Genomic DNA, 60948 nt, shown 5'->3' with positions numbered 1-60948 from the left:
CCTCGGTTGCCCCTTTGCTCCTTTATTGAATCCAAAACTTGGTCTTTTTATTGGCTGAGTGTGAACCTTTTACACCTGTATAATCTATACACTTGGGCAAACTAGTTAGTCCAATTATTTGTGTTGGGCAATTCAACCACCAAAATTATTTAGGAACTAGGTGTAAGCCTAATTCCCTTTCAGACATGATTGTGCATACCAAGGAGTGATTAATTATCATAAAGTTTTCCCTGTTTGCCCCTATTAAATAGGGATATGAGTGCATTAACGTCATTAAAACAATCAGGCTTGATTGGTTGCTGCAGCAGCTCCAAGGCATTCTAGACTAGAGGTCTCAAGTTCGATTCCTCTTAAATGCATCTTTTTTTGTGCAATTACTAGGGGCAACAACGTCCAAATCCCAGACCCACGCGCGCTATGACTTCTTTTTGTGCACGCTCGGTCACGCGCAGGATGACTTCTTTTACTGCACCGGAGGGAGTATGTTATTAGACCCGGTTAAATTCATTGTTGTACTAACGACCATGTAATATTCCTCTTAAATGCATCTTTTTTTGTGCAATTACTAGGGGCAACAACGTCCAAATCCCAGACCCACGCGCGCTATGACTTCTTTTTGTGCACGCTCGGTCACGCGCAGGATGACTTCTTTTACTGCACCGGAGGGAGTATGTTATTAGACCCGGTTAAATTCATTGTCGTACTAACGACCATGTAATTTGTATCACATGCAATCTTCATTACAACAATTTTTTTGTTTCATGTACAAATTGTTCACTACCTAACTAACGCGGCAACAATGAGGCCTCTAAATACAGTCATATCTAACTCAACAAAATAATACTTTCCTGTATATTTACCAGACATTAATGCAAATTTAAACATTGAAGTAAGGGGTCGGGTCTGTTCGGCTTCTTGGCGCGTGGGGATAGTGCAGGGTCTGCTCGACTTCTTGACGAAGCGATACCAAGGCGACTTTTTTTGATGTTAAGAGGCGGCTTTTTTTCCTACGGCTACTGAGGAGCTTCCCTCCTACGCGCTTACAACGCCTATGGCACGACAAGCTGCCCGTTTGGGGGGATCCGAACGGCGGGGCAATAGTTGCGACAGGCTGTTTGCTTGATGACGCGTGTCAAGCTAGCGCATCATACGACTAACGTTGATCACACTAATGGATCGGCTCGGGTAAGCTTTTTCTTCGGCTCGGCTTGTGTTGGGGGCCTTCTTCTGCGCCAAAGGTCCTCTAAGCAAAAACACCTCCGTTAGTACGATATGCACGCAGACATAACACAAAGGTATATGCCGAAGCTTCGACATAATGACGTGCCTTGAGACGAAGAGCGGCACCGACTTAAAGAGGAAAAGGTCGTTCGGTCCCTGATAATTTGTGTCATGTTTGTAATTTGTCATCAAGGACATAAATGTAATTTCAACCGGGCTGCATCCCGTGCCTATAAATAGGTGAACAGTAACTCTGTACTGGACACGCTGAGTTGTATTCACTCGCGCGTCACACCTGAATTTTTGCCTTCTATCAAGCCGAATGTATAAATGTAATTCAATATTGTTCATGTTTATTCATGATGATATAATAAAGATATACTAATGATGGCATATGATTATTCATGTTATTTCCCATGTTTCATATGCTTCTACTTTCATTATTATATACTGAGATGATGAAGGTACGTCCTTCATAACCTTCGTCTGAAGATCGTTATATCCTAAGGGAGATAATGCTTCGAAGGACAAAGGTCTTTAACCATTAATGTTTTGTGTTGCCTTGTTCTTAACTTATAGCATTTGAGAACAAGTTCTCCACAGCTTGCTTATACTGGACTGGCTGGCTTGCATCTGCCTCTCTTGTCGTCCATTTGCTTGCATTAGATGCTGCATCAGCTGCTAGAAAATTACATTTTGATGGAGTGTCAAATAATAGAAACATATGATTGTAATCTTAGATTTTTATTTTGTATTAGAAATCAGACGCTCTAGATTTTAGATGAGGATACATGTTTCATGTTACTCTAGTATCTATTTTCTTATCTGCAACATGGTTGAACCATTCTAATAACTGGAAACTGATGCATTCTATTTGCAAGCCACAACAGGCTAATTGAAACAAAACATAAAAAATAAACTAGACAGTATCATGTCTTTATTGCTGTGCAACACCATCTTCAGATACAATCCCAAGCTAATCGAAACAATACCAGGTCTTTGTTGTTGTGCCCATCTCCCCCATTACCTTTGTCTCTTCCACGATGTGAAGTCGACACCTTCTTCATATACGTCAAGTCATGAGCTAACTTTTTGGCATATACAATTAGCTAAATGATTTCATCTTGTTGATCATTTCATGGAACATCACAAGTGCTGGAGCACAAAGTGTTTTAAGCCTGCATCACCACACTGCACAGGCTAGGACATGAAGTGGACACGACAATTGTGCCACGGTGACGACGACCTCCCTTAACGACATCAACGGTGGTGTCCTTTCATGTCGATGATGATGACAATCTTGATGGTGACGGCGACCGCCTGACTAAACGATGGCAGTGGGAGGTGCTGATGTGTGTTTCCGAGAAGAAATAAGGCACTGTTTGATAACAAAGTTTTTGAAAACCACAATTTTTGAAAAAACGACAGTATATTCTAGTCACGACAATAACACAGTTTAAAATATTACAGTTTTGAAAACTGAGGTCTAACAATATTCGCAATACTTCAGTTTTAAAAACAACTACCTTGCCAAACATCTTTGTATATATAATACTGTAATATTTGAGAATTCTGCATTCTTCCAAAACTATAAAAAAATATTTACTCTCAAACACCCTTAGGGTTGATTTGGTCATCAGGGATCCCGGGAGGATCCATTGGATTTCTCCCTCATGGATCCTCGATCACCAAATTAGCCTTTAAGGGCCTCTTTTGGAAATACAGTTTTGAAATACTGTAAATTTGATATACCGTAGTTTATAATTTACATGACACAAATACAACAGTATTACTTTATCACGGTAAAATCACAGCATTGCTTGAAAACGAGATCTTTTTTATTCCATTGAAAAAACAAGGTATATTTAGAGAGAAGAAAACCAAGGTTCTTTAGTGGAGTTTCAAAAACTACAAAAATACCACGTTTTTGTAAACCATGGTATTTGAAACTGTGTTTTGTTTGAGAAATCAAATAACTTTTGAGTTCCAATATTCACTACTACAAATCGTGTTATATGAGACGGTTAATTTTTAGTTATTAAGACGTTTATGATGTGTCCAAATTTGATGGAGTCGCAAAAGATGTTCCGTTTTTACGATGGTTATAAACCGTCTTAAAAGATATTAAATAAGACATTTTTTAATTTATAACCGTCTAAAAAAGGAATTTGTTACGTCATTTTGTCCAATAAACCGTCTTACATTAGGTTTTGTTTAAGACACTTCTTCGAAAGAACTGTCGAAAATACGAACATTATAAGTCACAAAGTATTTATCAAACTGACTAGAATAGCCTATAATAATAGACACTCGCAACAGAAAAACCATCTTATTTACGAGACTGATATTAGACGTTTTAAAAACCGTCTTATTTAGGAGACTGATATTAGACGTTTTGAGAAATATCTTATTAAGATTTGAAACGACTTATTTGACAGTATATTCTTAAATTACCACATTATAATAATTTAATAGAGAAAAATACATACACATATATTTAATAACACTATAATTAATATAATATAGATAAATAACATTCAATATCTCATAAATAAGCATTGTCAAATAACTCATACATAAGTGTACTCTAAATTGTGGTTTTCATCAGATACATATGATCTTTCTCAAAGGGGAACTATTCCATCTCGGCCATAGAAAAGCTTGAATGCTGACTCAAAGCCTGACCCTTCCTCAAAAATTGGACCCTTGCCTCTTTGAGCAGCTACTGGCAAAGCAGAAGTGAGGGGAAAAGGTTGTAGCTCCATTGATATTCCTCAGGAATGGGCATCTTTCGACATTTGGGTGTCCAAAAAGGTTCTGCGGTGATACTGATTCACTGAGAAAGCTGCCAAAAAAATTTTCCATCTTGGCAACAGCAAAATCAGATGCACATTAGCAAGTAATGACCTATCAGGATGTATTTGATCTTGGATGACGAACATCAACACATATATACATATCAGTGATGCACTGGTACTACAAGTAGTTGAATGCCTCAAAAAAACATAGAGAGCCAGGAAGATAACATGCATGATTAAACATAACCATTTTGTCACCTGATAATTGACTCATACATCACCTTACTGCCTGGTGTCTGCTGGCCTGCTGTAAATAGAACATGCTCTGCTTAGCTGAAAATAGAACATACGTGGTACAGTTTAAAGCCATAATGACTAGCAGGATTTTTAATAGCATATCTGGATGGCTTCATTGTGTCCAACAGAACCATGTAAGGTAACTGGGACCATCTCCTGCAATGAATGGAGATGTAATGGGACCATAACATTAGGAGATGGCAAAAGAAGTGGTTTCACGAGAAAATAACCTAAAAGAACATCTTGACTGTCAAGGTCGTGTCACTGGACATCAAACAAAATTAGCTAAATAGACTGTATTATATAAATAAAATGAAGTGAGTATAGGTTAATTCAACAAAAAATACTGCAGTGCTGATTAAAGAAGCCTATTAGTCACCCTTCACTCATCGCTTGCACTGTTTACATAATATAGTTTAAAACAGAAGATATACAAACATCCTAGCAAAAGGGGTCTCATGTTTACTTATCAAAACGAAGGGATCTGCAATTGGTATTGGAAAACACGACCATTTAGTGATTCCATATGTAGAAATAAGTTTAAGTTTTTTTTCAAACAAGTAGTAGAACCATGTATAATTATATTACATTAAGAAGAAAACAAGTTTAAGGTTTAGCTGATGCGAGTACCACTAAACCTGCTAGATAGATCAGACAGGCCACACCACACATTTAGACTTCATATTGAAGAAAAGGTAAAAACTTTCATAAGCACATGGGATAATGCAATCATGCTTGTGGACAAATTATTTATCCTGCATCACTTGTCAATTGAGAGGTTCATCTATCTTGCCAATAAATGTTTATCGAAGAAAGAAAAAGAAAATGATTGATTGGCAGATTGATAATTGATACCAAAATACATAAATTGCAGAAAATTTCCTGGATATCCTGATAAGCTCCATACCTTCACACTAATAATATCAAATAGTGTTTCATTGTCACGAGCATAGGCGTAGTTTATCTGCATTCCAAGAAACAGTCAAAGCAACCAATGCCCAAATTCCATTGACATACACCATAACAATTAACAAATATTTTAAAACAAATGAAAAATCAAGTATTGAATCCAGATCTCTTCATCATAACAAGAGGAAACCAATGATATGCACATGATTGGACCTTCACCATCCTTGACTACAGGCAAAATGCATGACCTGTGTTGCAAAAATTCAGAAACTGACAATACAGAGGTCATCATATTCAAATCAATATATTAGATACAAGTGCATAACTAGCTTGGCAGTTGGCCCCAGCATTCCCCTTCTTTTCCTCCCTAACTGAGTAGGACATATAATGGCAAGTCCTCTTTTAAGAGCGAGTCCTGGTGAAATGAGACGACCAATTTCAAACAGAATACTAAGCTGCAGTCTTAACAGGAGGGGAGGAGGAGCAGAGAACACAGACAAACTTGATGCCAAACTAGGAACAGCTTAAGGAAACCTCGCAAGAGCTTTTGGATTTTAACTAAAGCGGACCAACCGATGCTGCTTACCTTCAACTGATTTGGACCACGATAAATAGCTATTCAGGATTATTAATCTAAACGATCGATATTCATCTACGGGATTTAACCGATCACTCAATATAGAACACGATAACAAGAGCAAAGCACCGACTTCTCTAAACAACCATTTTAATACTTGCTGATTTTGGACAGCAGTACAGCAGTCAGCGGTTTTGCTCATAACTTACAAAATATTCATCCAAAAATCGTGAACTAAGACTTTCTAGAAAGCTTAAGAAGTCCTCTACAACTTTTGTATTATCATCACAGTGAGACTTGACACTTAGAATGGTCAAACAATGCTAAACGTAAATTCTGTCCAGATTTGGACAGAATTCGACTACTTACTTCAAAAATTCATAACTGGAGTTTCAGACATCCAAATCAGGTGATCCTAGACTTTATAGAAAGCTAATAGAATTCTCTAAAATTCATTTATGAACATCCCAGGTTAATTTAATATATATCAAGGTCAAAAAACATGAGAAAGGCTCTGCTGTCCAAATTGGGACAGATTCAGAGATTCTAACTCAAACAGCTGTAACTTAATTTATAGAGCACCAAAAAGGGTGATCCAAAATTTGTTGGAAATCTTAAGGAAAGTACTACAATTCTCCTATAATTGCTAATGACTGATTCTCATTTTAACTTAGCCAAACAATCCATTTCATCGGATTAACTAGCATAGCTAACACATCACACTATTTGTCCTAGCAAGTAGAGCATCATCAAATATTACATAATCTCATTTGACTATAACCTAGAAGCAAAAGACTTTAAGCGCCTAAATGCACTTCCCACTATATAGCTCTCGGATTACAACTGGAATAAACCTATTGATGCTATTTGCTTCCAACTAATAAGGATAATGAGGAACATTTATTCAAGATGATTAACTTAAGCGACCAATCTCCATTTATGATATTTACTCAATCAACAACCATAGAACATGATAATTACTAAAACAAAGCATCACTTCACCAATTAAGAATCAGCTAAACTTACTTAGCCAAACAATAGTAACTTCAAGCCAACAATTTAATACTTGCAGAATTTTTAGACAGCAGCACAGCCGCATCGGTTAATTGTTTTATTCATAGCTCACAAAATATGCATCCAATGATCCAAAAATAGTAAACTAGGACTTTTTGGAAAGCTTAGAAAGTCCTCTATAACTCTTATATTATCATCACAACATGATTCGACAGTTTGAAAGGTCAAACAGTGCTAAACTTTAATTCTGTCCAGATTTGGACAGAATTCGGCTACTCACTTCAAAAAAATCATAACTGGAGTTTCAGGCATCGAAATCAGGTGATCCTAGACTTTTTAGAAAGCTAATAGAATTGTCTACAATTCATTTATAAACATCTCTGGTTAATACAATACATATCAAAGTCAGTTACTACAAACAGACTTCGCTGTCCAAATTTGGACAGATTCAGACTCTCTAGTTCAAACAGATGTAACTTGATCTCTAGACCACCAAAAATGGTGCTCCAAAATTTGTTGGAAAGCTTAAGAAAAATACTACAATTTTTCTATAATTACTAAGGGCTGATTCTCAGTTTAGTTTAGCCAAACAATCCAATTTTCGAAACCTGTACAGAATTTGGACAGATTCTGAAACTGGACTTGGAAAAATCATAACTCATAAACTACTACACCTATGGTCATGAAATTTTAACACAAGCAAGATAAAAAGATTATCTACAAGAATGCTGATAGTGACAGTATAATTCAACACCCAAACAAGAAGTATCCTGGAGCCTAAACAGTCTAGTACAAGTAAGGATATCACTGTGTCTGAAGTGAAAGAAAAATCGCCTTATGAAATGAAGAAGGAAGTTGGGTTCAGAAATGAAACAGTGGAAGCTGCTTTTGTTGAACATCTGCAGGAGGAAGAAGCTCCCACAAGTAAAGATGGCCAAAAGGTCCAAGCTGCTAGCACTACAGTTGGTGATCAAGAAAATGCAGCCCTGAAGAGCATAGGGGAAGATCATGTGCAAGAAGATGCTGGTGCAGGAAGCTTGAATGGATGTGACAAAAGAAAAAATGAAGATGGGACAGTGATTGAAAGTGAAACTGCGAAAGATGATGCCAGAACATATGGAGTTAATTTGTCAGAATCAGATGTTGCAGTTGGTATTCAGTCTGCCTACAGAGGGTATGATGTTCGAAAATGGCAACCTTTGGATAAGCTCTGGAAGATCAAGCATGTGCATGAACAGATGCAAGTTGTGAGGAAGCAGATTCAATGCCTTTTAGATTCTTGCAGTAAGCCAACACAAAAAGAGCAAGTGGCCATAGGTGAAACTATTATGAATTTACTCCTGAAGCTTGACGCAATCCAGGTATATTTTTCATTCCAGCCTGTTTTTCTCTGAGTGGCATAGACTTATTTCTTATTTGGTAAACTTTTTTGGTACTTGCTGGGTTGTTTCTAAGACCTTGGTAATATTGACACAGGGCTTGCATCCAAGTGTAAGGGAAGCTAGGAAGTCTGTTGCTCGAGAACTGATTTGCTTGCAGGAGAAGCTTGATACTTTATGCAAAGCCGCATCTGGAGACTTGAATCACACAGATAGTAATGATGATGAATCTGAGGGGACCAAGAACATTATCCAAACTGCAGCTCCTACTGTAATAACTGAAGCTTCTGATAGAGTATGTGTTGCTTGTATTAACGATGTTCTCTAACCTTATTTTGCAATTGTTCAATTAAATATAATTTATGCATGATAACGCCACAAATTAATCTCAGCAGAAGAGAACTATTGAACTGGGTAAGGTACAAGAACCATGTTCAGTGGACTCCATGGAGCCATGCAACGCAGTTCCATCTGGAGTTTCCTGGGAGGTGAGGCCAGATGTAGACGCTAGCGAGGAGAAGAATGAAAACAAGAGTCATGTAGCACCACAGTGGATGAAGCACACGAAGAAGTAAGTCGATTTTGATTTCCATTGTTTGGCACTCTGCTGTTGCAACCATATATGGTAATATTTTGGATTGTTTTGTTAAGCATGAGAGTATGTGCTTACATTTTCACACACATATTCACGCCATCGACCACACGTAATTAGAGCAAACCACAATCACATAAAGCGAACAACCAGGTGAAATTAGTTCGGATTGCGCATGCATGTCTACCACGGTTCTGGCTCTTCGTCGAGGAGCAATGCGCGAAGCGCGACATCGACGGAGGGCTGCGATTAATGACGCTCACACAGTTTAGACAATTTATCAAGCACGCTGAGCACAAAAACAACAGGGGTGGCGAGGCCTCACCAAGGGTGTTGCGACGTCGCGGGTTGGGGCTGCACAGGTCGAGGTGGAGCTCACTGCGGTATTTCATCGAGCACTTGGCGAGCGTCGCGGACACGGGTTTGGCACCAGTATGCTGCTGTACCGTTCGGGCTAGTGCTGACCGGAGAGGCAAGGGGAGCCATGGGGGAACACGGCGTGGAGAACGGTTGGAACAGAACAGAGGGCGCACTGGGAACAGAAAGCAGGGGCGCGGCAGGGCTGAGGGCGAGCTCGGCGAGCACCAAGGGGGAGGTGGAGGCATCATCCGCCATGGCTGAGGGCGAGCTCACTGTGAAGGTTGAACAGAGCCAGGGCGCTGGGAGGAGCAGAGGTGAGGGCGCCATGGGAGGGATGGGGAAGACGACCTGGCGGCCGGCACTAGAGGAAGATGGGGAAGATGACCTCAGGAGCGCTTGCTCAGGTGCTCGAGTGGAGGTCGGCAATGGGGAGCAGGCGGCGCCGTGAGGGAGGCGAGCCGCAGGGGAGGAGCTTGGCTGGTGCTCCACGGAATCAACAGAGAGGAGGCGGTTTGGGATAAGGCTGAGAGGATCTTGAGTGGTGGCTGGATAAGAATAGAAGGAAAAAATAAGAAAAATAAGTACTTTCCTCTTTTTTTACAATAACCTACGGATAAATATGGGTGCTCAAATTAATATTTAACAGATGCACAAATTGATTGGACTAAATTGATATCGCCGATAATATTTGAACGATGTTTGATTTGGTAGACATTCTCAGAATCAGATAAAGTTTTACCAGATATTTATACCCGAACGTTTGGATTTAGGCGAGATGCAATCGAAACGAACTGGAACGATGTCAACAATGTTATTTTGGACTGCGTTCAATTTGATTTGAAATCAAATTATTTCATTCATGGTCTGAACATCTGATTCCACGGCTATAGATGATTTACTGGAGAAACAAATATCATTTATAAATCCTCGGACGTGACAATTTCTCAGTTGGCAAGTAGGGACTAAATTATTTGGCACCAAACACTTTAGTCTTCGAGTTCTATTTAATTTGTTTGGGATGAAATCAGAAAACTGAACTAAATTTTCAAATTCGTATTTGCGCGAGCGATGAATATTAAATAATAACCAGACTCGCCAATCTCCGGAACAAATATGTTCTGACTTCGTAAAGCAGTTAGAACAGGCCGAATAGACAAAGACGGAAAAGATATCGAAATTTTTGATAGTTGAATATTAGAACCTAAAGACCGTTATTATTGCCGATATTCCATGCTTGAGTCTATAAGCATAGTTTAACAGGAGGTAAACACCAGGGGTGTTACATGAATGATCGAGTCACATGTGGGTCCTTTTTACCATCTATATCAAGTTATAATGATAAGTTTTACATTTTATATCATATATATGATCAAACTAAGATGGATTCACTATTTACTACGCTTTTTAACAAGATTTCTTATCATAAATATCATACAACGATGAGTTCATATTTATAAATGTCTAGTATACTCACTAACATCTAAGACGATCCTTATAGTCTAGACGACTCTAATAATATCTTTATTTGAGATGGTTTCATATACAGAAGTGTCTAATATACTAACCAAAATCTAAGACAATTATTGCAATATTAATGACTAAAATGGTATATTTTTTGAGATGGTTTTCAATAACAATCTGTCTTCAATCAATATAAGACATTTATTACGATGTAAATGTCTCAAAACACTTCTTTATTAAAGACGGATCTCCAGCGAACCGTCTTACCTTACTCATCACCATATGATATAAGACACTTCTATAAAATGCATTGATATATGTTTTAAAATGTGTGTCTTAAATAAGCATATCTCTAGTAGTGATTATAGTATAATCAAATAATATAGTATTGTTTCAAAACTACAAAAATATTACACTTCAAATAGGACCAAAGTTGCGTGCGTGTTTCTGGAACAACAGAGCCGAACAACAAAGCCAAGCCGAAGAGCCGAAGAAATAGAATATCCCCGATCCGATCAGGAGGTCATCAACGTTAGCTATGGATGCTCTAGCCTGCCACGTGTCGTCAATCAGGCGGTCTGTCGCAGATCTTGCCCTGTGCAGCACTGCCGTTCAAATTTCTTTTTCTGTTTGGGTGCGGCGCGCGGTTTCTAGCCAACAGAACCCGAAATTTCTATATATTAAAGACGGGAGCAAATCTGTCTCCACGTTCGTCCACGTCATCCTTTCCATCATCAGCCGCACGATTGGCATCGAACGTTGATGAACCAGTTTCCCATTACTGGTGTTTATTCCTCCAGCTTCTAGACGACACCTCGGCACCCTGCGCAGACACGATACTTCCAGATGACACGAGGAGAAAAAAATAAAAATAACGCGTCTTACTCCGGCTCTCGGCCGACGCCCCTCGAGACCTTGACGGCGGTGGCGTCGGACCTCACCCATCTGCCCAGGATCCTTACAATTTTTTGGCGCTTCGAACCATCATCCTCCGATTTCCAATCGTCTCTTCCCCTCCATCTGCGACTTCCATAGCACGACCATGCCATTGGTTCTTCTCGTCGAGCTACACGTCGCCAACATCCACATCTGCCCCATCCTCACCCTTTCAAACGACACCGCGACATCCGAATAATGGGTCGTCGCCACTAACGCGCTCACCACTCGACCAGGCCTGACTGGACTTGCGGAGATGAGAGAGAAGGTGCAAGAGGCGAGGGATCCAGAAACTCACCTGCCGCCGCCAGCATTATCCCGGTGGGGGAGGTGGCGGCACATCCAGGACGAGAAGGGAAAGGGATGGTGCTGGGCGGCGGCTTGGCGGTGGTCGCCGTAGTTGGGGACAACACCGTCGTCATGCTGCTGGGCGCCGCCGAGTGACTGTCAACTGCCCCAACCAGAACGACCTGGCTGTCGGCTGCGACCTCTGCCACGCCATCTCGAGTTCAGTCTCCCCATCACTCGCGGCAGTACGTCCCGTTCAGATCAATTCAATCGAGTCACCCTGCAAGAAAACGATGCCTTTGTCCTGCCTTTCCTGCAATTCAGATTCGGGACACCTAGATTGAAGTTTCGATCTACTCTTAACCTTTGGCATGGTGTGATTCTGGTTGTTTGTTGTCCTCTACCCACTGCTACAATGCTAGACTGATAGAAATAAATGAAGAATAGGATCATCAGTATAGAAATTTGAAGGATCCCATTACTGGGGAAGCAAACGTGTGTGAGGAACATGTGGAGTGTTTGATTGCACGAAAATCATCCACGTGGTACATCCCAAGATTTTAGATACTACATAAGAACAAATCCTTAAAATAAGTATAGAATTTCAAAGATCAAAAGAACTCCCTGAAGAACAATGGTAAATAGACACAAGTTTCTTGCCTGAAAGTCCCCCCATTAAATTCATTAGGTGCAAGCTTCCCAGCTCTTGCTTTTTCAACCAACTGCTTAATCTGAGTGATTATGAATGAAGAAACACATAAATGACTCAAAATCATTTAAAACAGAATTTGTTCTACACACATAAAGGCTGATTTCTAATATAATTGTAGACCACAAAACTGCGATTTTAGTGTTTTCTTATGCGAGCAGCAAACACGATGGTTGTTGATGGCAACAAGTCAAGAATTACACACTCAAAAACAATAAAAAAGCCTGAGCATCCTATCACACAAGCATCTGCTCTTAACTTTGATAACATTATCGCACCTCTAAGGGTATTGCACATATAGTATTTTGATCAACATTTCTTATTTTAGGGGTCATTAAGCCCTAGAATAACAGAAGACCACCAACAGGCACTGAAGGTACATCAATAATTACTTTTGTGGAGTGTGAGCTCTAGAATCATACCTTCTATGTAGCAACAACAATAAATATATCAACTGAATCACATTTGGGTTTCTTCCTTCTCATTGTTCTAGTAAGCTGGCAATAGATACAAATACATAAAGTCTTCAAAAGTGGAGACTAAAGATAGTTGTACATACTGATCTAAACAAACAAAACATACAGGAACCAGGGCATTTGCTGAATAGTTTCAATGAATCCAGCTATACTATAAACCAAAAGAAAAAGGAAAAGAAAGGACATGTAGTTGGCTTCCTAATTAAACAGAGTAGGAATAAACTATTACTAGCATGATTCTAAATTGCCAAAACATGTCAAACAACAATACATATGACTGCTTTCCACTAGCATTATGCTCGCCAAGTGTGCCATTTCTACTATGACTCCCTTGATAGAAATTGAAGTATCCTATAGGAGTAGCTAAGGCTTGGGTGCTAGACATGGGGTTCTAATTGGACAACCTAAGGCTTATAACGAGCCGTGGTCTAACCACCCAAATTGACTGCTCAGTGACAGAAATCAGACAGGTTGGTATCTAATGTTTAAATATAATGGCACAAATTCTAGCACCTTGAAAAAGACAAACTCAGCACGCCCCATTGTGCAGCTGATCATTTTTTAGCTTATGGAAAATTCATAATATTAAACGCTGGAGCAGAGCTTGCCTCACGTGCTAGGGTCTTAGAGCATCTCCAAGAGCTCCATACAAAATAACTCCTTAAAATTAGTTTTAAGGGCCATCTAAAAAATTAGTGGGGTAGATTTTAATCCTTTCTCTAATAGATCTCTTAAAGCGGCAGATTGTTTCTGGTAAGCCTAAAACCCCCTCATTTATAGCTATAAATTAGGGAGTTTTAAGGGCTATAAAAACGTTCAAAGCATTTTAGGGAAACTGTTGGAGACGCGTTTTATGTTTTCCCCAAAAAAACTTAATTTAGGAGAGACTTTTGGAAAGCTCTTGCAGATGCTTTTAGGATAGGGACACATTTTGCTTTCTCATATCTCCTCCACCGTCACCCAGCCTCACACCCCCAGCACCCGTCGCCTGCTCCGCCTCCTCCCATCGATTATAATTCACTCATTAATTTTACCTTTTATTTTTTAGTGGTAATATAATATTTTTGCCGGCATTCCTGTTGTGTCCAAAGTGATTCTTCTCCGATGTGAAATGAACAAGCTAAGAGGCCAAAAGCACAAGATCAAAAGTCAAAACATTAAAGGGTACAGGTGACGACCAGGTCCAGTCCGAGCTTCACAACATGATTCACAAGGCCAAACCCCACCTCCAGTCCATCTCTGTCTGAGATAAAATCCTGAGAGGCACGGCGCCACAACAGCGCGCCTAAGGTACTAGTAATCGGAATTCGGAAACTAAGGGTCATATAACAGCCCCCGCCCCACACCCAGCCCCCGCCACCTGAGTACCTGACACACAGCGAAACGCCGAAACCGCGTCAAGTTCCCCTTCTGCGATCCCCCAATCGCCGTAACCCTAGACTCGCCACCGCCGGCGCGATGCTCCGCTCGCCGGGCAATTCGCCCCGCCGCCTCTCACCGTCGCCCACACCCGCGCACTCCACCCCTCGCCCGGCCTCCCCGCCCCCCTCCACCGCCCCCTCCTCGAAGCGCCGCCGGTCGGAAGTGCTCGACGAGGACACCTACGTCGCCGCCATCGAGCGCATCATCGAGCGCGACTACTTCCCCGACCTGCCCCGCCTCCGGGACCGCCTCGACTGGCTGCAGGCCGTGCGGTCCCACGACCCGCTCATCCTACGCGACGCGCAGCTCAAGATCCTAGACCGCCGCCGCCGCGCCCAGCGCCACGCGGCGGGGCCCGTCCCCACGCCGACGCCGGCCACCTCCACCGCGCTCCGCTCCCCGTCCTTTCTCACCACCCCCGCCGGATCCGTCGCCGGCGGCGTGGGAGGTCCCGACGCCGACCACGACGACGACGTCGCGGCCGCGGTCTCCCTCGACGGCTTCTTCCGCCGCTTCACCAGCGAGGACAACGACTCCTTCTCGCGCATCCTAGACAAGGTGAACCAGCGCCGCCGCGAGCGCTACGCGCACCTGCTGGAGCCGCCGCCGCCTACCGAGGCGGGGAGCAAAGCGTCAGAGGGCGCCAAGCGCGACAGGATCACGGACGGGTACGGTACATCGGGGCAGCCACCGAGTACGCTCGAGGGCGCCAAGTTCACGGCAAAGAACCAGCTCATGTACTACCCGGCTGACCAGGGGGAAGCGCCCCTCACGGAGGAGGAGCGCGCAGAGCGGCTCAGGGGGATGACCAAGGAGATAAACAAGCCGAACACCAGGCTACATGGCAGAGCCACGGCTGATGACGCGAGGCCCAAGGAGGAGGGGGCTGCCATACTTTACGCGCTAGTTGCAGGCTCTACTCCGGGAGGGATGGCCTACCACGACCCTGACAAGTTGAAGAAGTACGATCTGGAGGACCTGAGGAAGACCCCGAACCCTTTCTACCTCGAGTCGGACAAGAAGGCCGGCAACGGGTACAGTTTTGTGAGGACGCCGTCGCCGGCACCCGGCGTGGACGAGTCGCCGTTCATGACGTGGGGTGAGATCGATGGAACGCCGCTGAGGCTGGACTCGGATGAGACGCCGGGCGGTAGCGAGAGAGCGCATTTCAAGATGCCGCCGCCTCCTGCTCGCGATGTCAAGGCGCACCTGCTTTCGAGGGACGCCGCTCGGAAAATAAAGGAGCGGTCTAATACCTTCCATAGGCCGCCCCTACCCTCCCCTGCGAGGGGTGTCAGCGCAAGCCCTAGAACCCTCTCGCGGGCCGCACAAAAATTCGTGAGGAACGCCATCACCAAGTCGGCAAAGTCCTCCAGCGCCATTGACGAATCTCTCCGTGCAAGCTACAGAGGCTCGACCCCATCTGCGAGCACTCCCAAGTCAAGGTTTTCAAAAGACCCTGGCCTCGCATCGCGTTCTCCATCCACAAGGCAGGGTTCCACCCCTCCCTGGTGAGTGTTAGTAAACCACTTAATGTTATTTCATAAAATGGGTAGGTGGCCCATCCTGTACTGTAACAAATTGTATAATGATGGAAGACATGAAATGATGAAGTGATGCTTATTTACTCTTATATTATCTGAGCCACCCTTACCAAAATCAATGTCATGAGCATATCTTTGCATAGTAAATTGCTAAGTTCCAACTTGAATTTTAAATTTCAAAGGCATAGGCGTCGGGGCAGACCATATGTCGTCTTTGGAACAATGGGTTTGGCAAAAACTTCCATGTCATTGTACTGTACTCTAAGGCAGATCGTGCATCTGGTCTTGCAAAAATAAAATCTGATAATAGAGTTTGAAAGATGTGAGATAAGGGAGCTGCTGGAGATAGACTAATAGTTTGGGGTTTATTTCTTTTGTTTGTACTCTTCTCCGCATAGAAGTATATGACAAAATGAGTCCGATTGTAATAGTTTGTCTCATTGGGGGGAAACATATATAAACAAACACCTCACCTTCTACTGATAGAGCCCTAGGGCTTTGGGGGAGAGGACTTTTGTCTATTTCCAGTCTTGCTTGCCTTCTCTAATCGTCGTCTGTTTGAGAGTGTTTACCAACACTGGTTGGGTCGGGGGGGGGGGGAGATTCTGGGAGATGACAGTATTGTGGAGGACGCTGTGGTGCTTCTGGTTTCATCACGCTAGATGCTGGTGTGTGCCACGGTGGGGAGCCAATCTGAAACCTCAGGCTGATTTCTGGGCAGTTGTGTGCTCGCCTTTCTGTGGAAGTTTTTGTTGTTGTATCGACCAGATTGAGAGTTGACTTGTAGTTCACGACATTAGACCAGGCTTCTGTCAGATCCGGCAGTTCATTGGTTTTATCACTTGGATTTGGTGTTTATCAACACTGGTTGGGTAGGGTGGGGGGGGGGGATTCTGGGAGATGACAGTATTGTGGAGGACGCTGTGGTGCTTCTGGTTTCATCACGCTAGATGCTGGTGTGTGCCACGGTGGGGAGCCAATCTGAAACCTCAGGCTGATTTCTGGGCAGTTGTGTGCTCGCCTTTCTGTGGAAGTTTTTGTTGTTGTATCGACCAGATTGAGAGTTGACTTGTAGTTCACGACATTAGACCAGGCTTCTGTCAGATCCGGCAGTTCATTGGTTTTATCACTTGGATTTGGTGTTTATCAACACTGGTTGGGTAGGGTGGGGGGGATTCTGGGAGATGACAGTATTGTGGAGGACGCTGTGGTGCTTCTGGTTTCATCACACTAGATGCTGGTGTGTGCCACGGTGGGGAGCCAATCTGAAACCTCAGGCTGATTTCTGGGCAGTTGTGTGCTCGCCTTTCTGTGGAAGTTTTTGTTGTTGTATCGACCAGATTGAGAGTTGACTTGTAGTTCACGACATTAGACCAGGCTTCTGTCAGATCCGGCAGTTCATTGGTTTTATCACTTGGATTTGGTGTTTACCAACACTGGTTGGGAGAAGAAAAGAAAAGAATTTAGTTGTTTGCTGGATCTGCAGAGACAGTCAGCAGAGGAAGATATTTAGTTGTTTGCATATCTCAGCCTCTCGAATTTTTTTGTTGGTCCATACTCCAATCAATTTCTATCCTGATAAATATGGTTTTCGTGTGGTGGTCGATTACTCGATTTGTTCCTGAACCAACTAGCTTGTGGCGTTCTTAAAAAAACTCGGCCGGGGAGGGAAAGACCGTCCTCCCGGTATTATATTAAGAAGAGACCGAAACAATGGTCCCGGCCGAGAAAATCCCCGAACCCTGGCCCCCCATCACTAACGGGCCGGCGTCAACTGTCCACTCTGCAACGACCCAACCGGAGGGTGGCGCACAGGACATCATAACCCGAGAGTGGATGGGGCACAACGAGGAGATTTTTTTAACCAAGCCTGAAAATTCGCTTCCGAGGGGAATCGAACCCAGGACTTGGAGGTGCTACTTGGAAGTCCTTAACCACTAGGCTAGAGGCCCTTTCGCAGCTCGTGGCGTTCTTGCTGGCTTCATTTTCCAGTTGCCTAGCTTGTGGCGTCTTCTTGGGAGATGCAATTTGGTTCGTTCCCGTGAATCTCTCACTGCTGGAAATGAACCATTTACTTCTGAAGGCCTCCATGGCTCTTCCCAGTTGGCTTCAGTTTCGACCGTCTTGTTTCGGATGCGTTCTGTCTTTGTGTTGTGAAATTTGGTAGAGGAAATATGCTCCGTTCGAACTGCTTGGGCACCATGTCCTCTTCGCGGGCGTGGACCACGTCCTGTGTGTTGAATGGGATTGAAGAGTCTTGCCTTACAGTTGAAGATGTCAGAAGCACTTGAGAAAGATAAGGAAATTTGTGAAGAGGAAGAGGAGTACGTATTGGTAGAGTTGGACATATCACTGGGTGCTCCAATTGTACTCTCTGTAAGTTGGTTCTTCTCTGGATCTACTACTCTGCGATTAACTTGTTATGCCTTTTGGTCATTTATAACTTCAGAAATATCTGTTTTTTTTGTTCATTTGCCCTTACATTAGATTTCTAAGTTCTGAGAATCATGTTTTTCAGGGTTTGCATACATTCATCTCCTACCTTAATAGTAGGTGACAGTCTGAAGATGGTAAGTCATGCTCATGCCACGGTATTTTTCCAAAAAAGTCAAGTTCTGGTATTGTTTTCTGTACTCTGCCTTTTGCTTGTGGACTGTAGCAGGTACTGTAATGCTGTAGTCACTTTGTGTGTTACCTGCATAGGGTGCTAGTAAGTTTTTGCATTTTTGCTAAACACACAATCTAATTTACTGAGTTTCGAACTCTAGATCAAGTATTGTATACTTTCAGTTTACCTGTATTCATCATAACTGTAGTTTGTGCCTATGAATGCTCTAACAGGACAAGATGGAAACAAAATGCATTTGGAACCCAAAAGTTACATATAATTTCTTCAGTACCAAACATACATTTACTACTGATTAGCTATTTCATTGCTGATGGTGGCAACCTATTTTGTTAAGCATCTGTATCCCTTCTTTTGTTCTAATGATTTTTTTTCTTTATACAAAGAAAAAAAACTTCGGAATTTCCAATTCATACTTTAGAGTTTCAGGCTCTAATCTGCTTACCAAGCCTAACGCTAACGCCTTGTGTAATAACAGGTTGTAGAATATGAAGAAACTATTGGTACATATTATCTATTTTGTGAAAGTGGGCAGGAACACTGAAACTACCCTCCCTACCCCACCCTTATAAAAGTCCAGATGTTAGATGGCATTGTTTGCACATAAAACTCCTAACCGGAACCCAGTCACAAGGTCATGATTGAACTAGTGAATATAGTTTTCATCAGTATGAACCATCTGTCAGTCATGCTATAATCATTGTCAACTCATAGGTTCATTGGGGAACTCATTTGCGCAGTCTGAAAAACGCTATTTTTTTTTGACGTAATGCATTTCTTTATATTAGACTCATTCAATGTTTGCCCCCCTTTTGTCAGCCAAAACTGAAACAAAACCTACAAACGATGAGATCACACCTTCTGAAGAAAATACAGACAAACCAGCTCACAGCAGTAACGAAGCACCCTCGAAGGAGGTGATCCATCTCGCCATCGTTCAAAAGATCCTCAAATTTCGGCCATTCAGTGCGGGAGTATCCGCAGCATGGAGCATATCATCACAAGGACAAGGAGCTCCAGATAAAAAAAAGCCGTTTTCTTGTTCAATACCTCCAGTGTACATTTAGGTAGCTCATTGACCCGTCCAAACGAGGTGGCTTGTATACTTGCTGAGTTCATCTATATATATCTGAGCTAACATATCGATCCGTTGGTGCTTATTGTTTTATTTCTAAGCATCCCCATGGAAATGATATAACCGCTGCTGGCACAGTGCTGTCGATCGATGGAACAACAGCAGTGGCCAGGGGCTCCCCGTGGCCTTCTCTTTGTTCCTTCACCTCGAGACATGTCCACGAGCCACTATGCTTGTGAAGTAACATATATTGACTGAATTCATCAATAAGAACTGACTTTGTTACACAACAACGTGTACTTCAATTTCACTTCATACTAGCATACAGTTCAATTTACATGAGGTACAAAGACACCGCAAAAGACATCTACCAAATCGCCATATTGTCCAAAAACCATGTGATGGATTTTGGCAAGCAGGTCTGCAACATATGTGAATGTATCTCGATCAGTCAACAACCATGGAATCTGAAGCACCGACGCTCCCTTCTTCCATGCTCATCTTCTGCTCTCCAGCAATAGCTCTCAGCTCATCTGCTATACTCTTCTGCTCATCTTCAATCGAGATCTGCAATTCCTCAACCTGTAAAATGTAGAAACACATGAGCAAACATTCCTAGAATAACCCACAAGGCTGAATTGGATTATGCTATATATGGAGGTTTCCTGCAGAAGTGGACTGCACGCGAATTGTGTTTTCAAAGAAAATTGATGTAGACTTCCTATTTCTATGTGCCAGTCGAAAGGCCCAACAAGACACTGAGTCAAAAAATAAATGTTCACAAGATTAGGTGTCCTTTCATGTAAATTTTAGATATCAATCATATATAATCGTAATCTGATTGCCACTCTGCATAACAAAATTATATGTGCTGTAGGTATCAGAACCAGAAGTTCATGAAGCATCACATTTAGTACTCCCTCTGTTCCAAAATGTAGGTCGTTGTAGTTTTATCCTAAATCAAACTTCCATAACTTTGACTAAATTTATATAAAAAGTACTAATTATCTAAATACCAAATAAACGCACTATCAAGACATTTCATGGTGGATTTAACAAAAGAGAATTGATGTTGTAGATAATCCTGCAAAAGGAAGCAACAGAGGGAGTGTGTTATTTTAATTGAGCGTTCTATTCCTATGTGCCACTATGATATACATGAAAACACAACGTCACAACCTGAAATAAGAATACATTACACATGAACTTACCACATGTAGAAGAAGGGCAAACTGCTTCTTCCTCAGTTCCAAAGTCCTTATGCATGCTACATTCTCCGCCTTCAAATCAGTTATCTCCTTCTCAAGGTCTGCAATGAGTTTTTCAGTTTCTGACCGTGGAGGCTGCAAACTAATCAGCTTCCGGATGGCTTCACACTCTTCTTTGTGCTGCCTCTCAATCTTGCTCTGCTCAAGTTGCTTCTTAAGGTCCTCAATATCAGTCTTAGCATGCAAGATCTGCCGCTCAATCTCAACCTGCAGCTCATTAAAGCTTTCTTTCTCCCTAATGTTTGCATCAACCACAGCCTTGCTTTTCAGAAGAGGTAGCTCAAAGGTGTTAATTTCATGTAGAAAGGCCTTGTACAGTCTTTCACAGTCACTTATGTTATCTGCATCCTTCTCGATCTCAGTTGCAAAGGACATGAACTTCTTCTGAAGCTTCTTTAGTGGCGGTTCACCCCTGGTGGTCGTTGTCCTAGTCAGAAGCCTGTGTTTAATAATCGCATCATCATCCTGTGGTCCAAACGCATAATTTGCAGACATTTCTTCACGCCTTCCAGCTACCTTCCTCCCTTTGGCAAGCATTCCACGATGCGGGATCCGATAACTGAAATCAAAAGAGTGCTATGAAAAAATTATTTATTATAATCTAAAAATCAGGTGAGGCTATCTCATTTGGTGATATGACAATAACATAAAAATATAACAGCTACAAATTCGTACGCAGACATGTAAAGAAAATAAAATATTTGTTCTGCCAAGCTGCAGCAAAAATACATCTGCAGGAGAGCAAAATTCTACAACTAAACCCAATACATAATCAAACTGAGAAGGCATTGCAAAATATCCAACTCATGCTAATCTCTGTGCAAAATATCAAACTGAGAAGGCATTGCAAAATATCCAACCATTTTTAATTTTCAGTAACAAACGTTTTTTTACACTTCAATGATAGTGCATCAGTTCAGAAAGATTAATGGTTTAATCACGCTTTGGGCAAATTATTGGAATACAAAAATGGAGAAGTTCCATGGGTGTGAAACTATGGATGCACATAAGCCAAGAGCTATACTTTAAATCTTACATAAAACTAATCATAAGGGAGGAACCTTTTGCGGTTTTGACTACTCCAAGTTTGTCGCTGCTAAATCATGCATCTGGTATAACATAGGAATCAAGCAAAACGATGAATGATGAAAAAGAGGATTGCATCCAAACAAATTTGTTTAGTTTAGGGTTTGGGTGTGCTCGGTTTCGCACAGCAGGAAAGAAAGAGTGGACGTACCAAGAGTTGCTCGTTGCCGGCGGTGGGTCTAAACAAGACCTGGCGAAGCGTCCGATGGAGACCTGGGCTAGGGGCGGCGGCGCTGGTCGCCCAGGCTCGTCGCCGACGGAGAGAGAGAGCGCACGCGGGGAAATCGGGAGATGGGCAGGGAGGGCCGCAGGGATAGAAGCGGATCGGCATCCGGGACCGGACACAGTGCAAATTTACATGGGCCTGGAACAGATGGTCTGATCCAGCGGCGTCTCCACTCTCTAGGCCCAGCTGTCGTTTATATTACTGTGTTTAAGCATCACGCCTTTTTAACGATTATAAAAAGTAGTCATATCGTCCTAGATCTTACTAATGACAAAATCCGAAGGTTTAATGACCATACTAGGTAGGTGCCCGTGCGTTGCGACGACATCCAATCAGGTCTATGTTAATCTTTCAATTATTCATACTTGCCACAAAAGTGCGACGACATTCAATCAGACCTATGTTAATCTTTTAATTATTCATACTTGCCACGAAAGTTAAAAAATAGTGTGAAACATAGATATGAAATAACAAACATCAATATGATAAAATTTGTGTGACAAAATATTACCGTAACACTAATATTATAAATACATAACTCAAATAAAATAAATTGATATCGAACACACATTACAATATCATATATATTATTTCTAAAGAATCAACATAGAATTACATGAACATATAATATCATGGTAATTTATGTATACGGAGTACAATTCCGACTTTCTAAAGCTTGTGTGGTGCTTCAGGGTGTCGGTCGAAAGGAGGGTCCTCTTGAGAGTGACATTAAGTTGCTCAAGCAAATCAGTTGTGATGAGCAATGGTGCCGCTAGATGAGAATCAACCTACTCGTCATTGATGAGGCACCGTCTCCCCATATTTACATCTGATATGTATGAACACCAACCTGCAAGGAGAGGGACAAACAATTATAATCAGGTAAACGAGGTCATCAAAAGGGGACAAATGCAATAAGAGGAGAATGTGTCATACTGAAAATAAGCATAAGTGAATACTAAAAATAAGCATAAGTGAAACTTATTGTGGCACTGTTAAAAATAACATTATTTCAATAAGAAAGGATGCTAGAATTGTAGTTTGCAAGGAAAGCTGCACAACCTGATGGAGAATTGTTGTAACTGTTCTTGTAGATGCACATATAATTCTGACGCTCCACGTATATCTCCTGAAAGATAATACATTATGAGCTCATATTTGTCTAGACCCTCAACAAATCAGTAAAAGAACAGACCCAGTGCTGACGGCTCCCGCATGAGTCGGGTCTGGGGAAGTAATAACCGAGGCAATCCTTAACCCTACATTTTTGCGCAGAGGCTGCGTCAAACCCAGGCCCTTTGGCTCAGTGGAAAGGCCTCTCACCACTGCACCAGGCCTGTCCTTAAGGGAAAAACTAATTGATTTATGTAACAACATGCATGTATAAGGATAGCTAAACCAAGGAGTCACGGGAACATACCAACATATTGAAGAATTATGTAGAGAAAGTAAAGATGAGGAGCAGTGTGTGTTCTAGAAGACCACCAGAACTCTAATTTCACATGTTCTTCAACAAAGATATCACTCAAATATAATCCATATCAGACATGTTGCAAGCATGCACATTTCAGTATACACAACGTTTTCTACACTACAAAAAAAGACATCCTAACTCCATTTTGGTTAATGCCTTAATGATAATCCCTAACTCAATTCTGGTTAATGATAAAACAATGCATGTTTCTGGCACAACAAAGTTTCAGAATACATCAAAACACTATCCTGAGATTTCCAAGAAAAATCACCCATAAACAAAAAAAACACATCCCAGGAGAACAATATAAAGTTCTCAAACCGAGAAAAACAGACATTTCATTAAAAGATGATTTTTATCTATATCTGCACATGCAGGATTGGGTTCTGATCCTATCCCACAAACAGATATCTTGCATCTATCTGATTCTTTGAATTTCACACCAATAATACAATACATATCCTAATGTCGGCAATGAGGATAGAAATGTTACTTTCAAGCACGGGCTGTGCGGCTATGCAAATCAAGAGGCTACAGAAAAATCACACTGCTAAGTAGCCTAGATTAAACTTAAATGACTGAACTGCTTGCAAGGATATGGACATAATTATCACATTTTCACCAAGTTCAATAGAAAACCACATAACAATATTGAAGTCTGAATTTACTTTCTTATAATACCAATGTTCCAGTATTACAAGGCAGCATTAGAAACTTGAAACATGCAATTGCATAGAATCAGTAGATAGTTATTTGATATTTCATCAGGCTAATTGACCAGTACTGAAAGTAGAAATCTAAATTCATATGAAGTATGAATAGATCATGCATGTACACCGTATAATTCAGAGAGACATACACACTAATACTGCTGTTTGCTGATGCCTGCTGAGAGGGAGGCCCAGTCAGACGGGAAACTAAAACCTTCAAAACTTCCCCATACTGACCAAAGTACTCCCTGCGCTCAAGTACCTAAACAAGAAATAATAGTAGAGTTGATATGAGAAGTAAAATTTAAACATATCACACGACTTGGACAAAAGTGGATGTGAACTCACGCTTTCATTGCATAAATGCGCAGGTAGCCCAATTATGTACACCAGATTTCTCTGGATAACCCTGACAGTAGCAAGATGCTTCTTAGATTCTACGGTTGATGTTGTTGTTGCTGTTGGTGCTGCCTTTGGCTTAACCCTTTGGGCCTTTTGCTTCTTCTCCGCATTTTATCTGCCACTGTCCTGTTTCCATCACCAATGTAAAAGGTAAGTTTGAGATACCTAGTGGCAAGGTCAACTTTCACAGATGGTTCCAATTATCTGAGACAGAGAGACCTACCTCTTCCTATTTCCCATGATATATAAAAGGGTAATCACTTGCAAATGTTGTAGTTTGCTTAAGTGAAAAAAATTGATTGGTAAAGAGAGAAGCATCAGGACGGACCTGTCACAAGTGGCGGCCATCTTGACGATCATATCCTTGTCATAGCGTGTGCGGCAGGCAGGGCAGCGGCCCTTTGTTTCCTCCTTCTCAGCCATGTCTATGATGTGGTGCCAGCACCAAACACAAATCTGTGGAGTTAAGTAGCAGTTATTTGATGATGGCGCACAGTGCATGCAAGGCAGGCTGCAATCTAATTGATCTGATCTGATAATGATTAGATAGGAGGAAGATCAAACTCGCAGGGCGAGTCATCTGACCAGCAGACTATGACCAGCAGGAAGAGGACAATGAACAGGAAGCCAAAGACAGTAGAATCTTCCCAACCAAATGTTGGAAAGGATAAAGAAGAGCTCAATGAAGAGAGTACCAAATGGCAATGTTCCCACACCGAGCACAAGTAGCCATGAGGGGAACTTGCGCTCAAGGATCGCTCGTGGGATCTGGTTGGTTCGGACAGGGTAGTCGATGCTTGCAGCACGTGTGCCTAGCAAGCCTCCAATTAGTGTGAGTGGCACAAAGATGCAGAACCATAGGGCCAGGAGGGTGAAGAACAGTGAGATGGGTAGAGCTCAAGTGCTCTTCTTGCCCCCACAGAATGGAGTTAAGCACATTGAGGATGATGAACACAATCCTAGGGAAGAAGCAGGCAGTCAGCCAAGCAACAGATTTCCACCCTTCTGAGGTTCCCTTAATAGTCCTCCAGACACGGACACCAACTTATCCAGCAATGATACCAAGGAAGAGGTAGAGAATGATTATTCCGGTCAGGAGCATTCCCCTGGAAGCAGGTGAGAGAAATCCCAGGGCAGCAAACGGGCAATTCACAGAGCCAACCTTGTCATACATCTTGAGCTTGGACATGGACTCAGGATCATGTCTTACGCTGCAAGGCACGACCTCAAACCCAACAATCTGGAACCCACTCTGTGAATTGCCTCCAGCACAAAATGACACAATAGTAATTACCTCCAACAATCTGGAACCTTTATGTATAGATCGGACAAGTGCAGCAAGATCGCCTCCAGCACAAAATGCTCTTCCTTTGCCCTGAAAACAAGTGATAAGAATCTGAGCATAGTTTCTTAGGAATATCATAGAATACATAATAGCTAGGTGATAAGAAACATGTGTAGTTTAATAGTACTAAAAAATCATTCCAAAACTTTAGACAAAAATATTTATCATAAACCACTGCACTAAATCTCAGTAACATAAGATTAAACTGAAAAAGGCAAAATATTTGCACCTAGAAAGCTTGGCCAATAACCGCTATATCTTCATTATCATTATATAGCTCTAAGAAGGTTACCTTCAATGCTATAATCAGCCTTCCGTGCTGCAAGTATTTCAAAGATATGGTGCACTGCTCTAGGGATGACCGTTCCAGCAAGATACACATCTGCAAAAGATTGTGCAATGCAACAGTGTACGTCAACGCAAAGCAGCAACAATGTTCTAGAGCGACAATGCCTCTTGCCCTCTTCCAATCCGCCATGAGCCTACGACGCCATTAGCGACCTGCCTCAACGTGTGGCGCACACGGCACCCCCCGCGACTGCCATACCTCATTTGTTGGCTGTGCTCCGCCGCTGCTTCTATAACCTCAGATCAAGAAACAAAACTATACAACTAAAATCATGGAACAACAAATATAGGTTTGCATAATAGAAAGAAAAGGTTGCCTTACTTCTGTGAATCAATAATGGACAGACGTGCTACTATAAGTTCACAGTATACTTCAATCAAGTCATATGCTTGCATGAACTTTTCTTCCCTTATGACATGTTCAACCTGTGGGAGAAATAAAATAGAGTCGGTAAGAAATAATGAGCTCTGTGCTGACATAGTACTATTAAGACATGTTACAACGGTTGTTTGTGCACATTTCATCTGAACTAAAACGATCTAGTCATGTTATATGGCTTGTAAGTTGGAGCCTAACAGAGTTTACCTACCAGGACAGCAGTACCAGAAGAAAGTTGTGTACAGCATTAAATACTTTTGCACATACGTTTGCAGAGACAGGCATGCAAGAGTAAATATGGAACAAGTATAATCAGCTGACATTGGTTCTACATAAACCAAGAAAGAAAATCACACACTTTGACACTTATATCTGCGAGAATCCAATGCTCCATGGAACATCAGCGTTGAACAAAGCAATACAGAAAACCAGGTATTCAGAAGCACAAGCTCTCTTCCGCACAATAACCACCAGTGGACAAACTCAGGCTACAGTGTATGTGCTGGCATGCACAGGGAAGGCACATGACACGGAATAACCAGCACTAAAATATTATCAAACAAGTCCCAATTATCAAAAGTCATTGCAGTCCACGGTTAGCAAGATGGCTACATGTCCAACAATCATAAACCACGGCCTACCTAGGGGTCAGAGCATGCACATCCACCCCGAATTGCAGACAATTTTTCCATTTGCACGCATATAAACAAACACCTAGGCTGCAACGGGCAACTAAGTCATACTCAGCTTGAGGCCAGAATGCTCTAGCTTCAGAAGCCAAGTCCACGCGACGCGTTATCGAATTCTACAACCACGAGGTCAATTGTGCTACCACGAATGGAATCCTGGGAGGTGCATCGAGTCAATTCCGACCAATGGGCAGGGTGAAATGGCGAACGAGATGAACCATTAGGGAGGTAACCAGGTGGCGGCGAAGGCACGTACCCTGATGCGCGCGGTCATGTCCTGGTTGGCCTCGAGGAGCTGCGCGACCTCGCGACGCATCTGGCGTACCTGCACCTCCTTGCGATTCCGCAGCAGCTTGATCCGGCCCACCGCCATCCGCGGCGACGTCTTGCTGGGAAACCATCATAGGAAGAAAAAAATAAAACAGACGTTAGGTAGGTTGCCCCATCCTTCGGCATCCGACCGCGAGCAGCAGAAATCGATCTCCACAGACCACTTGTCAGGCTTGAAGCCCTTGTGCAGGACGCCGGAGAACTTCCCCTTGCTCTTGTGCATCTCCGCCCCCGCCGCGCGGCACGAACCTGTGTCTTCCGGCCTGATTCGAATCCAGCCAAATCCAAACCGGGCGCGACACCAAATACCTGCCAACCTCCACCTAGCGGGGAGGGGGGACTCCCTTTTGTCGCTGCGGTGGTGGATTGGAATATGGAAAGATTCAGGCTCTCATGCACGCGGGAGGGCGCAGGCTGCCGCTGCTCGACCAGTAAACCCGGTATGCCTCTTTGATGAAGACACAACCCTAGTCACGAGCAGATCGACGTCAGATAAGCAGAGCCATGAACCTTCGAGCGGAAGCAGCCATGGGTGGGAACGGAACACGCAGAGATCCAAGATCGCTTACATTGAGGAAGCACAGTAGGGAGCCGACGAATGACCCCGCGACGACGAGGAGCGCCAGGAACCAGAAATCGAAGATAACCTGCGGCGAGCACAGGCCCAGTGGCGGCGGCCGCCCGCGTCAGACGAGAATGGATTGTGGTGAGGGAACGTCAGACAGAGGATCACGTACCCTCTTGACGGTGGTCTCGACGATGGTGGACTTGGTGGCGGGCGCGACGGCATTGCCGTTGGGCCCGCCCACGATCCTGTAGCCGCCGCCGCCGTGCTTGGACGACACCGCGGTGGACGGCGAGGACGCCGTCGAGGTGACTGCCACGAGCCACTCCCCTCGATCTGCCTCACCTTCCATGTAGACAGAGGATCACGTACCCTTCCGTTGCCTCGCGAGCAGGATACGGCGGCTCCGTCTCATGGGGAGGGAGGGTGTGCGCAGCCATGGCCGAGCAGTTCCCACGCTAGATCCGCGCGGCGTGGAGGAGGTGGGAGGCGGGCATCAGGTCAGGGGAGAGGGGGCGCGGTGTCGGGGTGGGCTACAATCGCGGGCGGCGGCAGGCAGGCGTGGATCGGCCGGGGCGCGACTGCGAGATTAGCGGCGCATTGTGGGCGAGGATGTCGGGTGAGAGGCAGAACGTGCAGATGTGCACGCCTACGGTACTCTCTTAAGGAGTAGTAGAGATTATAAGCGATATTGTGCATAAAAAGTTTTAGATATATCATGAGCCGCGCCATTTGCTTCTCTTGGAAAGACAGTTGAACTAAATTTTCAACACTTTTATCTAGGATTAGGAAGAAGTTTATTTTAACTATCGAACTAAGCATCCAACTATGAAAACCAACAAATTTGTCCCTCGTTCCAAATATGATGTTATATGTATATGTATTTCCAAAAATATTTAAAAATTAGGTTTTAATTAAATAGTCTATCTTAAATGAGAAAAAACATGAATTCAATTAAAAATACAATAATTTATTGGTACTATATATAGAGTTATTTGAATCTTACTTATTTATTTTTCTAGCGTTTTATTGGTCTATTTGCATGTAGTCATGGCAATAACTCATCTTAACCTTTATTATTTCTTTACTTTATGTTGATCACATTATTAATTGATTGTATGATGTTTGAGCCCTTCCTTGCTTGAAAGTTAAACATAGTAACTATTCAAGCAATAAAAAATAAAAACCCTAGCTACCACGCATGGATCAGATCTTTGTGTGGTGGAGCATGACACTTGGATGGTTGTCATCATCAGGATCTTCATATAGTTAGTGTTTGTTGAATCCTTTTGGTTGATCCTTGTCTAATATAGCATAAAATAAGAATTTAGGCAAATAATACGCAATGCAATGAAAACACTAGAAAAGGAATAAATAAGACCCAATTAACTTCAAATAGAATGTTAATAAACACAGTACATTAGTGGGTTTTGAAGTTTGCTAATTGTCGAATAGTGATTTAATTAGATTGCATACACTTAGAGATATGATTTGTTGTATGGTTTTAATGCGGAAAAATCAACAAAATTTAAACTTGATGGTATTTCATATTATATTTAAACGAAACAATAATGATATAATTGTTACTAAACTAATCTTGTTCAAGTTGAATACAACAATACAAACAAAATATATCAATAGTTTATATGGAATATCATTACGTCATGTGAAGGCAGACATAATTATAAAGGGTAAATGAGACGTGGCGTTATGCATACAAAATAGTCTCATCTATAGAGCTTGCTAGGAAAATCAATGAAGATGGAGAATGATTTCATATAGTTTTTTAAATATATGCTTATTGTTGGTTCATATCACCCTTTATCTTGGGATGTCTTAATAGGATGAAGATAGTAAGACAAGAGCTTTAAAGGACCAATCAACAATGAAGGGTAAGTGATGGTGAAAGGGAAATGTGCCCTTGGGTCATTTCTAAGTATTTTGGTGATTGGGTGCAAACACAAAGTGCTTAAAAGTGAATCTATGCCCATGGATGGACAAGTTGCAAATCACAAGTAAAGGTATGTTTCTAAGCCTTAGTACATTGGTTTTGTGTACTAATATCTTGTCTAAGTGTTAGAAACAGAAAGAAGAAGAGAAGAGAAGACTTGGCTGTGTACAGCCAAGAGGCTGTTTCGGTCTGGGGCACCAGACTGTCCGGTGGTGCACCGGACAGTGTCCGGTGGTGCACCGGACAGTGTCCGGTGCGCCAGGCTGCCTCGGCCGAAGAGGCCGCTCTCGGGTTTTTTCTCCGGCGACTTCGGCTAAAATTCACCGGACTGTCCGGTGTGCACCGGACTGCCCGGTGAGCCAACGGTCGGCCGGGCCAACGGTCGGCCGCGCGATCGGCGCGCGACACGTGGCCGAGCCAACGGTCGGAAGGAAGCACCGGACTGTCCGGTGTGCACCGGACTGTCCGGTGCGCCAGATCTGCGACGGTCGGCAACGGTCGGCTGCGCCTATTAAGGAAAGAAATCGGGCACCGGACAGTGTCCGGTGTGCACCGGACTGTCCGGTGCGCCCGACGACAGAAGGCAAGGATAGCCTTCTGGATTTGTTCTCAACGGCTCCTAGCTGCCTTGGGGCTATAAAAGGGACCCCTAGGCGCATGGAGGAGGACATTAAGCATTCCTACAACACTCCTAAGCATCAAGACATCGATCTCGCGCATTTGTTTCATTATGATAGCATATAGAGCTCTTGTGGAGTTGTGTACTCTTTGAGTTGTGTTGCGAGCTCTTATTGCTGCTTGTGTGCGTGTTGCTCTGATCTTTTGAAGTCTTGTGTGCGTTGCTCATTCCCTCCCTTGCTCCGTGATTCTCTGTGAACATCTTTTGTAAGGGCGAGAGGCTCCAAGTTGTGGAGATTCCTCGCAAACGGGATTGAGAAAAGAAAAGCAAGAACACCGTGGTATTCAAGTTGATCATTGGATCACTTGAGAGGAGTTGAGTGCAACTCTCGTCCGTTGGGACGCCACAACGTGGAGTAGGCAAGTTTTGTACTTGGCCGAACCACGGGATAACCACCGTGTCATCTCTGTGATTGATTTCTTGTGGTTATTGTGTTTTGACTCCTCTCTAGCCACTTGGCCATAATTGTGCTAACACTTAACAAGTTTTTGTGGCTTAAGTTTTGAAGTTTTACAGGATCACCTATTCACCCCCCCCTCTAGGTGCTCTCAATTGGTATCAGAGCCGTTCTCTTCACAAAGGGACTTACCGCCCGAAGAGATGGATCCTAAGGGGAAGGGAATCGTGATCAACGACAAAGAGAAGGAATCCTTCGTCAACGAGCCGAAGGACGACAAGCCTACCGACTCTGGCTCGGGGCAAAGGCGGAAGGAAGGGAAGAAGAAGAAGACAAGGCGCATCAAGGAGATCATCTACTACGACGATAGTGATGAATCTACTTCTTCCCAAAAGGATGATGACAACGACTACAAAAAGACGGTCAATTCGAACTTTTCATTTGATTATTCTCGTATTCAACATAGTTCGAATTCGCATTTGCTTTCCATTCCTCTTGGCAAACCCCCACACTTTGATGGGGAGGACTACGGATTTTGGAGTCACAAAATGCGTAGTCACTTATTCTCTCTCCATCCAAGCATATGGGAGATTGTGGAGAATGGAATAAAATTTGATAGCTCGGATAGTCCTATGCTTATAAATGAACAAATTCATAGAAATGCACAAGCTACTACTGTTCTCTTAGCATCTTTGTGCAGGGAAGAGTACAATAAGGTGAGCGGCTTGGACAATGCCAAGCAGATATGGGACACCCTCAAGATCTCTCACGAGGGGAACGACATCACCATGCTCACCAAGATGGAGTTGGTGGAGGGCGAGCTTGGACGATTCGCCATGATAAGGGGAGAGGAGCCAACTCAAACTTACAACCGGCTCAAGACACTTATCAACAAAATAAGGAGCTACGGAAGCACGCGTTGGACGGACCACGACGTCGTCCGCCTACTACTCAGGTCCTTTACCGTTCTTGATCCTCATCTCGTGAACAATATTCGTGAGAATCCCAGGTACACGATGATGACGCCCGAGGAAGTACTTGGAAAATTCGTGAGCGGGCGAATGATGATCAAGGAGGCAAGGTACGTCGATGACGCGTTGAACGGTCCAATCCACGAGCCTCAACCCATTGCTCTCAAGGCATCGAGAAGCAAGGAGGCACTACCAAGCAAGGTGGCGCAAATTGAGGCGGCCGGGCTTAATGATGAAGAAATGGCTCTCATCATTAAGCGCTTCAAGACGGCGTTAAGGGGTCGCAAGGAGCATCCCAACAAGACCAAGACGAAGGGGAAGCGCTCATGCTTCAAGTGTGGTAAGATTGGTCACTTTATCGCTAATTGTCCCGATAATGATAGTGACCAGGAAAAGAAGAGTGGAAAATGGGAAAAGAAGAAGAATTACAAGAAGGCAAAGGGCGAGGCTCATATTGGAAAGGAGTGGGATTCGGATTGCTCCTCGTCCGACTCCGACAACGAAGGACTCGCCGCCACCGCCTTCAACAAGTCATCCCTCTTCCCCAACGAGCATCACACGTGCCTCATGGCTAAGGAGAAGAAAGTAAGTACTCGAAACTCTACTTATGCTTCTTCTAGTGAGGATGAATCTAGTGATGATGAAATAGACTATTCATGTTTATTTAAAGGCTTAGATAGATCTAAGATTGACAAAATTAATGAATTGATTGATGCTTTAAATGATAAGAATAGGCTACTAGAAAAGCAAGAGGATCTCTTGTACGAAGAACATGATAAGTTTGTAGAGGCTCAAAAATCCCTTGCATTAGAAATTAAGAGAAATGAAATGCTTGCTTGTGAATTGTCTACATGCCATGATTCAATTTCTAAATTAAAGAGCATTAATGATGACTTAAATGCTAAACTAGAAGAAGCACAAAAATCCAACTCTTGTGTTGAACATGTTGAAATTTGCACTAGGTGTAAGGATGTTGATATTAATGCTTGTAGTGAACACTTAGTTTCCATTTCAAAACTGAATGATGAATTAGCTAGTCTTAATGCCCAACTTAAAACTAGCAAAAGTGAATTTGAAAAACTAAAATTTGCAAGGGATGCCTACACTATTGGTAGACACCCCTCAATTAAGGATGGGCTTGGCTTCAAGAGGGAAGCCAAGAACTTAACAAGCCATAAGACTCCTATCTCCACCAAGGAGAAAGGGAAGGCTCCTATGGCTAATAGTGTTAAGAAGAATCATGCTTTCATGTACTATGATAGGAGATACTCTAGAAATGCTTTTAGAAGTAATGATGTTTTTTCACATGCTTATGACTCTTATGCTATGACTGCTTCTAGTTCTCATGTTATGCATGGTAGAAATGTGTTTAGAAGAAATGTTGCTCACCAAATGCCTAGGAGAAATGTTGTTAGAAAAGTAGTGAATGAACCTTCTACAATTTATTGTGCTTTGAATGCTTCCTTTGCAATTTGTAGAAAGGATAAGAAAATTGTTGCTAGGAAGCTAGGGGCAAAATGCAAGGGAGACAAAACTTGCATTTGGGTCCCTAAGGATATTTGCACTAACCTTGTAGGACCCAACATGAGTTGGGTACCTAAGACCCAAGCCTAAATTTGCCTTGCAGGTTTATGCATCCGGGGGTTCAAGCTGGATTATTGATAGCGGATGCACAAACCATATGACGGGGGAGAAAAAGATGTTCACCTCCTACGTCAAGAATAAGGATTCCCAAGATTCAATCATATTCGGTGATGGGAATCAAGGCAAGGTAAAAGGGTTAGGTAAAATTGCAATTTCTAATGAGCACTCTATCTCTAATGTGTTTTTAGTAGAGTCACTAGGATATAATTTACTATCTGTTAGTCAATTGTGCAATATGGGATATAACTGTCTGTTTACAAATGTAGATGTGTCTGTCTTTAGAAGAAGTGATGGTTCACTAGCTTTTAAGGGTGTATTAGACGACAAACTTTATTTAGTTGATTTTGCAAAAGAAGAGGCCAGTCTAGATGCATGCTTAATAGCTAAGACTAGCATGGGCTGGCTGTGGCATCGCCGCTTAGCACATGTGGGGATGAAGAACCTTCACAAGCTTCTAAAGGGAGAACACGTGATAGGGTTGACTAACGTGCATTTCGAAAAAGATAGACCTTGTGCAGCTTGTCAAGCAGGTAAACAAGTGGGAGGAGCGCATCACGGCAAGAACGTAATGACCACTTCAAGACCCCTGGAGCTGCTGCATATGGACCTCTTCGGACCTGTCGCCTATCTGAGCATAGGAGGGAGTAAGTATGGTTTAGTTATTGTTGATGACTTTTCCCGCTTCACTTGGGTGTTCTTTTTGCAGGATAAGTCTGAAACCCAAGGGACCCTCAAGCACTTCCTCAGGAGAGCTCAAAATGAGTTCGAGCTCAAGGTGAAGAAGATAAGGAGCGACAACGGGTCCGAGTTCAAGAACCTTCAAGTGGAGGAGTTCCTTGAGGAGGAAGGGATCAAGCACGAGTTCTCCGCTCCCTACACACCACAGCAAAATGGTGTGGTAGAGAGGAAGAACAGGACGCTAATCGATATGGCGAGGACAATGCTTGGAGAATTCAAGACCCCCGAGTGTTTTTGGTCGGAAGCCGTGAACACGGCTTGCCACGCCATCAACAGGGTCTACCTTCATCGCCTCCTCAAGAAGACTTCGTATGAGCTTCTAACCGGTAACAAACCCAATGTATCTTACTTTCGTGTATTTGGGAGCAAGTGCTACATTCTAGTAAAGAAAGGTAGAAATTCTAAGTTTGCTCCCAAAGCTGTAGAAGGGTTTTTGTTAGGTTATGACTCAAATACAAAGGCGTATAGAGTCTTCAACAAATCATCGGGTTTGGTTGAAGTCTCTAGCGACGTTGTATTTGATGAGACTAATGGCTCTCCAAGAGAGCAAGTTATTGATTGGGATGATGTAGATGAAGAAGACATTCCAACGGCCGCCATACGCACCATGGCGATTGGAGAAGTGCGGCCACAGGAACAAGATGAGCAAGATCAACCCTCTTCCTCAATTATGGTGAATCCCCCTACTCAAGACGATGAACAAGTTCATCAAAAGGAGGCGTGTGATCAAGGGGGAGCACAAGATGATCACGTAATGGAGGAAGAGGCGCAACCGGCACCTCCAACCCAAGTTCGAGCGATGATTCAAAGGGATCATCCCGTCGACCAAATTCTGGGTGATATTAGCAAGGGAGTAACTACTCGATCTAGATTAGTTAATTTTTGTGAGCATTACTCTTTTGTCTCTTCTATTGAGCCTTTCAGGGTAGAGGAGGCCTTGCTAGATCCGGATTGGGTATTGGCCATGCAGGAGGAGCTAAACAACTTCAAGCGCAATGAAGTTTGGACACTGGTGCCTCGTCCGAAGCAAAATGTTGTGGGAACCAAGTGGGTGTTCCGCAACAAACAGGACGAGCACGGGGTGGTGACAAGGAACAAGGCTCGACTTGTGGCAAAAGGGTATGCCCAAGTCGCAGGTTTGGATTTCGAGGAGACTTTTGCTCCTGTGGTGTAACGCCCCGAATTTTGCAGTTGAATTTTTTCTTTTCTTTACTCGCCAAAATTCGGGCGTTACCTTTCCCTTTTCTTTTTCCCCTCGCTAAACCTTGACCTTTTTCAAAGTTTAGCGGGATTCGGTTTGGAATTCCCGTAGGTATAAAAAAACCCTAAATACTTTATGTTGTTTGATGCACCATGCCGCCCTTGCATTTTTGGTTGTTTGAAAGTGCAATCGCATTCATCTAAAAGATCGGATTTCGAGAACAAGCGGAAAATCTTTTATCTTTCTTTCTCTCTCTTTCTCTCTCCCCTTTCTCTCTCTCCCGCGCCCTGGGCCGACCCCGGCCGGCCCAGCCGCCCCCTGGCGCCCCCCCTTGGGCCCAATTGGCCCAAGCCGCCCCCCCCCCACCCCCTCTATTTTTCCCAATTCTCTCTCCCTCCCTCTCATTTTCTCTCATTTTCTCTCCCTCACCCTAAGCCGCCGCCGCCCCTGCCCCCTACCCTAGGCCGCCGCGCCGCCCCCTGCCGCCGGCCGCCCCTCGCCGTCGATCCCCGCCGGTGAGCCCCCTCCCCCTCCTCCCTCTCCCCCTCCCCTCTTCTCTCCCCACCCCCGCGCGCCCCCTGGCCGCGCCGGCAGCCGCCCCAGCCCCGCCGTGGCCCCTGGCCGCCACTGGCCGGCCCTCGGCCGCGCCCAGCCGCGCCCCGCCCGGCCGCCGCTGGCCGCCCCCAGCCGCGCCCTGGCCCGGCCGCTGGCCGCCCCCAGCCGCGCCCCGCCCGGCCGCCAGCCGCCCCTAGCCCGCGCCCCGGCCGCCTGGCCCCCTGGCCGCGCCCCCCTGTCCCGGGCCGGTTCAGCCGGCCTCGGCCCCGGCTCAGCCGCCCCCGGCCCCAGCTCGGCCGCCCCTCGCGCTCGGCCGCCCCAGCTCGGCCGCCTGCCCCCGGGCCGGTTCAACCGCCCCTAGGGCCGGTTCAACCGCCCCCCCCTCTGTTTTTTTTATTTTTTTTTATTTTATTTTATTTACTTTCTGTGATCATAATTACTGTATTTTAAGTAGGCTAATCACTGTTCATGCTATGGGAAAATAGGAAGTTTAATTTAAAATTCCGTTATGTTATTGATTCACGTAGTTAATTGTTTACCCTGTGCAATGTTGATCAACTAAAAGTGATTAGGTTTCCATTAGTATATATAAATATATATAACAGAATTATTTTGTTAAAAACCAATTGTGTCATTAGTGCATAAGATTTAACCCCCTGCGAGACCTTTCCCGTTTCTTTCTAACCATAACAAATGCGTTATCGAATGTCATACTTGGTGCATATTCACTTTATTTGTTATCTTGTATGGTGTACTGTTCTTTTGTATTAAATATGTGGATGGATGTATGTATGTTTGCGCTCGCATAGAGAACGATCCGGTCGAAGAGCCCGAGGAATTCGCAGGAGAAGCCCCTGAGCAGCAGTCGGTTGGTGGAGGCAAGTGTCCTTTGACCTATCTCTGTCCTATTCATTCTTTAATTCACCTCCCGCATTACACATTTATACCTAAGGATTGACTAGCTTTTGTTATCCATGTCCTTGTTTACCTATTTGGGTCGGATTATTACTACTTAGTCTGATGCTATTGCTCAACTCTAATCAATGAACATGATGTGATTATCTATGATACGCTGTTTTCCCGTTCTTCTTTATGATTATACTTGTGGTTTTCAAGGGGACTCGAGCGGTTTCTCGAGTGCCTCTCCGTAAGGACCTGTTCTATGGATGACCGCCCGGGAAAACAGTGCAACCATGAGGGTGGAATGGGGTGCCCTTAGCTGAATAATTAGAGGATCCGGGATGTAGTTCACTTAGCCGTCGTGCCGTCAATGGGGCTCGGTGTATGCGGCTCGCTCTGCCAAGTTTGGGTTCACCCCTTGGGGAGGAGTGCGGTGCATTTAGGAAACCTAACGGGTGGCTACAGCCCCGGGGAATCTTTGTAAAGGCTACGTAGTGAAACCCTGCCTATTCACCTTGGTAGTGTTTAAGGGTTTGATCGGCCCGAGGCAAGAGGGAATCACGGCTTGTGGGTAAAGTGCACAACCTCTGCAGAGTGTTATGAAACTGATATATCAGCCGTGCTCGCGGTTATGAGCGGCCAAGGGAGCTCCAGAGATTAGTGATACTTGATCAGAGATACTTTGGTACAGGTGACAATGAGATTGATGGTTCTGATTACGATTATGGTATTGGTAAGTGGTATTCTTTCCGTTTGGAAAGGATACATTGGGCTAATAACTTGGGTTAATGTTAAAACCTGGCTTTCTACTAGTAAGTAATAACCTGACCAACTAAAAGCAACTGCTTGACTTATCCCCACATAAAGCTAGTCCACTACAGCCAAACAGGATACTTGCTGAGTATGTTGATGTGTACTCACCCTTGCTCTACACACCAAACCCCCCCCAGGTTGTCAGCATTGCAACCACTGCTCAGGCGAAGATGAAGCTGTGGAAGGAGACTTCCAGGAGTTCCAAGACTACGACGAGTTCTAGGTGTGGGTTAGCGGCAACCCCCCAGTCGGCTGCCTGTGAAGGCCGCGTTATCTACGTTTCTTTTCCGCACTTTGATTTATTGTAAGAACTATATGGACGTCTCAGACGTATGATGTAATCGACTATTTCCCTTATTAATACTATTTTGAGCACTGTGTGATGATGTCCATGTTATGTAACTGTTGTGTACGTGAATAACTGATCCTGGCACGTACATGGTTCGCATTCGGTTTGCCTTCTAAAACCGGGTGTGACATAAGTGGTATCAGAGCCGTGCTGACTGTAGGACCGCTAACCTAGAGTAGAATGGTCGTTCTAAGGACTATAGACCTCTGTCTCTTCCTTGACTTTGATATCCCTTCAAAAGTTGGTCCTACCGACCAAACCTATGTTCTACTATATATTATACCTTGCTAAAAAAATTGTGTTTCATTCTGATCCTTCATTTACTTATTACTTGCTGGTCATATTAATTCTGTTCTCACCCTTTTGCTTGCGATGTCTTTTGTAGATGGCTCGACTTAGACACACTGCACGAAAGTCAGTCATCCCCTTCTTACCCTCCCGCCTTGCTGAGCGTCCGCTTCGCCGTCCTGTGGCCGGACAGTCCAGCCACTTGGAGAGACTACACCACCGCCTGCGTGAGGAGCAGGAACGTCGACGACAGGAGCAGCAGAGCTCTTCCTTCTCGCTCCACCAGGAGATAGAGTCTGTGAGGAGCTGCTCTCCTGTGCTTCCCCTGGAGGCGCCCCCTGCACCACCACTGGGCGTCCCAGCTTCTGGAGTAGCTACTGGAGGAGACCCAGACGACGGAGATGGCGACGACAGCTCGAGCCACGACACCGACTTCTCTGCTAACCTTGAGCCGGAAGGATGGGTTGCTCGACCCATCACTCGCGACGCTGCTCGCGGGTGTCACTTCCACGATGCGCTCGACACCCTGCTACGTCGGGCATTTGACCGGCATACTTGGTCCGTCGAGTATCGCTGTGTGGTCTACCAGCACAGTCGCGGGGTCTACCCGGATCGCTGGGAGGCAACTTGCTTGGTGCGCTGCCCGGAGAACAGTCTCCAGGGAGCGGAGGCTTGCTCAGAGCACTATTCTATCTCTGAGCGGGACTCAGCTGAGGCAGCCATGCAAGATGCTGCACGGCGTGCGCTTTCGCACTACTGCTCGGTTTTCGGTGGGGCAGCTGACGGCCTTGACCTGAAGTATTACCCCCGCCGTTCATCTGGCAGCACAGGAGGCGTGATTGTCTCACCTGTCGGTGAGGGCAATCCTAGGTTGAGCAGCACAGTCAACCTAGCCGCCGTGCTAAACACGGAGCTGGACCATGCATTAGACGAGCTGAGTAGGGCTCGTGCTGAGATCGCCCTGCTGCGGGCTGAGCGCGCGGAACGTCGTCACCTGGACGGTGGTTCCCCCGCTCCCGTTGGGACTCAGCACCCGTACCGCTCACCTCAGCGTGGACACCAGTCTTATGGCAATCCCGCCTGCAAGACCAAGATCAACCTAGAACCATAGATCGTTAGAGTTGGATCTTGTAATTAATACGAAATAAATATATACATGGAAGCTTCAGTCTTAGCGTTAGTCTCGGTCTTAGTTAGTTTTAGTTAGACAGGGTAGTTTGCTATATCCTGTGCATTTATGTTTGTCATGATGAACTATGTTTGGTTTGGATCTTTGTAATGATTGTCACCAGAGTGTGGGTATCCCCTGCATTTTGGTTTACATACTATGTTAATAAAGTTAGTTATATAGTTGGGAAACCTTTTATTCCACTTTCCTCTTTATCTGAGAAGTTGTGTGGTCTGTGTTGGAGATCAGTGAAGATGCTCACCTGCTCAGTGCTGTTGAAGAATTCTATTCTCTTTTCTTATGCTGCAAGATCTACAAGATCAGTTCTGATGTGTGGTTGCATTCTGCAGATGTCAGAGAACAGGCGCAGAGGAGGAAGGCGTGCTCAGCAGGAGCAAGCCGGTCAACAGGAGGAGGCGCCCCAGCAGCAGCAGCTGCCGCCCCCGCCCCCGATGTCGATCGAGCAGATGTTTCTGATGCAGACTCAGGCAGTTCAAGCCATCGGTCAGACTTTGGCCGCCATTCAGCAGCAGCAGCAGCAGCAGCAAGCACCACCTCAGCCTCAGATGCCTCAGATGCCTAGAGACAAGCGTGCTGAATTCATGAGAGGTCATCCACCAACGTTCGCTCACTCTTCTGACCCCATGGATGCTGAAGATTGGCTGCGCACTGTGGAGCGGGAGTTGCATACCGCTCAGTGCGATGACAGGGAGAAAGTTCTGTATGGTCCCCGTCTGTTGAGAGGAGCAGCCCAATCATGGTGGGAGTCTTACCTCGCCACCCATGCCAACCCCGACACCATCACCCGGGAAGAATTCAGGGGTAGCTTTCGTCAGTACCACGTGCCTGCAGGTCTGATGACAGTGAAGAAGGAGGAGTTCCTGGCCCTTAAGCAAGGGTCATCATCTGTCAGTGAGTATCGAGACAGGTTTCTGCAATTGTCTCGCTATGCTCCTGAAGATGTCAACACTGATGCCAAGCGACAATACCGTTTTCTGAGAGGCTTGGTCGACCCTCTGCAGTACCAACTGATGAACCACACCTTCCCGACATTCCAGCACCTGATTGATAGAGCGATCATGACAGAAAGGAAGCGTAAGGAGATGGAAGATCGTAAGCGCAAGATCAGTGGACCGCAGTCTGGAAGCAGCAGCCGTCCTCGTTTCTCAGGCAATCAACCTCAGCAGTTCAGGCAGAATCAGCGTCCACCTCAGCAGCATCAGCAGTTCCAAAGGCAGTATCCTCAGAATCAGTATCAGAACCGTCAGAGCAATCAGTCAGGAGGTCAGTTTCAAAGGCAGAATCAGCAAGCACCTCGTCTTCCTGCCCCAGCAAATCAGCAGAACAGTCAGGCAGCACCAGCTCAGGTTGGAAACAGGGCGTGTTTCCACTGTGGAGAGCAAGGCCACTGGGTGATGCAATGTCCGAAGAAGGCAGCCCAGCAGCAGTCAGGCCCCAATGCCCCAGCAAAGCAGAATGTGCCTCAGTCTGGAGCAGGCAATCGCTCTCAGCCGCGCTATAATCATGGAAGGTTGAACCACTTGGAGGCTGAAGCAGTTCAGGAGACCCCCGGCATGATAGTAGGTATGTTCCCAGTCGACTCCCATATTGCAGAAGTGTTATTTGATACTGGAGCAACGCATTCTTTCATTACTGCATCATGGGTAGAAGCACATAATCTTCCAATTACTACCATGTCAACCCCCATTCAAATTGACTCAGCCGGTGGTAGAATTCGAGCCGATAGCATTTGTTTGAATATAAGTGTGGAAATAAGGGGGATAGCGTTTCCCGCCAACCTTATAGTAATGGGTACTCAGGGAATAGATGTCATCCTAGGGATGAATTGGCTAGATAAGTATCAGGCAGTTATCAGTTGTGATAAAAGGACAATAAAGTTGGTGTCCCCACTAGGAGAGGAAGTGGTGACCGAGTTAGTCCCGCCTGAGCCAAAGAAAGGAAGTTGTTATCAGATGGCTGTCGATAGCAGTGAAGCAGATCCAATTGAGAGTATCAAGGTTGTGTCTGAATTCCCAGATGTGTTTCCAAAGGATTTACCGGGTATGCCACCAGAGCGGAAAGTTGAGTTTGCCATAGAGCTTCTTCCTGGAACCGCCCCTATCTTTAAGAGAGCTTACAGAATATCCGGACCAGAGTTGGATGAACTTAAGAAGCAAATTGATGAGCTGTCAGAGAAAGGTTACATTCGGCCAAGCACCTCGCCTTGGGCCGCCCCTGTCCTATTTGTGGAGAAGAAAGATGGCACCAAAAGGATGTGTATTGACTACCGAGCTTTGAATGAGGTCACGATCAAGAACAAGTATCCTTTGCCCAGAATAGAAGATCTGTTCGACCAGTTGAGAGGAGCCAGTGTGTTCTCCAAGATCGATCTGAGGTCAGGTTATCATCAGCTCAGGATCCGACCTTCGGACATTCCGAAGACGGCATTCATTACCAAGTATGGTTTATATGAGTTCACAGTGATGTCTTTTGGTTTGACCAATGCGCCAGCATTCTTCATGAACTTGATGAACAGTGTATTCATGGATTACCTTGATAAGTTTGTGGTGGTATTCATTGATGACATTCTGGTTTATTCTCAAAGCGAAGAAGAGCACGCAGATCATTTGAGGATGGTATTGCAGAGATTGCGAGAGCACCAGTTGTATGCAAAGTTGAGCAAGTGTGAGTTCTGGATCAGTGAAGTCCTGTTCTTGGGTCACATAATCAACAAAGAAGGATTGGCTGTGGATCCGAAGAAAGTGGCAGACATTCTAAACTGGAAAGCGCCAACGGATGCTCGAGGAATCAAGAGCTTCATTGGAATGGCCGGATATTATCGGCGATTCATTGAAGGGTTTTCGAAGATTGCGAAGCCAATGACAGCGTTGCTAGGCAACAAGGTTGAGTTCAAGTGGACCCAGAAATGCCAAGAGGCCTTTGAAGCGCTGAAAGAGAAGTTGACAACAGCGCCTGTCCTAGTCTTGCCTGATGTGCACAAGCCCTTCTCGGTGTATTGCGATGCTTGTTACACAGGTTTGGGATGCGTGTTGATGCAAGAGGGAAGAGTTGTGGCTTACTCGTCCCGACAGCTGAAGGTTCATGAGAAGAACTACCCAATCCATGATCTAGAGTTGGCAGCAGTGGTTCACGCACTGAAGACATGGAGGCACTATATGTATGGACAGAAATGCGATGTTTACACAGACCACAAGAGTCTGAAGTACATATTCACTCAGTCAGAATTGAACATGAGGCAACGAAGATGGTTAGAATTGATCAAAGACTATGAGTTAAAGATTCATTACCATCCAGGAAAAGCGAACGTAGTGGCAGATGCTTTGAGCAGAAAGAGTCAAGTCAATCTGATGGTCGCTCGTCCGATGCCTTATGAGTTGGCCAAAGAGTTTGACAGGTTGAGTCTCGGGTTTCTGAACAATTCGCGAGGAGTCACAGTTGAATTGGAACCTACCTTGGAGCGCGAAATCAAAGAAGCGCAGAAAAATGATGAGAAGATCAGTGAGATTCGGCGATTGATTCTAGATGGCAGAGGCAAAGACTTTCGAGAAGATGCAGAAGGTGTGGTATGGTTCAAAGACCGCTTGTGTGTTCCCAATGTCCAGTCTATTCGGGAGTTGATTCTTAAGGAAGCTCATGAGACAGCTTATTCGATTCACCCTGGCAGTGAGAAGATGTATCAGGATCTGAAGAAGAAATTCTGGTGGTACGGAATGAAAAGAGAAATCGCAGAGCATGTGGCTATGTGCGATAGTTGTCGAAGAATTAAGGCAGAACACCAGAGACCAGCTGGATTGTTGCAACCGTTGCAGATCCCTCAGTGGAAATGGGATGAAATTGGTATGGATTTCATAGTCGGATTGCCTCGCACTCGAGCCGGCTACGATTCCATTTGGGTAGTAGTGGACCGCTTGACCAAGTCAGCCCACTTCATACCTGTCAAGACCAACTACAACAGTGCAGTATTGGCAGAATTGTATATGTCTCGGATCGTTTGTCTTCATGGTGTGCCAAAGAAGATAGTGTCAGACAGAGGAACGCAGTTCACCTCTCATTTCTGGCAGCAGTTGCATGAAGCCTTGGGCACGCATCTGAATTTCAGTTCAGCTTATCACCCGCAGACAGATGGTCAGACTGAAAGAACCAATCAAATTCTTGAAGATATGTTGAGAGCCTGTGCGTTGCAAGATCAGTCCGGATGGGACAAGCGATTGCCTTATGCGGAGTTTTCCTATAACAACAGTTACCAGGCCAGTTTGAAGATGTCACCGTTTCAAGCGCTGTATGGAAGGAGTTGCAGAACTCCGTTGCAATGGGATCAGCCTAGAGAGAAGCAGGTGTTTGGGCCAGATATTTTGCTTGAAGCCGAAGAGAACATCAAGATGGTCCGAGAGAATCTGAAGATAGCGCAATCAAGGCAGCGAAGCTATGCAGACACAAGAAGAAGAGAGCTGAGTTTCGAAGTCGGAGACTTTGTCTATCTGAAAGTGTCACCGATCAGAGGAGTCAGAAGATTCGGAGTCAAAGGCAAGCTGGCACCCCGCTACATTGGTCCGTATCAAATTCTCTCAAAGCGTGGAGAAGTGGCTTATCAGCTCAGCCTGCCAGAGAATTTGTCTGCTGTGCATGATGTCTTTCATGTGTCTCAATTGAAGAAGTGTTTGCGTGTGCCAGAAGAGCAGTTGCCAGTGGAAGGTCTTGAAGTCCAGGAGGACTTGACCTATATTGAGAAGCCAGCTCAGATCCTTGAGGTTGCAGATAGAGTCACCCGAAGGAAGACCGTCAGAATGTGCAAAGTCAGATGGAGTCACCACTCTGAGGAAGAAGCAACCTGGGAGCGTGAAGATGATCTGATGGCCAAGTACCCGGAGCTCTTTGCTAGCCAGCCCTGAATCTCGAGGGCGAGATTCTTTTAAGGGGGATAGGTTTGTAACGCCCCGAATTTTGCAGTTGAATTTTTTCTTTTCTTTACTCGCCAAAATTCGGGCGTTACCTTTCCCTTTTCTTTTTCCCCTCGCTAAACCTTGACCTTTTTCAAAGTTTAGCGGGATTCGGTTTGGAATTCCCGTAGGTATAAAAAAACCCTAAATACTTTATGTTGTTTGATGCACCATGCCGCCCTTGCATTTTTGGTTGTTTGAAAGTGCAATCGCATTCATCTAAAAGATCGGATTTCGAGAACAAGCGGAAAATCTTTTATCTTTCTTTCTCTCTCTTTCTCTCTCCCCTTTCTCTCTCTCCCGCGCCCTGGGCCGACCCCGGCCGGCCCAGCCGCCCCCTGGCGCCCCCCCCTTGGGCCCAATTGGCCCAAGCCGCCCCCCCACCCCCCTCTATTTTCCCAATTCTCTCTCCCTCCCTCTCATTTTCTCTCATTTTCTCTCCCTCACCCTAAGCCGCCGCCGCCCCTGCCCCCTACCCTAGGCCGCCGCGCCGCCCCCTGCCGCCGGCCGCCCCTCGCCGTCGATCCCCGCCGGTGAGCCCCCTCCCCCTCCTCCCTCTCCCCCCTCCCCTCTTCTCTCCCCACCCCCGCGCGCCCCCTGGCCGCGCCGGCAGCCGCCCCAGCCCCGCCGTGGCCCCTGGCCGCCGCTGGCCGGCCCTCGGCCGCGCCCAGCCGCGCCCCGCCCGGCCGCCGCTGGCCGCGCCCTGGCCCGGCCGCTGGCCGCCCCCAGCCGCGCCCCGCCCGGCCGCCAGCCGCCCCTAGCCCGCGCCCCGGCCGCCTGGCCCCCTGGCCGCGCCCCCCTGTCCCGGGCCGGTTCAGCCGGCCTCGGCCCCGGCTCAGCCGCCCCCGGCCCCAGCTCGGCCGCCCCTCGCGCTCGGCCGCCCCAGCTCGGCCGCCTGCCCCCGGGCTGGTTCAACCGCCCCTAGGGCCGGTTCAACCGCCCCCCCCTCTGTTTTTTTTATTTTTTTTATTTTATTTTATTTACTTTCTGTGATCATAATTACTGTATTTTAAGTAGGCTAATCACTGTTCATGCTATGGGAAAATAGGAAGTTTAATTTAAAATTCCGTTATGTTATTGATTCACGTAGTTAATTGTTTACCCTGTGCAATGTTGATCAACTAAAAGTGATTAGGTTTCCATTAGTATATATAAATATATATAACAGAATTATTTTGTTAAAAACCAATTGTGTCATTAGTGCATAAGATTTAACCCCCTGCGAGACCTTTCCCGTTTCTTTCTAACCATAACAAATGCGTTATCGAATGTCATACTTGGTGCATATTCACTTTATTTGTTATCTTGTATGGTGTACTGTTCTTTTGTATTAAATATGTGGATGGATGTATGTATGTTTGCGCTCGCATAGAGAACGATCCGGTCGAAGAGCCCGAGGAATTCGCAGGAGAAGCCCCTGAGCAGCAGTCGGTTGGTGGAGGCAAGTGTCCTTTGACCTATCTCTGTCCTATTCATTCTTTAATTCACCTCCCGCATTACACATTTATACCTAAGGATTGACTAGCTTTTGTTATCCATGTCCTTGTTTACCTATTTGGGTCGGATTATTACTACTTAGTCTGATGCTATTGCTCAACTCTAATCAATGAACATGATGTGATTATCTATGATACGCTGTTTTCCCGTTCTTCTTTATGATTATACTTGTGGTTTTCAAGGGGACTCGAGCGGTTTCTCGAGTGCCTCTCCGTAAGGACCTGTTCTATGGATGACCGCCCGGGAAAACAGTGCAACCATGAGGGTGGAATGGGGTGCCCTTAGCTGAATAATTAGAGGATCCGGGATGTAGTTCACTTAGCCGTCGTGCCGTCAATGGGGCTCGGTGTATGCGGCTCGCTCTGCCAAGTTTGGGTTCGCCCCTTGGGGAGGAGTGCGGTGCATTTAGGAAACCTAACGGGTGGCTACAGCCCCGGGGAATCTTTGTAAAGGCTACGTAGTGAAACCCTGCCTATTCACCTTGGTAGTGTTTAAGGGTTTGATCGGCCCGAGGCAAGAGGGAATCACGGCTTGTGGGTAAAGTGCACAACCTCTGCAGAGTGTTATGAAACTGATATATCAGCCGTGCTCGCGGTTATGAGCGGCCAAGGGAGCTCCAGAGATTAGTGATACTTGATCAGAGATACTTTGGTACAGGTGACAATGAGATTGATGGTTCTGATTACGATTATGGTATTGGTAAGTGGTATTCTTTCCGTTTGGAAAGGATACATTGGGCTAATAACTTGGGTTAATGTTAAAACCTGGCTTTCTACTAGTAAGTAATAACCTGACCAACTAAAAGCAACTGCTTGACTTATCCCCACATAAAGCTAGTCCACTACAGCCAAACAGGATACTTGCTGAGTATGTTGATGTGTACTCACCCTTGCTCTACACACCAAACCCCCCCCCAGGTTGTCAGCATTGCAACCACTGCTCAGGCGAAGATGAAGCTGTGGAAGGAGACTTCCAGGAGTTCCAAGACTACGACGAGTTCTAGGTGTGGGTTAGCGGCAACCCCCCAGTCGGCTGCCTGTGAAGGCCGCGTTATCTACGTTTCTTTTCCGCACTTTGATTTATTGTAAGAACTATATGGACGTCTCAGACGTATGATGTAATCGACTATTTCCCTTATTAATACTATTTTGAGCACTGTGTGATGATGTCCATGTTATGTAACTGCTGTGTACGTGAATAACTGATCCTGGCACGTACATGGTTCGCATTCGGTTTGCCTTCTAAAACCGGGTGTGACATGTGGCTAGGCTAGAGTCAATTCGAATCTTGCTAGCATATGCCGCTCACCATTCTTTCAGGTTGTTCCAAATGGATGTGAAGAGCGCTTTCCTCAACGGGCCAATCAAGGAGGAGGTGTACGTGGAGCAACCCCCTGGCTTCGAGGATGAACGGTACCCCGACCACGTGTGTAAGCTCTCTAAGGCGCTCTATGGACTTAAGCAAGCCCCAAGAGCATGGTATGAATGCCTTAGAAATTTCTTAATTGCTAATGCTTTCAAGGTTGGGAAAGCCGATCCAACTCTTTTCACTAAGACATGTGATGGTGATTTGTTTGTGTGCCAAATTTATGTCGATGACATAATATTTGGTTCTACTAACCAAAAGTCTTGTGAAGAGTTTAGCAGGGTGATGACGCAAAAATTCGAGATGTCAATGATGGGCGAGTTGAACTACTTCCTTGGGTTCCAAGTGAAGCAACTCAAGGACGGCACCTTCATCTCCCAAACGAAGTACACGCAAGATCTGCTAAAGCGGTTTGGGATGAAGGACGCCAAGCCCGCAAAGACTCCGATGGGGACTGACGGACACACCGACCTCAACAAAGGAGGTAAGTCCGTTGATCAAAAAGCATACCGGTCAATGATAGGTTCTTTGCTTTACTTATGTGCTAGTAGACCGGATATTATGCTTAGCGTATGCATGTGTGCTAGATTTCAATCCGATCCTAAGGAGTGTCTTAGTGGCGGTGAAGCGGATTCTTAGATATTTGGTTGCTACGCCTTGCTTCGGGCTCTGGTATCCAAAGGGGTCTACCTTTGACTTGGTTGGATACTCAGACTCCGACTATGCTGGATGTAAGGTCGATAGGAAAAGTACATCGGGACGTGCCAATTCTTAGGAAGGTCCCTGGTGTCATGGAACTCTAAGAAACAAACATCCGTTGCCCTATCCACCGCTGAGGCCGAGTACGTTGTCGCAGGACAGTGTTGCGCGCAACTACTTTGGATGAGGCAAACCCTCAGGGACTTTGGCTACAATCTGAGCAAAGTCCCACTCCTATGTGATAATGAGAGTGCTATCCGCATGGCGGAGAATCCTGTTGAGCACAGCCGCACAAAGCACATAGACATCCGGCATCACTTTTTGAGAGACCACCAGCAAAAGGGAGATATCGAAGTGTTTCATGTTAGCACCGAGAACCAGCTAGCCGATATCTTCACTAAGCCTCTAGATGAGAAGACCTTTTGCAGGTTGCGTAGTGAGCTAAATGTCTTAGATTCGCGGAACCTGGATTGAATTGTAGCATACATGTGTTTATGCTTTTGATCATGTTCCTTTTTGCATTTTGTTGCTTATTGTGGTGCTCAAGTTGTACAAACACTCCCTGGACCTCACAAGTCCGTTGCAAAGTGTTGCACATGTTTAGGGGGAGATGTGTTACAACTTGACCCTTTGAGACTAACCATGTGTTTGAGTTTGATGATTTAGTCTCAAAGGAGGATTGAAAGGGAAAAGGTGGACTTGGACCATGAAAGACTTCCACTGCACTCCGATGAGAGGGTAACTTATTCCAAGTCCATCTCATGAACTCTTATTGCCATTTGCTCTTAATTGAAGATTCTGGTGAGGCAATGGGGTTAAGAGGCCAAAATTGATCCCGTTTTGGTGCTTGATGCCAAAGGGGGAGAAAATAAAGGCCAAAGTGATAAATGGATCAGCTACCACTTGAGAGATTTAGATTTGAAAATAGTAGAGTAGAGCTTTTTGTCAAAACTCTCTTATTGTCTCTTTTGTGAAAAGTTGGCTTCTTGTGGGGAGAAGTATTGATTATGGGATTTAGGGGGAGTTTTTGAAATCTTTGATCAATATCTTTTGAAATGACTCTCTTTATGATTCAACATGTGTGTTTGACTTAGAGATAGAGATTTGAGTTTGATTTGCAAAAACAAACCAAGTGGTGGCAAAGGATGATCCATATATGCCAAAATTGAATCAAAACCAATTTGAGTTTTTATTTGAAGTGATTTTGCACTTGTTCTAGTTGCTTTATGTTGTGTTGGCATAAATCACCAAAAAGGGGGAGATTGAAAGGGAAATGTGCCCTTGGGTCATTTCTAAGTATTTTGGTGATTGGGTGCAAACACAAAGTGCTTAAAAGTGAATCTATGCCCATGGATGGACAAGTTGCAAATCACAAGTAAAGGTATGTTTCTAAGCCTTAGTACATTGGTTTTGTGTACTAATATCTTGTCTAAGTGTTAGAAACAGAAAGAAGAAGAGAAGAGAAGACTTGGCTGTGTACAGCCAAGAGGCTGTTTCGGTCTGGGGCACCAGACTGTCCGGTGGTGCACCGGACAGTGTCCGGTGGTGCACCGGACAGTGTCCGGTGCGCCAGGCTGCCTCGGCCGAAGAGGCCGCTCTCGGGTTTTTTCTCCGGCGACTTCGGCTAAAATTCACCGGACTGTCCGGTGTGCACCGGACTGCCCGGTGAGCCAACGGTCGGCCGGGCCAACGGTCGGCCGCGCGATCGGCGCGCGACACGTGGCCGAGCCAACGGTCGGAAGGAAGCACCGGACTGTCCGGTGTGCACCGGACTGTCCGGTGCGCCAGATCTGCGACGGTCGGCAACGGTCGGCTGCGCCTATTAAGGAAAGAAATCGGGCACCGGACAGTGTCCGGTGTGCACCGGACTGTCCGGTGCGCCCGACGACAGAAGGCAAGGATAGCCTTCTGGATTTGTTCTCAACGGCTCCTAGCTGCCTTGGGGCTATAAAAGGGACCCCTAGGCGCATGGAGGAGGACATTAAGCATTCCTACAACACTCCTAAGCATCAAGACATCGATCTCGCGCATTTGTTTCATTATGATAGCATATAGAGATCTTGTGGAGTTGTGTACTCTTTGAGTTGTGTTGCGAGCTCTTATTGCTGCTTGTGTGCGTGTTGCTCTGATCTTTTGAAGTCTTGTGTGCGTTGCTCATTCCCTCCCTTGCTCCGTGATTCTCTGTGAACATCTTTTGTAAGGGCGAGAGGCTCCAAGTTGTGGAGATTCCTCGCAAACGGGATTGAGAAAAGAAAAGCAAGAACACCGTGGTATTCAAGTTGATCATTGGATCACTTGAGAGGAGTTGAGTGCAACTCTCGTCCGTTGGGACGCCACAACGTGGAGTAGGCAAGTTTTGTACTTGGCCGAACCACGGGATAACCACCGTGTCATCTCTGTGATTGATTTCTTGTGGTTATTGTGTTTTGACTCCTCTCTAGCCACTTGGCCATAATTGTGCTAACACTTAACAAGTTTTTGTGGCTTAAGTTTTGAAGTTTTACAGGATCACCTATTCACCCCCCCTCTAGGTGCTCTCAGATGGTTTGGATGTCGATGGACCATGACTGTAGTGAAGAAGAGAGTACTTGCATTGAGCTTCGAAGAACCAAGCAAGTGTAAAGGACATGAGATTCTATGCTTTGTGGTTAGCTGCGAGAAGTTTGTGAAGTCTCTAATCTTGCCGTGACTAAGGACCAAATCAAGATAGTGAAGCAAGAAAAGTGGTTGAAAAAGACATGCTCCCTTGGGAGCGCCTCACGGAGACGTGGGATTTATGGAGGTGAATTCGAACTTCGGTAAACAAACCGGGTGCATCCTTTTGTGTTCGTATCCACTTTTATTCAATTTGTCTCGATCCACATTTTCTTATGTTTTTAGTTGTAGATTACGTAAGTAATGAACTCACTACATATATATCAACCTTTGATAATAAGTAGAATCAATTATATAGGTGTATTCTTTGCCCATTTGAAACTTCACGTTGTCTTGTCAATTTTTTTGGTCTTATTTGGAATTTTTGGCCTTGAATTCCTGATATGAAGATTGTTGTTGCTTTTGTTCCGTTCTTCGTTTTCCCTATTTTATACAACACATGTGTGTTTTTAGGGATCAAGTGTTTTTAAAAGCATTTTCTCTACATTTTTGGTAGCCATTTGTTTCATTTATTTTTTTCCTGCTTGAAAATGGGTATTCATATGTAAAATTTCGAATATGTATTGTGTTTCATGTTACTATCTTTGTACCTAAATAAATAGTTCTTAAGTCATTTTTTACACATTGGCTAAATTTCTAAAAAAATCAACACTTTGTGACATCAAAGTTATATCATTAGATGTACCCCATAGAATATAATTTTATAATGTAATCACTTTATGCTATAGATATCGCTATTTTTTTTATCAAGTTAGTCAAATTTAGAGGGTGTTCGGTTTGCTGACTAAAGTTTAGTTCTTGTCATATCGGTTATTTGAATGCTAATTACGAGTATCAAATACAAACTATTTACATTGATGAATACTAAACGACGAGACAAATTTACTAAGCCTAATTAATATATGATTAGCAAATGTTTATTGTAGCATCATATAAACTAATCATGCATGAAGTATGTTTAATAAATTCGTCTCGTCGTTGTTTAATTACTTTTTGGAGGATAATTTTGCTGATGATCTCCTTTTCGTCTAAGACTGAATTTAATGAAAACTCAACGTGGTGACACAACGAACCTAGTATTATTCTAAAATTTCAGAATCAGAGCTATGAATCATGATCTATGAGAACATTAATGGACCTTTTTAGGATAAAAGCCAATCAGAAAGTGTTTATATATATGAAGGAGCCACCGTCGCCACCTCGCGCTCAATTGTTGACGACTAAACTCACTTACCTCTGTTCGTTGTAATAGTAACAAATCTAGTGCAAAAGAATTAAGATGTAAACACACTAATATCATATATCCTGTCTATCGGATCCCACCATCTATGAGCCTAAGAAATAAAAGAATGTGAGATTGCAATCAGCTATAGATGATAATATATTTTCCTTTCTACTAGTTGCCTCCTATTTATGCATAGAGAGAAAGAGATCGGCACATAAACATTTCGATCTCAAATCTGAAAAATATCAATGGCCAACTGCTATCATATAATTGACGCTGCAATTAGGCACATCAATGTATTTCCGAATCCGTTGCATGATTGTTGGATTACCAATTACTCATGTCATAAAAGAGAAGGAGACCAGGTGGTGCGCGCATAGTTTTTTTTTAATGGCCGATCGAGTCCTATCAATGGTCGATCCGCTGCACGTCCGCATGCATATGCATGGGATCACCGCCGGTCGGCGGCGGCGTGGCGCGGGCGGAGGATCCGGCAGCGCTCGGAGACCTTGTGCTGGAGGTAGTAGGGGTGGAGCGGGTGGTCCGGCGCGAGGAAGCCCCAGCGGCGGGCGTTGCGCGTGAGGCCGAGCAGCCGCAGCAGCAGCTTCTCCGTGAGGTCCCCGCCGTCCCGGTCCCGCGCCACGCACCGGGCCACCCGCTCGATCCGCCGTTTCTCTTCCGTCGACAGCGACGGCGCCGCGCGGTGGTGGTCCATCGTCATCGCCGCCGACGACTCCATAGGGTGGTTGCTGCCGGCCGGTGTATCTGCGACGAAGAACGGAACGGGAGGAATTTGTCGTGGGGGCGAGGGGGGAGCCGTCCGTCGTCAGGGTTTGGATCCAAGTGGGTTCGCGCTATCCGGATCTCGTAACCATTTATAGCCCCGGGCGAGAGGGGTGGAAGGTGGACGAGGACAGGTGGCGCCACCCTACTACCCCAGTCCACTCCATGCAACCGCGTGAGTGACGACGACGCGATAACGGGAAGGTTTCCTTCTCCATGTTCATGCATGGGGAAAGATAGAACCGTTGGAATTTTTCTACCACTGTCCATGCTGGGTGTCACGGGCACCAGCACCAGCAGGAGAAGGACGAAGGCGTATGCCCGGTGTATCGGATCCGGGCCGCCTGCTCCTCCGTCCTCGCGGCTTCCTGGTTCCGCCTCGCCTCCGCGGTCTCCCTCTTCGCCTCCGCTCGGTGGCTTACGGCTGCCAGCTTGCTGGCGAGCCTGTCCTGCTCGCGCGCCCGTTTCCGCTCTATCTTGGCCTGCACTCAGAGTCAGAGGACAGGGAGCTTCAGTCAGATTCTGCAATCTGAGTTTCTCTTCACTTTTTTCTTTCTTTCTTTCTGAAAACAACCAGTTAGCACAGCACATTGGCACCATCGGTGTTTATACAATACTGAATTTGCAGCAATTAATGATACATCGTAAGAGGAATGGATGGCCAAAATATACTTTCAAAGACCTTTTCAAGTCCTAACAGGCATTATAAAAAAAAACAGAAGGAGGGAGCACTTCATATTCCTAGTTCAATCCTATCGGAGGATAGTCAGACGTTGCTTTCTTTCAGTCTAGTGATTACTTAAATAGGAAACTGCGTACATAACAGGCTTTAAGCGAAAACTATCTCAGACAATGGAGGTTTTACCTCTATCCCTTTCATCTCAGCTTCAATTTTCGCTTTCTGCAGATTTTCCCAAGCTTGGATCTTTGCTTCCTCCCTCTGAAACCTGCGTAGTGTCGACGATCAGACAGACAATAAACCTGCAACCTCCAGTTTCGCCTAGAGCTTCCATACGTTCTGCAGTTCTATTACCACGGATGATCCTAAAACTACTTTCTGTATATCATTACAATGAGAAGCATTCGATGTTCTTTATGTTATGTGTTTTTAATTGTTATTCTCAAGATGACCAGACAGTGACATCACCAACTAAACTAGGATCAAGCATACCTTGCAAGATACTTCGCCTTCTCCGTCTCCTGCCAATCTGCGGCTCGATTCTCCCTACCGATATCGGCAGCCTTGTAGGCTGTGGTATCCGTGAAACGTGCGGCAGATTTCTCTTCCTTGCTTGCCCATGCGGCTATAGTGGTCTTCCCTAACCTTTCACCAAGATCCATAATTTCCTGTCTCGTACTCATCTGTACCTCCTCCTCTTCAGGCATCTCGATCTTTTTAGGATCTATATTACTCACACTGAATTCTGCGGTGCGTTGCGGGGTTGGTGTCCGAGAGGAGGTTGGACTAGATGCGATTATAGGAGTCGCGGTCCGAGAAGGCTCTTGGCTCGCAATTGGAGTCATTTCTGTTCCCATGTCTCTCATACAGACAGACCTAACTGCAGGTGCTGTTCCGTCAACAACTACTGAAGCATTGTGTCCAGGCTTAAGTAAATCAGGATGGGCGAGACCTGAAAATATAAACCCACTGATGAGAATTTATTCTACAAATATCTGCCAGCTTCTAAGTGCAAGCAGCTAGCATATAACAAGAGAATGATGCAGTATGCCTGTAACATGTCCTGATCTGAACGCGCATTTATCCTATCAAAAGAAAATAGTAGTAGTATATAAGTAAAGCATTTAGTTGGTGGGCATATTTAGCCGCTTCCTCCGTCCTGAAATATAAGGATCCATGGTTCAAAATTTATACAAGACATATTCGACTGTCAGCTTTATGATTTTTTAATGAATTTAAGGGGTGCTCAATGAAAAAATATGCTACTTTTTAATTAAGGGTCTGAAAAGCTGCCATGATGAAAAGAACAGCTAAACATCTTCTGTGCACGGGCAACTCATGATGCTACCAAATGTTCACCCCGCTCCAACAATTCAAACTTGCAGCCAAATGTTCTATATATCCTTAACTCTTAGCTCTTCAGTGATATTATAAAATATAACTAAATTGTAGTTAGGACTCCAAACACGCAAGCAAGGCTGAAGCTGAAATCCAATGGCACTAATCAGAAATATGCCCTCACAAGTCACAAAACACACTATTTATCACTGCATTATCATTGTATAATGTATTGCGCTATTCTCTATGTCTTGAAAACAATACCACAAAATTCTACAGCACAGCATGGCAAAGTTCATACTTACCATCTGGTCCAGCGTTGGTAGGCACATCCGCTACCACCTTAGCAACGGCTGGCGGGCGGCCTCCATAGTCAGGGAAGGCCAATGCAGACTTCTTCGGCACAGCTCCAGCGGTAGGCCCCGTACGGCCAGTACGGTTTGACGTCGGGCTGGAGATCCACTTCTCGGCGTCGTCCCACTTGGACGGCGTTGGCCGAGAGAAGGGCGGCAGCAACGCGGCCACCGCGGCCGACCTCTTCACCGTCGGCGGCCCCGACGAGCTGCTCTCCGAGTCGAAGCTGTCGTCGTCCGGGGCACGGTTTCTTGACCTGTGGCCGCTGTTGCTCGACATCTCGGTGGAGGTGGAGCATTCCAAGCTCCCTGTCGACGCATTCAGTATTCAGTATCCGATAACTCGTGCTCTCGGCAAATGGTAAAAGGTCGAATCAGATATGAACAGCTGATGATGGGTCAGTCAGGAGGTGGACTTACTCCGGTCGTCGAGCTCGCCGGAGTCGTTGGCCTCCGGAGACGAGTCCTCGCCGTTGTTGCGCTGGCGTTTCTCTATCCCGCGAAGCATTGCTCGCAGCTTAGCTGGAGAGAATCCCCCGGACTGGGGGGCAGAGCAGGGCGGAAGAAGAAATGGTTCAGTCAGTGACACCGCGAGCGCGAGAGAAAGGGTGAAATGTGGCGGAGGCAGAATCGGAATGGTGAAACAGAAGGCGAATTGAACCGACAACCCACTTCAGACCGGAAAAAGCTGAAACAACACCGCAAGGGACAAGAAGATCTCACTCAGCCTTTAGTCAAATGTGCACTGGAACGCTCGACCCATCCCAATCGAGACCCATCCTTACAACCGCCAGCGACGGAAAGCTACGACACAGAAAGCACCACAAATTTTAACAAGAGCAGTGTCGAGTAACATCAGATGCATGAGAAAGCTGCAGCTTTTCGGCGAAATGAGCGTCAAATTTAGCCGCATAAGTACCAAAGCTTCACCCGGATTCGATAGAATAGAAGGATGGGGGAAGAAAGAGAGAGAGAGAGACTCCCCCCAAAAAAAAGAGAAGAAGAACCCTGCAAAGAATCAACCTGTCCAGCCAAAGTGAAGCATCATCGAGTTCAGCGACGACAGGCGCGCCTCCCTTCCGAGGCCGAGAAACGAAAGTCACCTCGCGAACAGGAACAGCCCACGATACGGAAAGGCTCAAACCTTTGGCGCAAGAACACGACGAACCCAAGACGGCGCAAAAGTATAAGCAAATCGTAAACCCCCAAGACGAGCAAGCACCCGGCGGCACGGCATCAGGAGGAGGAGGAGGAGGGGAGCACCCAAGCAAGACAAGATCCAGAAACGGAGCACCCGAATTGAGGCGGGGATCGCGGCAAGGCGGGCACCTGATGGCGCGGGAGCGGCCCGTGGATGCGCTCGTACTCCATCAATGGCGAGCCCCGCTGGAGCGGGAGGGCGGAGGACTGGAGGCAGCCGCTGAGGCGACAGGAACCTTAAGATGCGGGGTGAGGATTGGCCGATTGGGGGCGGGCCGTGGACTTGCGATGTTTGCAATTACCGGGTGGTGCGATTAGTGGAGGTGGGATTTGTTAATTTATGCGCACGCTAGCGATTGCAGCAGGTGGTGGGGGGAGAGGTTTGGTTGGATTGGATTGGATCCTTCCGCCCCTGTTTCGCGAGACAAAAAGAATTCCTCCATCTGTCGCTGCGTGTTCGGCAGATAATCGGTGGGTAGTGAATGCGCATATCTTGCACTTTGACTGCTATGCATGAACTTGCACCGGGTTTTCAGTATTTTAGACTAACATTTTCTTTGTTTGGTGAATTCGACCAGGGAGGGTATTGCGGGTAGGGGTGAAAACCGTCTGTATATATTCTGTTTTCTTCTCTGAAATATATATTGATCCGTTCGAATTCGAATTTATAGGTATTTTTCTTGTTTTGACAAATATGAAATAAGACGAAATGATATGTGTGTTTTCCTAATCGTTTTTGTTTTTACTGTTTTTATCTTTATATAGTATATCGTTATAGATAATACAATAAATAAATCATAGAACACGTCTTAACAAACTAATCCATAATTGATTGTTTTCTTTGGTAACCATTTGTATATTATAATATATTGCTTCGATGTCTAAATGGGATGTTTCAAAATTGATTGCAATCCTATTATTTTTATACTCTGTGCAGCGATGTTTCGGCGACCCGTTATTGATTTGTTCTGTTCATTTTCATCATCCTGCATTCCTGCTAGTCACGTTTTCAATCCCAAAAATATTAAAGATTTTGATTTGTTTCTGGATTTTAACTCATTCAATCTCACCCAATCCACATGGATTGAGGAGAAAGCGAACAAGCCCTAAGCGAGAATATGACTCCTAACTATCTACCAGGTTCCGGTGGATGAATTTTCTTTCATCCTTACCTATGTCCCATTAATATTCTGTTTAGAAGCAACCTAATTTATAAGAAACCATTTTTATTTTTAAGCTAGGAGGGATCACCTTCTTGGTTTTTTTTAAAAACTGAAAATCTAATTCCTATAAACTGAGTTATAAACCAGTATATTTGGAACCACATCAATTTAAGTTTCGAGACCCCACTCTGCTATCAGCGTGGAAAAAAATTTAGATCCATCTTATTTGGATCACGTGTCATTGTTAGTTCGTGTTGTTCTCTCTGTACAAAACCAGTGTTATAGGAGAGCAATTTATAGCGTCAGGATCGGCTCTCAGTAAAAAAAAAACTTCGCAAGGAAAGAAAGGAGAGAATCTGGATTTGCACTTGTCCGCAGTCTGCAGCAGAAGGGGGGGGGGGGGGGGGGGGGGGGGGGGGGGGGGGGGTGAGAGACGCTAGCAAAACTCGCTGTGCTCCTCTTTTCCTCTCCAAGTTGTCCGATATCACTCTACTGCACCATGCACGCTCTAAGGCTGGCCGCAGTCGAGGACTGTAAATCCTTCACCTGCAGCAGACGACGCTATTTCGGACTGCACTGTAAACGAGGGCAGAGAAAACGCCATATAAAACGTCTGTACTTTCCTACTCTAAACGCCATATACGCACGGGCACAGGAAATGAGAAGTGCATGCAAGCGGTACGGGACCTCTGAAGTGAAAAACAAATAATATAATATATAGTAGTTGATATAGGGTTGAGATATAGAGTAAATATGACCTCGGAAGATTATGGTATAGAGTAGATAATTTTGCTGACGAGGATAGAATATTTCTTTTAGAGTACAAATTTAGAGTAGTATGAGTGCGGATAGCCTAAGCAGGCAAAGACAGCGCCAGCTCGTGAGTGTGGTGAGACGAAAGAGAGAATAAGATCACAGGATCTCGGGGATCCCCTTGATCTCATTTTCATGGACGGCTCACGGATCTCATCACGCACCCACGCGCTTGCTTCATGTGAAACTCAAAGGTAGCGCGGCGGGCATATATATGCGATGTGGTGCTACTTTTTGTGTTGTACCTAGCCACACGCTCAGGAATTTGGACATTCGTAACTTTAATTTAATCTAGAAATAACTTAACAATTTACGATGATATGTAATACTACTACTACTATCCACGGGGGCGGAGCTATATGATGGCTGGTCGGTTCATGCACCCTCTAGAATAATAATAGTTCATATATACATACAAACATACTAAATGTAATCGAACTTTAATGAATTCAGATTGTGAAATTGAGTTATACCAACCGAAGGGACCTGTGCTCAACGTACCAGTGACTCTATTCACATGAGCTAATATTTCGTGTTGCTCAAAATAGTATACCACAATCGGTGCAGATAGTGAGATAGATATTCATAGTATCGTCCCTTGAGAATCCACCGAGAGATGAAGAATGATCCAAGGTAGCACAAGAAACAAGACGACGATCCGTGAGCTATCGCAAAGGCACTCCTAGAAACCTAATCATCCGTACACCAAAGTAGGTGCCACGAATGTAGACAACTGTTCTGCAGGTATGCTCTTCCCGCACAAACACTTTGTGCGCACAGAGGATTAGGCCAAAGAGATTCAGACGCAACTCAACCAAAAAGTGAGAGACAACTTTGTACTGTTGTGTACCATCGTGGTCATGCTATCAGAGTTAGATATAATAACATGAGCTGAACAAGATTAAATCTTGAGTAATCATTGTAACATACACCCATTACTTCTTACGTTACAGCCTTACAGATGCATTACACATCTATCAGTCCAAATCCAACCATTAACTCTTCCATTAATATGCCTAAGTGACAAAACTAGCTCACCTACACAACACGGTCACAAATAATGTGTTGTGTGATGGCTCTAATAGCTTCGGACGTCCTTCAAATGATTCAGATGGACCCCGAGTGCCTCAGACTGCCCTAAAAGACCTATAGTGTAGTAGAGTCCGAAAAACCACCGTCCCTAGCGCCCCAAAGAATATGAAGGGTCCATGGCATCCCAAAGGCCATAGGATCCCTAGGAAGTCCCGAGAGCTAAGGAGGGGCGACGTCCCAAAGGCCATGGGGCCTAGGCCTCGACGTCCCGAGAGTCCCCAGATGTTCCAAGGTCACAGGACATCCCAAGAGTCACTGAGGTACTAAATATTTCGAGAGTCATAGAAGACCTTAAGGATTAGTTTGGGAGACATAAAACCTGAGGGGATTGAACGGGTTAGAATCCTATTCTATTCAAAAACCATAAAACCGGAGGTGATTGGAAGGGCTAGAATAGGAGAGGATTCTAGCCCCTCCAATCACCTCCGGTTTTATGGCTTCCAAACTAGCCTCAATTGTAGTCTAATATGTACGTAGTTAATACTCCCTCTGCCCCAAAATAAAGTTCGTTTTAGAGAATTAGTTGATTCAAACAATAGTCGATGTATATGTTTTACATATGTGTCTAGATTCATCATCATATATTTGAATATATACATAAAAATTAAGAGTTAAAACGACTATTATTTTGGAACATAGGGAGTATGAAACATAAGTCGTGCTCTTATTAAATCTAACAAGTAAGGTACATGAAGGCGAAAAGGAAGCAAGAATCAAGGGAACAGAGCACTCTCCTGAGTCCTGACTGTGTTCTTCGCTGCTGCTCAAAAGGCATGCGGTTTCCAGGTGACCAGCAGCTCCCTTTTCCGTGTTTTCCTCTCCTTCGGAGTTGGGCTGACAACGAGGATGCGTTCATTCCAAGTGCAAGAATAACTTTAGACAAGCATATATAATAAGCTGCTCATCAGACAAAGATGTCCCCAAGCATGATTAGTGGGTTAGGTTCACGTAATCACGCAATGGTATGC

At 44.9% G+C, this 60948-nt stretch overlaps 6 protein-coding genes and 1 pseudogene across 10 annotated transcripts; 2 read left to right on the top strand and 5 right to left on the bottom strand.

Annotated features, from left to right (window-relative positions):
- The first annotated feature begins 3731 nt into the window (after positions 1-3731).
- On the top strand, positions 3732-8770 carry LOC103639603 (uncharacterized). The gene is made up of 3 exons (XM_008662335.4): positions 3732-8177; positions 8293-8490; positions 8588-8770. The coding sequence occupies exons 1-3, from the start codon at positions 7659-7661 to the stop codon at positions 8768-8770; spliced, it is 900 nt and encodes a 299-aa protein (XP_008660557.1). The 5' UTR covers positions 3732-7658.
- A 5586-nt stretch (positions 8771-14356) lies between these two features.
- LOC100284478 (DGCR14 protein) lies at positions 14357-19777 on the top strand. Of its 3 annotated transcripts, XM_020543703.2 has the most exons (3): positions 14357-15950; positions 18502-18553; positions 19429-19757. In XM_020543703.2, the coding sequence occupies exons 1-3, from the start codon at positions 14476-14478 to the stop codon at positions 19528-19530; spliced, it is 1629 nt and encodes a 542-aa protein (XP_020399292.1). In that variant the 5' UTR covers positions 14357-14475; the 3' UTR covers positions 19531-19757.
- A 112-nt stretch (positions 19778-19889) lies between these two features.
- LOC100283954 (ngg1 interacting factor 3 like 1 binding protein 1) lies at positions 19890-22432 on the bottom strand. 2 transcript variants are annotated; one of them, NM_001412692.1, is made up of 3 exons: positions 22190-22432; positions 20896-21528; positions 19890-20266 (listed from the first exon to the last, which is right to left on the bottom strand). In NM_001412692.1, exons 1-3 carry the CDS (start codon positions 22367-22369, stop codon positions 20132-20134), a joined length of 948 nt encoding a protein of 315 aa, NP_001399621.1. In that variant the 5' UTR covers positions 22370-22432; the 3' UTR covers positions 19890-20131. The 2 variants fall into 2 exon arrangements, with proteins under 2 accessions (NP_001399621.1, NP_001150324.1); NM_001156852.2 differs by having other exon boundaries at positions 20896-21511.
- Positions 22433-25317: 2885 nt separating this feature from the next.
- LOC103640457 (transmembrane 9 superfamily member 12-like) lies at positions 25318-26673 on the bottom strand (annotated as a pseudogene).
- Positions 26674-28324: 1651 nt separating this feature from the next.
- LOC103640456 (uncharacterized) lies at positions 28325-28858 on the bottom strand. Its single transcript, XM_008663034.1, has 3 exons — positions 28679-28858; positions 28511-28588; positions 28325-28408 (listed from the first exon to the last, which is right to left on the bottom strand). Exons 1-3 carry the CDS (start codon positions 28856-28858, stop codon positions 28325-28327), a joined length of 342 nt encoding a protein of 113 aa, XP_008661256.1.
- Positions 28859-52788: 23930 nt separating this feature from the next.
- LOC100275987 (uncharacterized) lies at positions 52789-53404 on the bottom strand. The gene has a single exon (NM_001149889.2). The coding sequence runs from the start codon at positions 53296-53298 to the stop codon at positions 53011-53013; it is 288 nt and encodes a 95-aa protein (NP_001143361.2). The 5' UTR covers positions 53299-53404; the 3' UTR covers positions 52789-53010.
- Positions 52796-57222, bottom strand: LOC100383385 (uncharacterized). Of its 2 annotated transcripts, XM_008660638.4 has the most exons (7): positions 57042-57222; positions 56436-56516; positions 56133-56253; positions 55665-56021; positions 54514-54973; positions 54208-54289; positions 52796-53824 (listed from the first exon to the last, which is right to left on the bottom strand). In XM_008660638.4, exons 3-7 carry the CDS (start codon positions 56218-56220, stop codon positions 53621-53623), a joined length of 1191 nt encoding a protein of 396 aa, XP_008658860.1. In that variant the 5' UTR covers positions 56221-56253; positions 56436-56516; positions 57042-57222; the 3' UTR covers positions 52796-53620. The 2 variants fall into 2 exon arrangements, with proteins under 2 accessions (XP_008658860.1, NP_001169511.1); NM_001176040.1 differs by lacking the exon at positions 56436-56516 and having other exon boundaries at positions 53410-53824; positions 57042-57190.
- Positions 57223-60948: the final 3726 nt, after the last annotated feature.

This window comes from Zea mays, chromosome 9 (genome assembly GCF_902167145.1).
Source record: "Zea mays cultivar B73 chromosome 9, Zm-B73-REFERENCE-NAM-5.0, whole genome shotgun sequence".
NCBI lineage: Eukaryota > Viridiplantae > Streptophyta > Magnoliopsida > Poales > Poaceae > Zea > Zea mays.
This window is presented reverse-complemented; position numbering and strand designations above follow the sequence as displayed.

Coding starts and splice junctions, on each gene's coding strand:
- LOC103639603 (XM_008662335.4), top strand. CDS start 7,659: ATGAAGAAGGAAGTTGGGTTCAGAAATGAAACAGTGGAAGCTGCTTTT. Junction 8,178..8,292: donor TGAAGCTTGACGCAATCCAG/GTATATTTTTCA, acceptor ATATTGACACAG/GGCTTGCATCCAAGTGTAAG. Junction 8,491..8,587: donor TAACTGAAGCTTCTGATAGA/GTATGTGTTGCT, acceptor AATTAATCTCAG/CAGAAGAGAACTATTGAACT.
- LOC100284478 (XM_020543702.3), top strand. CDS start 14,476: ATGCTCCGCTCGCCGGGCAATTCGCCCCGCCGCCTCTCACCGTCGCCC. Junction 15,951..18,501: donor CAGGGTTCCACCCCTCCCTG/GTGAGTGTTAGT, acceptor CATGTTTTTCAG/GGTTTGCATACATTCATCTC.
- LOC100383385 (NM_001176040.1), bottom strand. CDS start 57,083: ATGGAGTACGAGCGCATCCACGGGCCGCTCCCGCGCCATCAG. Junction 56,254..57,041: donor GGCCGCTCCCGCGCCATCAG/GTGCCCGCCTTG, acceptor TCTGCCCCCCAG/TCCGGGGGATTCTCTCCAGC. Junction 53,825..54,207: donor CTGAGATGAAAGGGATAGAG/GTAAAACCTCCA, acceptor CTCTGAGTGCAG/GCCAAGATAGAGCGGAAACG.
- LOC100283954 (NM_001412692.1), bottom strand. CDS start 22,369: ATGCCGATCCGCTTCTATCCCTGCGGCCCTCCCTGCCCATCTCCCGAT. Junction 21,529..22,189: donor CCGGCAACGAGCAACTCTTG/GTACGTCCACTC, acceptor ATTTTTTCATAG/CACTCTTTTGATTTCAGTTA. Junction 20,267..20,895: donor TTGCCCTTCTTCTACATGTG/GTAAGTTCATGT, acceptor TACATTTTACAG/GTTGAGGAATTGCAGATCTC.
- LOC100275987 (NM_001149889.2), bottom strand. CDS start 53,298: ATGGAGTCGTCGGCGGCGATGACGATGGACCACCACCGCGCGGCGCCG.
- LOC103640456 (XM_008663034.1), bottom strand. CDS start 28,858: ATGGAAGGTGAGGCAGATCGAGGGGAGTGGCTCGTGGCAGTCACCTCG. Junction 28,589..28,678: donor TCGAGACCACCGTCAAGAGG/GTACGTGATCCT, acceptor TGCTCGCCGCAG/GTTATCTTCGATTTCTGGTT. Junction 28,409..28,510: donor CCCTACTGTGCTTCCTCAAT/GTAAGCGATCTT, acceptor GCTCGTGACTAG/GGTTGTGTCTTCATCAAAGA.